The sequence below is a fragment of the Diceros bicornis genome, unplaced genomic scaffold (genome assembly GCF_020826845.1).
Source record: "Diceros bicornis minor isolate mBicDic1 unplaced genomic scaffold, mDicBic1.mat.cur scaffold_275_ctg1, whole genome shotgun sequence".
In the NCBI taxonomy this organism is placed as follows: Eukaryota; Metazoa; Chordata; class Mammalia; order Perissodactyla; family Rhinocerotidae; genus Diceros; species Diceros bicornis.
The window spans coordinates 316521-388609 of NW_026691149.1; the positions used below are offsets into that span (position 1 = coordinate 316521).

Below are 72089 nucleotides of genomic sequence, written 5' to 3' on the forward strand. Positions count from 1 at the left end.
TATTGTTTGCAATTCTTCCCAAGAACCCCATAACCTATCTTACATGAAAAACACTTGCAATGGCAACTATTTTAGACTACACATGGGAGTATCAATGCTTAGATTGCACCTAAGACAGTACAGTAGATGTTGGGTGTCCTGGGCAGAGGTATGAACTTTCCACACAGGTGATTGACAAGAGTAGATTCTCAGGCAAAAAAGGGCTGCACAGTTCAGAATATCTTCCATTTGCCCCAATAGATCCACTTCTCGATCTTACTGCACCCAGGAAAGTTAGTGAAGATGAACTACGTCAGCTGGCTTTCTTACCTTATGGCTTTTGGCTGGGTTTGGTCAATGGGGAGCCTAGACATGAAATCAGAAGGATGAAAGAGAGTGACATCTGGTCCTGGCTATTTCTTACAGGAGAACCTGGGGCTGGATGGTACCCCTGACCTCCTCTCAGCTCCTGGAATGCAATTTCCTCCTCTCTTGTTTCTAGAATTCGATAATTTTTCATTGTCCTTTCCCCTTCAGGCTTAGGGGTGTTAATAGAGCCCTGTACTTACCATCTTACTGGGTACCAACGACCTTTTCTGGTTTTCTTACATCCTGTCCACAACTCCGAGAAGCCCCTTTATGAAAACTCTACTTGAATCTTCCTAGTCTCAGTGTGTCCTCTGTTTCCTGCTGAGATTCTGACTGATATGTCAACTTATTGATAGCAGAAGGAAAAGACCTAATAGTGAACCATAAAACCCAACAAGATCAGGACTCACGAAGTCTCTGACTATATCATCTTCTACCACTCCCACACTGTTCCCAACATGATCTACTCTAATCACACTGGCCTCCGTGTTGTGGAGCGTTGTATGACAAGACTGCTTTAGCCACACAAATTCCTATGACTCAGAGTCCCAACTCGTTAAGGTCTCTGTTCAAGTGCCCCTTAACTAAGACTTTTTCCCTTCCTAGTCTCTTTACAATAGCAAGAACCCATTCCCTCTTAACTGTCTTAAAATGTTTTCATTTTCTACATAACACTTATAGTAACATGTTTTCTTGATTTTTCTATAGTCTGTCTTTCCCCTATTAGAACTTAAGTGCTCCAATAACAAAAGTGGAGTTTCATTCATTGCTACAGACACCAGTGTCTCCAAAAGTGCTTGGCATATACAATGTGCTCAACAAATAGGCTGATGGTTAAGGGTGTCGACTGTCTGGGCTCAAATCCGGGCTCTACCATTTTCTAGCCAGAGAGCTCAGGCAAGTGACATGCCAGTTTTCTCATATCTAAAGTGGGGATGAAACTATTACACACTTGTTAAGTTTATATTTAGTACTCCGTAAGTTAATATTCATAAGGCATTTAGAAGAGTGCCTGGTCTATCAGAAGAAATGTTTGATCATTTATTAGTGTATTGGAATACTTTGCTATGAAAAAATAAGACCCCTTCATAAAAAGGAACAATTCACAAAAAAAGACCTAATCCTGTATCTATTTATTTACCTTACACCCAAATATATAAAGAAAAAATCACAGAATACCAAAAAAGAATTTGTTGATCTATAACCGTAGTATAAGACTTCAATACACCTCTATCCCTAAATAAGTTTCAGAAAATAAATCTGAATGTGATACTATATCCCAAAACAAAATGAGCTTGAGTTACTGGGAGTGTACTCTATAACCAACCGTAAGAGAATACACATTGCTTTCAAAGAAACGTGGGGTATTTATAAAATGTTACTCTGATTCCTAGCACCTTGGAGGGGAGCGCTGAGCCAATATATATTGCAAATAGAAATTACAGAATAAAGATCATTAGAGACATGTGTCATACAATGACAAGGGCTGGATCAACAACGTTTACTACTGTGCAATAGAATTAAATCTAATGAGAGATGTGCAAGGCCTGTCCAAATCAAAGTACAAATTACTATTGATAAATTAAAGAAAATATAAATAAATGGAGAGAAATACCAACTTCATGCATCGGTAGGATCACTTATTTAACAACATCAATTCTCACCCATTGATCTATAGATTCCAAATAATCTCAATCAAAATCTTGGCAAGATGATGGGTAGAAACTGATAATCTGATGATAAAATTTATAAAGAAATGAAGAGGATCAAGATTTTCCAAGGTGTTCTTAAGGAAGAAGTAATCTGGAGGGTATACACTGCCACGTATCAAGACTTACCAAAGCTACAGTAATTAACACTGCATGGCATTGTGATACAAAAGATGGAACTGAACATAGAGTCTATAAATAGGCATGCTGACATACGGAACTCTGATTTATGTCAAAGACAGCAATGCAGAGAAGTAGACAAAGAACAGTCCTTTTATCAGTAGTGCTCAACTAATTGGATGTTTGTAACAAAAAAATGAAGCAAACCATCCGAAACTAAGAAAGATGGATAAGGCAGAGTCACTCCCTCTCATGGCCCTCAAAGGGATCAAAAATTGTCAAAACCTTGATCTTGGACTTCTAACCTCCATAACTGTGAGAAGATAAATTTGTGTTGTTTAAGCAAAAAAAAAAAAAAAATTGAAGCTGAACTCCTACTTCACAATGTACATAAAAGTCAATTCACAGTGGATTTTGGATCTAAAAGTAGAAGGTAAAACAACAAAACTTTAGAATATAGCAAATATATTCATTGTTTGAGGCAGAATTAAAAAACTCTTAAATGGAGTAAACACAAGATCCATGAAGAAAAGTATCAAGCATTTAAAGGTGAATAAAACAAAGAGGCTGCAGTACAGGAGATCAGGAGAGAGATACACATGAGGTAGGAAGTATATGGAGAACTTAGAAAAAAGAAAACACTTAGAAAGTAGTGTCCTAAGGATAGAGCAGTCAGTCGGGTCAAATGAGCTGCGTGGTGAAGTAAAATAAGGGTAAAAAAATCACCACTGAATTGGGCCTCATAGAAGCTGCTGATGTCCTTGACAAGAGCAGATTGAGTGACATACATGGACAGACCTGAATGAAGTGATTTGAAAAGAATGAGAACTGAGGAAGAGGAATATTTCAATACTAACAATGCTTGCAACTGTTTGACATGAAGATTAGCAGAGAAACGGCAAAAGAGCTATTGAGAGAGACTTTCTGTTTAGGAGAGACAGTCTTTAAATGGAAGATACTGGAACATGTAGTAATTAAGTGCTGTAGTCCTGGCACAGGACATAGGTCTAAGGAATAGGTTAAGTGTAAGTATATGTGAATTTAGACTTTATCCCGTGCCAAACTGATATGAACTGGATAATGGATATCTATTTCCTGAACTGTGCATGAGACCAGTTCTTCAGACAATCGTCAAATAGACCTAAGGGTGAGGTTGGCGATATAGTCTGTAAGTGCCCTTGAGGGTAACCCAAGGAATGGTCACTGACCTCCTCCTTGGGTATCACAGGAATGATGCTGGGCTGTTTTTGCTGATTGCAATACCAGCTCTGTCTGATGCTGTATTTTGATGGATGCAACACCTCTCAGTCAATTGCAAGAAACAGAATGTTTGCCTGGGAAAGAAAAAATCCAATCTCAGGATTAGGTAGTTCCCAGAGCCCTGCTGACCCCCAGCCCTGATGAAATCTCTGGCACCTGCAGTGGAAGATGTTGCCCAAACAGATTTTTCACCTTTGTCTTTACCAGGGCACAGCATGTCAGGTGCAGACCCCAGGGCCAGGGGGACCCCAGGGCTCCTTACTGAGAGCACTGACCAGTTAGGCCTGGACTGGGGGAGTGACAGCAAGAGGAGACCAGAAGAAACTCTGATCCACAGTCACATTGGGGGAAGATCTGAGCCAGTATATATCGCTTCTGAAAATGCCTTAGTTCTGATCAATAACAATTCTTCTTTCCATGGTCTTGAATGGCAGAGCACTTTTAGACACGTGTACCCTGCACAGGAATAAAATTTCCCTGCAGAAGGCTACACTGCAGGTCTCCTTCCTGCTCTGCTCCCCCAGTAATCACTGACCTGAGGACTTGCCTCAAACTGATGAGTCAGCTGGGATGTTGTTTCTGCTTCTTCTGCCCCTCCTTGGGAAATTTCCACATTCCATGTGTATGATGAGTTATTCTGATGGCTTTGATTACATAAGGCCCAATGTCTACAAGGAAGGGAACTTGGTGGTCAGTGGATTTTCTCCCTTCTATACATTGACCTAGGATTCAGAAATGCAACAGAAATTTCTTTGTGATTCGTCCAAGCAAAGATAAGTTCGTGTGTGCGTGTAAATCCCTCTGACATTTATGAAAGTTGAATATAAAAGCTGTGCTGAGATTCTCCAGTAAACAATGAGTCATCAGCTCCTTTCTTTTCTTTTAATAATTATTTGTGGTTTCCTTTAATTTTCCCTTCTGGAATATTTTCCCCCAAAACAGAAGACAGAAATAAGCATCTTTTATTTTCTCCTGCCTTGGAATAATTTCTATTAGTAATTATATTCTGAAAGCCTAAAGGATGCAAGTTGCAGGCGAAAAACGCCAAGATCCCACTGTGGTGATCCACATGCCATCCTGCTCCTGACTCACGATGTGGGAAGGGAGAGAATCCTTGGGCACACCATATCTTGACTAGAAGTTAGTGCTAAGAGCAAGTCTCATCAAAGAATATAGATTATTCAAAAACGAACTTTTTATTGAGATGACATTTATTTTTCTTCAAAATGCATTTACTAAGTATCCATTATGGTCTAATATAATTTGGAGTATTCTCTGAAAAAGATGTTTTTTTCAAGTTTTATACAGATGTAATTGACATTCATCACTGTATAAATTTAAGGTGCACAGCATGATGGTTTGACTTATATATTTGGTAAAACGATTACCACAATAAGTTTAGTTAGCATCTATCATCTCATATAAATATAATAAGGAGAAAAAGCAAAAAAAAAAAAAGAAAGGAATATGTTTTTCCTTGTGATCAGAACTCAGGGTTTACTCTAACAACTTTCATATGTATCATACAGCGGTGTTAACTATAGTCATGTTGTACATTAGATCCCTAGTACTTATCAAAGATAAAGTGTTTAAAAAATATATATATACACACACACATATATATATAATGAAATTTTCTAGATGTATTTTTATTAATTGCTAGCCTAATGATACTGTGGTCAGAGAATGCACTGTGTATAATTTCAATGTTCAAAGGCTTACTTGATGGCCCATTGTATTGTCAAATGTATGTATATTCTTTGGTGTTCAAAATAGTCCAGCATTATTTATTGTTTTATGTAACTATCTGTTAAGCTTGTTTTCCATAAATTTGCATAATTTTTTGTCTCTAATTTGACCATTTCTAAGAGGTTGTGCTAAACCTCCAAATCTGGTTGTTCATGTATGTACTTATGCATAAGGGTCTATACATAGTAGCTTTTTTTCAGTTTGGGGGGGGATACATATATTCACTGTAAGTACTTGATCTTCTCTTCCTTTCAACACATATGATCACCACCTTTGATATTTTACATTCTTTTTGATACGAAGTCTGATTTTATCAGATATTAACAAGGATACCCATGTTTTCTTTTGGTTCATATTTAAATGGAATAACATTTCTATCTACTTTAGTCTTTTCTGTGTTTTGCTTCAAGTATTGGAAAGAATGTAGTTATGTCCTGTGGTAGGTGGAACGTGCCCTCAAAGGTGACAAAGTCCTAATCCTTCGAATCTGTGCATATGTTACCTCACATAGAAAGGAGACTTGGCAAATGTGAAGAATCAAGGATTTTGAGAAGAGGAGATAATCCTGAATTATCTGGATGGGTGCAAAATAATCGCAAGCGTCCTTACAAGTGAAAGGATAAGGCAAGAATGTCAGAGTCAGAGAAGGAGTTATGACAACAAAAACAGGGATTGAAGTAATACGAGGCTATTACCTAAGAAAGTGGGAAGCCTCTAGAAGCTAGAATGTGCAAGGAAATGGACACTTCCCTAGAGCCTGCAGAAGGAATGCAGTCCTGCTGACACCTTGATTTTAGCCAGTGAGACTCATTTTATATTTCTGACCTCCCAAAGTACAAGATAATAGATTTGTGTTGTTTTAAGCCTCTAAATCTGTGGTAGATTCTCAGAGTAGCAATAGGAAATGAATACAAGCCCTCTTTTAATCCAATCAGAGTATCTCTGGGTGACTCAGAATTACAGTCTCCCAACATTTTGGTTTTTAAAGCTGTATTCACCAATGAAAATAATATTTTAATAGTAGAGCGACAAAAGCCTATGTTCTATTGTGCAATCTTCTGGAATTGCGTGTTGTACCTTATCAATTAAATTGTTTGAAAATTAAAGTTGGATTGAACTTAGATGTGCAAGAGAGGAATCAAACCAAAGGTAATCTGTAAAGGTCACTGCCTATGATGGTTTTATAATCTGTAAATAAACATATGAAAAGCTGCAAGTTTACCTTGCTCCTTGGACTCTGAATTGTTTTTACTCTTTTAGAAAACCATAGAGTCATAAATTGCCTTTCTCTTTATTTTCTCCCTAAGACTCTCTCCTTATTTATTATGGTGCAATTTCCCTGTTTCTGGTGAGATGTGTTTCCTAGCTCTGCGAGGCAGGCCGTTTTATAAAGGTATATTGCAAAAGTTTTGATGACACCATTCTATATTCGACTTGTCCTTCCTCCAAGCTTTTCTTATGCACTTCCCTGTCTTACCTAGTTTCATTGTATGGAACATGATCTTTTGCTTCATCTCATTATACCGGCACTTGGCCATGACCAACCTCATGTTGCTGTCACTGTATGAAGTAGTGCTTGACTTGTAAACAAATATGGAAATTAGTCCTTTCCCCTTAAGCACCCTGCCAACTAACTCATTTTAGGACATTGGTCTATCTCTTTTGAGTGCAGAGCGGTAGTGCTGGATCTTCCAAGGCTTTGGGAACACCATGTGCATGTGCTTTGGATTCCAAAGTCATGAAGAGACAATAATTGCTGTGGAATGAACAAGTTGCTTGAGTCAAAATGCCATGCATTTCCTCCTTTTTTTCCCACGGGAGTTACACCTGAAGTGAATGACTTTATCTTATTTCTAATACTATGGATTTAGTACAGGTTGAACTACAAAAATTATCGTTATGTCCTGGTCTTTGTTTTTGCCTTCCAGGAAATCAACAGGAGCCCCCAGCTGCTCCCCAATGTGTCTCTGGGTTTCCATGTCTACAAGTCCTTCCACAGTGATGTCAGCACCTTGGAGAGTACCATGAGCTGGTCATTGGATGGGGGCCAGAAGATCCCTCTTGACACCTGCCAGGCACAAATCAAGGTTGTGACTGTCACTGCAGGAACCACACCAGCATTCTCTGTCCAGATTGGGACACCGCTGGAGCTCTACAAATACCACAGTTATGAGCATGCTGGAGGGATGGATCTGGAGAGACTGAAGATTTCCTCCTTGGTGAAATTCTGTGGCCACTCAAGTGGAAAAGAAGAAAGTGGGTTTGCATATCTCCCTAATAGGAAAATACCTACCACAGATCGTTCTTGATACGGTGGATTCATTATTTTGGTGTGTGAAGCTGAGAAGAGATGAAGTAACCAGAAGCTAGCATCATTGGCTAAAGCAGACCACCGTAGCTTCTGGAAATGTGGTTACCCAAATTCTCTGAAAGGAGTGGAAGCTGGATATGCTGAAATAACCACACCTTAGTTATTTATCTTCTAGTTAGTAAAATTTTATATGTAAACATGTACTTAAAACTATTTTACTTGGTCAAAAGACCTGAACAGACATTTCTCCAAAGAAGATATACAGATGGCCAGCAGACACATGAAAAGATGTTCAAAATCATTAACTATCAGGGAAATGCAAATCAAAACTACAATGAGATATCACCTCACGCCTGTCAGAATGGCTATAATTAACAAGACAGGAAACAACATGTGTTGGAGAGGCTGTGGAGAGAAGGGAATTGTCATACACTGCTGGTGGGAGTGCAAACTTGTGTAGCCACTATGGAAAACAGTATAGAGATTCCTCAAAAATTTAAGGATAGAACTACCATATGATCCAGCTATTCCATTGCTGGGTATTTATCCAAAGAACTTGAAAACACAATACGTAAAGATACATGCACCCCTGTGTTCATTGCAGCTTTATTCACAATAGCCAAGACTTGGAAGCAACCTAAGGGCCCAACAAGGAATGAATGGATAAAGACGATATGGTATATATGCACAATGGAATACTACTCAGCCATAAGAAACAATGAAATCCAGGCATATGTGACAACATGGATGGACATTGAGGGTATTAGGCAAAGTGAAATATGACAGAGGGAGAAGGTCAAATATCGTATGATTTCAGTCATTAAGTAGTAGATAATAACAACAACAAACAAATACATAGAGACAGACATTGGATTGGTGGTTACCAGAGGGGAAGGTGGAAGGGAGAATGGCGAAAGGGATAATTCGGTACAAGTGTGTGGTGAAGGGTTGTAATTAGTATTTGGGTGGCGAGTGTGATGTAATCTATGCGGAAATAAAAGTATAATGATGTACACCTAAAACTTATGCCATGTTATAAACCAATGTTACTGCAATAAACAAAAAAATGAAAAAAATGAAAAAAAAATTAAACTCTTCAAATACTTTGCAAATAGTCACAAATTTAATCTTAATAAAAGGCAATGAAAAGGTACCATTATTATGGGAATTTTTAGAGATATAGAAACTAAGATGGATAGACGTTATGTAACCTTCTCCATATCGTTAAGCTAGTCATATTAGAGTCAGCATTTGAACCCAGGCAGCCTGGTTTCAAAGCCAAGCTTCCCCTCAATCACTTCTACCATCAGATAATATTGCTTCATATTCACAGAGTTATTGCCAAGAATATAAGTTTAGCTGCCTGATCATATGAATTTTGCTGAAATTCTGTTTATTTTGCTTCCAGAGAACTCAATACAGAATCTTTTTTCTCTTTTGATTCAGATCACCTATGGAGATATTGATCCTGTACTGAAAGGTAAGGACTACTTTTCCTCTCTATCAGGTGGCTTCCAAGGACATATCTTTAGTCTTCAGAAGGGTCTCGCTCCTGATACATTTTGGCTGGAGCTGGGTGGGAAATTTAGTGTCAGTTGATATAAAAAGTGAGCAGTTCCTCTGGGAACTCAGAAGAGAGGAGACTATGAACGGTGTCTGCCTGTGACTAAGATACCTGTGACCAAGAGGACGTACACTTCAAAAGATTGGACCTTCATGGCCAGAATCATAGGCTCACCAACCAATATGTTAACCTTGTATGGTGACATAAGTATATTAATAAGTGTGAGCATTGCAGGAAAGTATTATTTAACCACTCAGATGGTGTGGATCACTACACCACAGTGGGACGCTTCTTTTTCCACTTCACCCCTTTTTCATTCTTACCATGGGAGTCTTTCCTTTGCACACCAGAACTTTGAGATATCTGGATTTAAACGCTCTCTATGGACAGTTCGCCCCTCTAAATACCCAGAAGACTTTCTCTTTACCAAATTATGGCTTGAAATTTTTAACTGCTCATTTGCAGGAACTAAATGTGGAAAATTTTGGAGTGTCCGCTCAATGCCTCCCTGCATTCTCTGCCAAAGAACAAATTAGACACGACCATGTCTGGATCCAGCTACTACACCTATCATGCTGTGGATGTGGCGGCCTGAACCCTCCATGAAATGCTTTTGATAAAAGCAGAAGTGGTGTCCATAATGGATGCAGGTCAGCTCATGTTTCTCACTTAGCAGGTAAAATTTCTCCCTTAAACATGATTCCCATTATTGTATTTTAGGATAGGAGAGTTATTTCATTTGGGTATAGAATTGTAATAGTGACATTGCGACAGAACAGCGGTGACTTGAGCATAATGAATTGCTGTTGTTTCGTACAGGTTGCAAGTAAATCTCTAATGATTGTAGGGGCTATTTAGCAACAGTGTCAACTCTTTTAACTAAAAATAATCAATTAAAAACTTTCACTGTGAGAGGTAAGTTTTTAAGATAAGACTTAATTACAATTCATCCAAGGGAATTTAAAAATTCAGGGATTTTCAAAACCTAGTTCTGGCCCTATCCTGTGATATCTTAAATGCCACTGGGGAAAGGACAATTTATTTGAACATTCCTGCATTTTTCTAGAAAGGCTACTGTTAGTTAAATAAATATTTCTTCATTGAAATTTAAAATGTCTTTTGGAAGCAAGGAGATTGATCCCCTTTTTACAAATGAGAACCCCAATACTTTGAAATATATTTTAATTTCCCCAAGACCTTTTCAATTCTACTTAGATGGTCCTAGACTTTTATAAATCCAAAACCTATGAATAATGTGTCTTGAAACTCTTGCTCTCAGGTACAAGGAAGTTAATGTGATATCAGATCTAAATACACACATTTATTGTGAATATATATTTATTTATGTATATATATATAAGCTTATATAGATTTATGTATTATATAAATATTAGTTATACATTTATATATAAATTATATCAATTATTGTATGAATATTGTTTACTAGGAGCTTTCATTTTTTCTCTCTCATTTAATAAAATATTTTGTTCAAAGTTAGTAAGAAGAAAGCTATCTTTCTTTGTCTCTTCTTGAGTTCAAGGAAACTCCCTAGCACCCCTAAAGCAAACCTCATTGCTCACGGTGCAGCTCAGGTTTAGCCCTACAGTGCTCCCTGAACATGGAATCTTCAGGAATGGTTTAAACAAATCACCATGTGCTCTCTAAGGGCAGACAGGAATGCCTTCTTACTTAAGTATGCAAAATAGTAAACACTCCCCAAATTGAACTTATTCAGAGGATTACTGATATAGAGGGGAAAAAATCTAATTGCTGGGCAACTCAGGAGCCCCACCCGTTCGTATATGAGTTTTCTGTCCTCAATTTCCATCCTCATATCATTTCCCAATTATGTCTCCCTTTCAGCTCCACCCATTCCTTAAAAACACCCAATTTAAAAACAGCACTGGAGCTCATGTGTCACTGGCTGAGAAAAGAAACTCTGTGTCACAGCATGAAATTCTGAACTATATCATTTCCCAAAGGTCTTGGACTTCAGGTGAAAGTAAGGGAGTTTGTTCCCCAGGATCCACGTGGTCAAGGTTTCATCATACATGAGGAGCTGATAGACTGGGCCGTGGTATTCAAAAAGACTGCAGAAAACTCAATCTTTGATTAATTCTTCATCTACATCACAAGATAGAGACCGTGTATGAAAATAATGGTGAAATTATTTAACTCATAACAAAATTCTCATTTATTGATATAATTTTTCTTACTGTCCAAGAGATATTGAAAGTATACTTTTTTAAAAATAATTTTATTTATTTATATATTCCCCCCCCTCAAAGCCCCAGTAGATAGTTGTATGTCATAGCTGCACATCCTTCCAGTTGCTGTATGTGGGACACGGCCTCAGCATGGCCGGAGAAGCAGTGCCTCGGTGCGCGCCCGGGATCCGTACCTGGGCCGCCAGCAGCGGAGCGCACACACTTAACCGCTAAGCCACGGGGCCGGCACCTGGAAAATCTTTTAAATCAGTATGTGTCTTCATGTTGGGAACTCTTTTCTGCCGATTGACCTTGATTTTATTTTGCTTTGCCTGGGTACATCAATCATGTCAAATCTTAGAGGTGATCTTTAAGATAATTTTTTAGATAATTTAAACAATATTATCAATATTTCAATATTATTAAATAATAAAATATTATCCAATTATATAGTATTGTTCAGTATGATCAATAATTCTCTTCTTTCAAACTCCCCCCTATGGGTGTAGGATGTTCCGTCAGCCAGGATTCAGGAAAATCCCTCAGGAAGAGAGCTACCTGCTGCTTTGATTGTGTATTGTGCCCAGAGAGAGAAATATGTAATCAGACAGGTATGAACTGCCAAAATTACATAATTACAATCACTTTCTTTCAGCCCTTCTTTGTCTCTAAATAAAATGTAAAGGGTCTGGGTTTAACCCATAGCATCTCATTTCTTCTTTATCTTCTATTATTTCATTCACTCATTCAATACATTCATTTAGGTAATTAATACATCATTTCCATGTTGGGAGTTACCTTGATCTGGCTTCTTTATACTCACATTGTTAGGTTCTGCTGAAGCAGCTCTTCTCAAGCGAATACAGCTCTTAAACCACATGTTGTGTTAGGCAAACAATTAGAGATTCCATAACACCATATACTCATCTTGATCACAGAATAACACACATGGAATTATGATGGAAGTAAGTGTGGGTGTCTTTAGGACATGCCTCCTATTCATATCTTTACACCCAAGGTGACGAGCACTATGCCTTAAACATAGTAGGTGTGCAAAAACCGGAACTAAAGATTCAATAAATGAATTGATATATTATATTATTATTACTCTAGTAGAAGATATAAACCATGAAGTGAGTATGCAAACTTGATAAGATAAAAGCCCTTCTTTCCAAGAAATCATAGTGAGGTATGTGTGAAAAAAGAATAACAGGGCAATTTGAAAAGTACCATAATAAAGGTAGTTAGAAGTTAGCAGAGTCAATAAGAAAAGATAGTCTTACTTGGATGAATCAGATAATTCTTCATGGAAAGCTGATGTTTGAGTTGAGTTTTTAAAAACATGTGGGGATTTGTCAGTTCAAGAAGAAGAGGGATTCTTGGCAATAGAAGTTTGGACAACAAAAGGTATGCAAAATGAATAAGTTCTGGCAACTTACCGTCCAACATGGGCCTATATTTAACAATATTGTATTGTAGACTTGAAAATTTAGTAGGAGGGTAGATTTATGTTAAGTGTTCCTAGCTCAAAAGAAAAAAAGTATTTTAGAAAAGGAAGTTAAATTAAAAAAATAAAGAGGACAGGAGGAAGCATTTGGAGGTGATGAATTGGTTTAAGGACTTGATTGTAGTGATGGTTCCACTGGTGTATATTATCTGCAAACACATTAAGTTGTATACATTAAATATGTACAGCTTTTTGTATGTCAGTCATACCTCAATAAAGTGTTTTTAAAATGTTTTTATGTGGTATATTCAGACATATGGAATAAGACCAGTATGGCTGGAATGAGATGATAAAAGACTGATCATGGATGATATGATAATGGACTAGGTAAATAATGAAAACAAAAAAGCCCATCATATTTAAAGTACAATATTCCAGTCTTACCAAACAAAACAGCAAACAATTCATATGTACTAATTACCAAAGTTATCTCTTTACATTGCTAAATGTTCTGTCCAGTAAAATAATGCATGAAATAACATATTACAGAAATAAATAGTGGTCTGGTAGAGAGAGCATGTTTACAAATTATGTTTGTTGTTAGAATGCATCTGGCTATAAATTAAAAAGAAAACAAACTAAATGTGTCTTTTAAAAAATATTTATTATATCCCATAAAAAAGACCAGAGTAATTTACTATGATGATTCTTTGTGCCAGAAAATATAAAAGCACAGTGTTGCATTATAAAGATGGAGAGGGAAATATGTGTCATTCTATTTGTTATTTACATAATGAATGTTGTCATAAATATCACTTTTCAAAAAAAAAAAGTGAAACAATTAAAAAAAAAAAGGCCAGAAATAAAATGACTCGAGGATTAGAGAATTCAGCAGCTCAAAACTATAATCAAGCACAGATGATATTCTCATATTTTGTTCTATCATCTTGAGTTCCCAGCTTTCTGTTCAGGCTGGGCTCCTTGTGGTCTCAAAGGCTGAGCTGTTTAAAGTATTATACCATAGTAAGAGAACAGAAAGATGAAAAAGAGTGGGCATCTACTCCCCCTGACTTTGTAAGAGTAACTCAAAAACGCATCCTCCAAGTGAGGCCAATTATAATTGATTTAGAGCTGTCAGCCTCCCCTCAATCACAGGGCCTCATGCAAGAAGTTGAATGTCAAAGCACAACTGAGCTGCTGGTAGAAAGGGGATAGATGGGTCATGAATAAGCCACCAGTGGAATCTGCTTCAACGTTTACTTACATAATGCAAAAAATATTTTAAATTAGAATGCAAAAATATCTAATCAATTAGTGGGATCTAAAATAATGTAGCAGGCTGGCCCAGTGGTGTAGTGGTTAAAATTCAGCATGCTCCACTTTGGTGGCCCGGGTCCATGGGTTCAAATCCCAGGCATAGACATACACCACATATCAGCCACGCTGTGGTGGCCACTCGCATGCAAAATGGGGAAGACTGGCACAGATGTTAGCTCAAGGTTAATCCTCCTCAATCAAAACATAAATAAATAAATGAATAAATAATTAACCAAATAAATAAAAGATGAAAATAATGTATCAATAATAAGGATTTTCCTACATATCAATAGTAAAGTGTTTGATAATGCAGTATGAAAGTCTCATTTCTCACTCTCAAAAACACAAAAATGTAATGCACAAAGTATATTAGTTAGAATGTGTTCAACTGAAAGTGATAGAGAAACTCATAGTGGCTTTAAATCATGACGTGTGTTATTTATGTTACAAGAATTTCAGAAATAGACAAATGCAAAGGTTTTTTTTTTCTATCAACATTTTGATAATAAAGACTCGGGCTGTATATAACTTTTGCTTCAATATGCTTAGTGTGTGGGATTTTATTTTTACAATTGTCTGTCACTGCACAACATCCACATGGGAAAGAAAGAGGAAGAGTCAGCTATAGCATCCTATTTGATGCACATTTTATTTAGTGCAAGAAAGAGACCATACAATCAGATTGTCATTGATTTATGTCCATGGCGCATAACCCACAACTGAGGTGGAACACACTCTGGCAAAAATTAGCTTAGATCTGTCACAATTGGCTTAGTTCACTCAAAATTGGTGTTCTAATACCTAGGCATAATGGAGGAAGTGTACTGAGTAGGTAGTTACTGTATGCTATGCGAAGTATAGTTTTAATTTTGGCTAAAAATGTGTTTGAGAAATGCAAAAGAAAATGAATAAATTTAGCGCCATTAAATTTCCCAAATGGAATGTCTGAATATTACAAAAGTCTGTATCCTTGTCTAAATAATTTTTAGCTTTAACGCAATTCAAACCACTTTACCGAAGGAATTTACTTTGAAGGTTAAGAATTTTACTACATTTTTTATGAAACAAAAATCGAGTTAGAAAAATCGAGAAACAAGATTTATATAGAAAAGTGATTCAAAAAGAAAAGCTGTAATTACAGTAATTGCATTGTTCTAATATTATTTGTAGAAATAGGAACGAGAAAAGAATACCCACTTTCAACAACAAGAATGGCTGCTTCATGCTCCGAGGTCAGAGTTGAGTAGTTGTGGCAGAGATCTTATGGCCCACAAAGCCTAAAATATTTGTTCTCTGTCACATTACAGGAAAAGTTTGCCAAATACAAATTCATAGCTCTGGGCAAAGCCCTTGAATGATGGCTGATGGGCATGCCTAATATGTGTTGCTGCTGCCTCATCCTCAGCTGAGATGACGTGTTTCCATGTGTTCTTCTTGCCTCACAGTGCTCCCCAGAGCGATTGAGATCTAGGTGAGCACAGTGGTACAGCACTTGATGTCCCTGATGCCCTGCCTTCCTTTCCCTGCCTTCTTTCCCAGTACCTCACTGGTGTGTTGCAAAGTCCCCACCACCTAAAATATTCGCCCCTAAACCCTCAAGTTTATGGACACTTCCAACTAACACAGGACCAAAACTTGGAACTTTTGGAGGTGGATTATCACTTACTTGAAGCTAAAAGCATTCTGACATAGGACGGGACTGTTTAATGTGAATATTATTAACGTAAGTCTCTGCAACATTGTGTCTCACAACCAAATAAGGTGTGGGCTGTGGGCCCTATAATGCCAATGAGACTTTTGTTTTTTGTCTTGGGAATATGGAAGAGTGGCTGACTGAAACACCAAGACTTTCCTTTCCTTTTCAAATAGAGATCAATGTATAGGACGTCCAGGAAGCCAGTATGCAAACAATGAGAGAAATCGCAGCCTGCTGAAACTTGTGACATTTCTGGCATTTGAAGATTCTTTAGGGAAGACTCTGGCTTGCACCGCTCCTTGTTGCTCTGTTGTCATAACAGTGGTCCCTGGGGTCTTTGTGAAGCACTGAGACACTCCTGTAAGCAAGAATTGGACTCTCAGCTACATCCTACTCTTCTCCCTCACCCTCTGCTTCCTCTGCTCCTTACTCTTCATCGGCTGACCCAACACAGCCACCTACATTATTCAACAAATCACATTTAGAGTTGTTTTTACTGTGGCTGTTTCCACTGTCTTGGCCAAAACTATTACTGTGGTTGTGGCCTTCAAGGTCACTGCACCAGGGAGAAGGATGTGGCAGTGGTTGGTGTCAGGGGCAACTAACTTCATCATTCACATCTGCTCCTTTATCCAGCTGAGTCTCTGTGGCATCTGGCTGGAACCTCTCCTCCCTTCATTTACACAGATGCAAACTCTGAACACCGCCACATCATCATCATGTGCAACAAGGTGTCAGTCACTACCTTCTACTGTGTCCTGGGATACCTGGGCTCCTTGGCCCTGGGCAGCTTCACTGTGGCTTTCCTGGCCCGGAACCTGCTTGACACCTTTAATGAAGCCAAGTTCCTTACGCTCAGCATGCTGGTGTTCTGCAGTGTCTGGGTCACCTTCCTGCCCATCTAACACAGCACCAAGGGCAAGGTCATTGTGGCCGTGGAGGTCTTCTCCATCTTGGCCTCCAGTGTGTGGCTATTAGGCTGCATCTTTGCTCCCAAGTGCTAAGTTAGTTTCCTAGGGCCGGGGAGAAACACATCAAAAGTGTTAAGGAATAAAACACACTCAGGGAGAAAATAATCGAAATGTAAGTTATTTTCATAGGTCACAAGAACTTGCATAAACTTGAAAAATAAACTACTATATTTTTCCAGACCCAATTTCAGTACCAACTAAACTTACCTTACATCTGTACTTAATTTTTTGCTTTATGTTTCTTTTGACTTTGTACAATTTTCCTTGGACATTCAAATGAACAAATACACAAACGTTCATATTAATTTTCCTCTAAAATTATGTGTGAGAGATTGTAAAAATGGCCACACATCAGTCCTTTCTCTCTGTCTGTTTGGTCATAGCATCCCACGTTGACTCTGGGTAGACTTGGCATTGTAACTTGCTTTGGCCAATGGGATATTACCAAATGACATGAGCAAAGGCTTGAAAAACACTTGTTCATTGTTGTTACTTGTCCTTCTCTGGCTGCCCTTGGGAAGCCTGAGGCCATCAATATGTGAATGAGTCTAGACAGACTCCACATCTCCATCACCCTAGTAGCTTCAAGTCAACAATCAGATGTGTAAGTAAAACTGTCCTAGACCATCCAATCCCAGCTGAGCCACCAATAGGTCAAGATCAAAATAACTTCCCAGTTAACCCACAGAATCTTGAGAAAAAATAAACTATTCTTATCTGAAGTCACCAAATTTTAGGGTGATTTGTTACACAGCAGAAGCTAACTGATATATTATGCTACGATTTAAATATGTCCTCTCATTATTTGTATAATTATCACAGATTTCTATTTCTTTATCCAATATCATAGACTAGAATATTCTTCTTTAGATTAAGTCTCTGAAAGAAAATCAGACACCATATCACGTTCCATTTTACTTTTCCTCCTTCCTCTTTTCAACCAGACATCTTTAAGCATATATATTAAGAATATCTTCACTAATTTTAAGATTATGGATATTCTTCTATATTCTCATCCACCACTGTTATATGTGGGGATTTTACTTTTAATTTTAGCTCTATCATCCATTTGGAATGATTTACTTGTGAATAATGTTAGTTTATGGTCCAGTGTTTTATTTTACAAATGGATATCTTTTAGTCTATAAAACAAACACTGCATCATTTTAAAGGTTGATTTGAAGTATATGGAATCTGAATAATGTTTGGAAAACTATCTTTGAAACACTGTTTTCAGTCACAAGTATAGTATATCTCTCCATTTAATCTGAGCTTTTACATGCTTTGTATCTCTTTATAATCTTCCTCATATAACTAATATGTAGTTCCAATTATTTTAACTACTCATCTTAAATAATTCATTGCTCTTAGGAATGGAATAATTACTTACATGTTTAAACTAATTCTTACTCATATAACAGTATTTTTGATGTTTCATATAGGAATCTAGCTTCCTTTCACATTACTGCACTTATTTACCAGTTCTAAACTTTATAAGTTATGTCCCACTAAAATAATAGATTTTCTCTTCTTCTCTAATATTATTTACCTCTTATTCTGTTGATTCTCGTTTTTTCATGACTCGGTTCTCCAATATCACACTGAATCTCAATAGTGTTTGCCAGGAGCATTGTCCTCTTCTTAAGTGTAGCGTAAACATCAGATAAATTCCTTGTCAGGGCAGAGCAGGCATCTAAGAGAGAGAAAGTAAAAACGTGAAGGGGAAACATTTCAAGCTGGAAATCAACATACTTGCTTCTCTTGGCTGTTTGGAGCTGGAGATGTTATGCAATGTGGCCAGCTGAGAATCAGAGGATCTCTCTCTAGTCCCAGGAATTAGTCTTGGTCAAATCTCTCAACCTCTTTAGACCTCATTTTCTTCACCTGTAACATGAAGAGTTGGATGAGTCTTTTTAAGTTCTAAAATCCAGTGACTCCAAGATACCCTTCACCCAGATGCACTTGACAAAGACTAGAGAGAATTTTCACTTGTCTTCTTCTGCAGCAACATTATTATTCATATCACCCCTTAAAGACATATCAAATGTATACTTTCGCATGACACTGATAAAACAGGTTCCATACCAAATCACTGTTCATTGGTATAACAAATCTATAGTTAATTGTTTAGAGGTAAGTATAGAGATGGGCCCTGCTAGAAACAGCAATCAATGGGCCAAAAAGTCTTGCTTTATGTTACAGCAAGGCTGTGGAAACACTCCCTAATACACCAGAATGCTTAAGTACTTAGAAAGTATGAAATAAATTGGAGCCTTGTATCCATGGTTACGAGCTAATAAGGATATGATTTTTAAAATTTTGTTAATGATGCCATTTGCCTGCTATGGGGCTGTTCTCTGGTGAGTAAAGAGCAGATGTATTCAAGGCCACTTTCATGTCTTTAATAAATATTTACTCAGCGCCTGCCACTTGCTGCAAGAGAGCAGTGATCTACCCTAAGAGCATTTATATTCTAGTAGGGTGTCACAGACCATAAACAAAAAGAGAATTTTGAGGTGATCAATAAAGTTACATATACGTCAGACTTTTTTCATTCTGGACTATTCCCCTTTTTTTACTGTTTCCCAGAACTCTAAGCATGGACTTGAACACCCAGAAATCATGGGTCTCAAGTTTCTTCTCACAACACCCCTGTTTCAAAGACATAGTGTTGATCATCTGAGAGTATGTCTCCTTAAGACTAAGTTCCTAGGAATCAACATTATTTCATTACTTTCTTGAGAGGACGGATGATATTATGAAGGGAAAACAAAATATCATATGGTATTTATACACGAAATGATGTTTCCACTCTAATTGTTTTATATAATGTGGTGTGGTTTGGGGCAAGTCAGTTACTCCTTCTGAGACAGTGGTAATAATACCCAGAAAAGCATTCTATAGAGATTAAATGAAACAAAGTATGAGAAACTGCTTTGTAAATTGCAAAGCAATCTATTTCATCTTATTTATTGCAATAACATTTTCATTTATCCAATCCTTTTTGACTCTACACAGCCTGCCTAGACTGAGTTTTATCATTTATTCAACAATAATAATGGATCAAATTGGTTGAGTATTAGAAATTTCATATGGTTCAAGTTAATTAATAGGCCATCAAAATATTTAATTTAGTTATAATTACAGTTAAATTTTTCATGTTGCCTTACAATGTGCCAGGCACATTCTAGGCATCTGACATGTATTCACTCATTTAATGCTCACAACAATGCCATCGAGACAATACTATTAACCCCTATGGTATGGATGAGGAATATTAGAGGTTATATAATTGTCCAAGTTCACACAGCTGGTACCCAGGCAGTCTACCTCCAAAATCTCTTTTAGGGTTTCCACTAGCGGTCGTGGAGCTTACATTGTAAAAGGATCACCCTGGTTCCTGGTTGGCGAATGGACCAGAGGGGACTAAGCAAGAAAGCACATGGCTACTGAAATGATCCAGGCAAGCAATTCTGAATACAGGATTTCCTTCCTTTTTAAGGCTGAATAATATTCCATTGTATAGATGCCTCAGATTTTTTTCATCTTTTCACCCACAGATGCACAATTAGGTAGTTTCCATCTCTTGGCTATTGTGAATAATGTTGCAGTGCATTTTGTCAAACGATTTCCTGGCACTTAGTGAGTTTGAAAAAATTTTTCTTATACACATTAGTTACTGTAATGAACTACCTTTCTAAATGTCTAAAGTTTAAATATTTGTCATTCTACAGAAATGCCTTGCCTAATCATGATTTGTGTTGTTATCAGTTCATGAATGATCTAAGATTTTTGTACAAAAATTTGTTATAATGGCTTTTTTTTCATGTATTCAGGAACCTGGCATAATATGCGTATTCCCTGATTCTTGATTTTTAGTTGAGTTTTCTAGTAAGCCTTTAAGATAGGAAGTATCTTCCTAGATGTGAGGCAGAGAGCAGAAAAATAATAAAGTGATTGTTATATTTAATTATATCAAAAGGATATAAAACTGTCTCTTTGCTAAATTGTTTTTACACACCCTTTGCTTATTTGTAAGAATGGCACATATCGTTTTATTAATGAAAAGAGAATTCAATAAACAATTTTAACATAAAACCATATCTATTGAGAACTTACATGAAAATTTTAGCAATATGCTGTCACCAATTTCCTCATTTGCAAATGGAGATAGATAATACCATCTTCCTTATGGGTTGCTGTGAAAATACTCAAGAGTAATGTACGTAAAATACTTATCAACACGTCGGTGGGAAAGCGATGCCCCATTCATTTTTCCACAGGGATGATGACAGCTTTTTTTACGCTTGAAGTCTGTAGTTTTCAAAATATGTTCTACTCTTGTAAAGTGAATCCTTTTTACAAACTCTTTGTAGAGTTAGGTGATCCCTTTGGAATACAAATTCAGGTTCCCGTGTGTGTGTGTCTATACGCACATCTCTCAAATAATACTTCAAGCCTTATAATGAAAAGCTACCTTCCCCAATCTTGACTCTGGTTCCAAAAACAACTTCAATTTTCTGGTTGAAAATCTATCTTTCTAAATTAGCTACTCATACAGCATTTTCATTTTTCAGCTTTAGACTATTTATACTTTCTTTCTTCTCTGAAACAATCAGCATGAAGAGTTCTTTCATATGTGAAAAACATAACTCCCCTTGCTCAATATAACTATTTAATGAATTAGGATAAATCAAAATTCAATGTCTACTGTTTCATGACATAAATGTTTACCATTTTATAGCATATGAATCTTATCCAGAGATGTGCTACGTCAGATTTTATGAATACATTTTCTGTCTCACTTTTCCTTTGACCTTTTATATGGGAAAATTCTCTTGTTTCTTTGTTGTCTTCCTCTGGATTCATCAGCAGTTCATCTCCTTCCACCGAAAATTTAAATCTCTTTCCAGTAACTTCTGACGCATGAGACAATTCATGGGCTTCAGGTTTTGCTTGGGGACATCCCTCTTGGGCTTGAATATATACACAGGCTCACATATGCACAGTATGTCTGGAACGATAGAGGAGAAAAGGATGTTTATCTCTGTGCAAAAGGACTGAGAGACAGTGGTAGAGTGAGAATATTTTACTGACTTTGCACCACTCTTTGAAGTTTTCCTATATGTGTATCTAGGACGTAGTGGCCTCTCTGCCCCCCGTTTTTAAAATTAAAATAGTGTTATATCCTTATCTCCTGGCTTGGTACAGCAAGGTGTAGAGAAATGTGAATATATGATCCAATATTTTAACGAAATTAAGTAAAGCAAACTGGCACAAAAAATTTATAATTTTAAATATGGGCACATCATTCTATGAGTCTGTGTAAAAGTGGGGAAAGGAATGAAGAAAAGCGGTTCAACATCCAGCTACCTGTACAGTCTAGGGGTCCAAGGAAAGCCCCGCCTCCAGCCCTGCCCCTGGAGCTCATTTCCTCCCCCTTTGACGTCCACCTGACTTATTCCAGACCCACCCCCGCCTCTTCCCGCCCCTGGAACTGGTCTTCGCCCACAACCTTCGGGCCTGGCTCTGCCCACAACCCGGTCCCCGCCCACACCCTTGTCCCCACCCACAGCCCCGCCCCTAGACCTGGTCCTGTCCCTGTTGCTGACCCAACCCGCTGCCCGCCCTAGCACTCACTCTAGAAACTAGACACCTCCCTTAAGGTTGGGGTGCGCGGCCCCGCCCCGCCCCGCACGCCGCCTCGACCCGGAGCCCCCAAACGTCCGTCCTCCCCGAACGCCCGCCCGAGACAGGAAGCGGAAGCGCGGGCGGAGCCGTGGATGGAGCCTGGGGCTTCGCGGTGTGTTCCGTCTTCTAGGCGCGGATGGGATTCTCGTGGACGTTTGCCCTCAGGGGCGGGCCCCGGTGAGCGCTGGGCGGTCCCGGCTCGGGTAGGGGTCCAGGGAGGCGCCTGGGGCGCGGGCAGCCCCGTCAGGGCCCAGCGTCTCTCTGTCTCCCCGCAGGTCAGTTTCCCCTGGGCTGTTCGCTCAGGGACCCGAGGCTGCTGTTCCTCCTGGCTCCGGGCGCCAACGTCCCCTCCTCAGAGTCCCCATCACCGTTCTCCATGTGATTTTGTCCCCAGGGGGCTTATCCGCGTCTGCAGGCTGTGTTTGGGTTGTTACAAATGGGGGCGCTCCTGGCGTCTAGAGGGGGAGGCAGGAATGCTGCTCAGCGTCCTCCAGGGCCCAGGACAGCCCGACACAGAATTGCCAGGCCCCAGATGTCAGTGGTGCAGAAGTTGGGGAACCTGCTTCAGGGCCTGAAAATCTCCCGAGCCCTGAATGAAGGGTGGAAATTGCTGACAATTCAGCGAGTCACTTACAAGGTCCCTAAATGACAAGCTTGTTTAAAGGGTCCAGAGTCACCAAAATGTCTCTGTCCAGCCAAGTGAGTTTAGTGACTCAAGTGCACGCAGTACGAAGCTGCTTTCTCCCATCTCGGGGAGCAGGTGGCTGGATAGGAATCGGGAAAATCCAGTCACAGCCAACAGTTACAGTTAAATCAGTAAATACAAAAAAAGAAGAGTGAATGGGGTGGCCTTTCCATCCAACACCCTATAAAATGCCTCAAAAGATTGTTTGCGCATTTTTCCCCCCTCAGACATGAAAAGCATCTGTGGAGCTCAAGTTTGAGGTGAAACCAGGCTCAGGGGCCACCTGTTCTCGCTGATCCATGGATTTCTGTGTGACCAGGTGAGTACCCTGTGGACCTGGTACCAAGATGTTCCGGCAGCCTCCGCTGTGCAGAAGACCTGCCAGTGGGGTATCCTGGTCTCAGGTTGTCACCACATGGACTCACTGAGAGTGAGGGTATCTTGAGAAAAATTATTGATGTTTTATGGATTATATTCAAGTGAAGGATGGTAAACTGTGCGTGGTTCTGTGTGGTAAATATTTCAGTAAGTACAGTTATATGCAAATAAGAACATATGAAACAAACGTAAATCACTGCAAATGTGGATTATAGTAGAAAATATAGATTTACTTGCATTGCATAATACTCAAAAGTCAGGATTTATACATATTATAAATACAAAAATGTTTTGCGTGTGTATGTAGTATTAGAAGACACCCCATGAAATACTAGCAGGGATACTCAGCAACATTCCTTAGAACCATTCAATTTGACTTCTAAAATCCTGTAAATCCTCCACAAAAATTTGAAATAGAGGAGCATTCAGGGAAAAAGATGATTTGAACTTCTTTGTATTAATAAAATATTTAAAATTTAATTTGCCAGTAGCCAGATTCATTTTGAGCATTTTTTTTTCTTTATGACATTTCAAATCATTTGGAGGAATACTAAGCAACACTGTAGATTGAAGGGAAGGGCACTAGTCTCCAAAAAGACTGTCCTCACCACCTTGCCTTCTAAAGGGAATTAACTTTGATTCTTGAAACTTTTCTAAAATAATGGTCTGGTGATTCACGTTGCAGAGAATCTTGTTAAGTAATTTTGTATTTAGTTGTTGGCTTCTACTAATTTTCTGTGTGTGTGCCTTTTTCATTCTAGCTTTCTTGTGACGTTCTTGAGGGGAATTTGTGCTTGTCATGCAATAGATAGTCTCTGAGTGTATAATTTATGGTGACCAACCATCCTCGTTTATTCAGGACAGAGGGGTTTTCCAGGACACAGGATGTTTAGTGTTCAAACCAGGGCAGTCCTAGACAAACCGGGATGGTTCCTCATCTCATGAGCCAGGCACTGGGCCACATGCATGGGGACCTGGTGAACCAGAGAGACCTTGTACCACCTTCATGGAATTTATATTGTATTTGGGAATTTGGATTTTGAAATGTTAATGATGAGAGTGATGTGGGAGTTTGGCACAAGGGGACTCAACCTGAGGGGGCAGGGAAGCCCTCTTGAGAAGGACTGATATTTAGCTTGAGAGCTAGAGTTGGGACTGGATTTAGCTAGTTGGAGGGTTAGACTGGAGTGAGGGTGTGGGAGTGTGTTCAAGAAAGTGTTTCAGGCAGAGGGACCCGCATGAGGACACCCCTGAACCAGAGAGCCTGGTGTGTCCATGAACTGAGAAGAGGGATGGCTGAGCCAAGTCAACACAGGGGGAGAGGTGTGAGCCAGACCAGCGAGGGGGACAGGCTGGACAAGGTCAGGAGTGACTTGGGGCTCTGTTCTAAGACCAGTGGGCAGACTCTGGAGAGATGTGAGTAGAAGGATTATGTAATTAGTGTTTGGTCTAAACACGGGGGTTAAAATGGACTTCATGGTTAAGAATGAAGACTTAATAGGCAAGATGGGAGGTGCTGGGAATAAGATTAGGAATAAGATGATTGTTCCCTACGCCTCGCTGATGGCTCTGGAGCAAGAAATAAGTAGAAAGAAAAGACCTTGGAGTGTAGAACCGAGAGAACGTAACGGTACTTTCTTGCCTGCATGTATCAGATGGCACAGGGCACTGACTGTGCTCCTCGCTGCTGTCCGTGCAGACCTGCAGGTTACCCCTCGCACAGGTCTGTGTGTTCACCCCTCTTTGCCACTCACATGCCCCCCCCACATCGTAAATGAAGTCAGGCCTTACTTGTGAGGGGATTGTCTCACACGAGAGACACCTAGGAGAGCCCCTGCAAGCATCAGAGCAGCCCCTTTAGCATCTCCTTCAGCCTCCTCCCTTGCCCTCTCTCGCCTTCCACACCCAGAAGGACCCCTGCTCAATAGTCCACATCCCCATCTTCTTATTCCCCCAGGCTTGAGAAGGGTGGGGCAGCCACTGGGGTGGACATCATTTGCACCTTCCACTCTGACCCGCGCAGGTCCAGGGCTGGACAGAGAGTGACTCTACTGGGAGTTGAGCCATGAGACCCAGGGCGTCTCCCACCTAGGCTCCTTCACCCTGGATGGGGACAGCCTCTATGTCAGTGGTGAGGGGCTGTACTACAGCCATGCTGTCTCTCCCAGTCGGAGTTCTGTGTTACCTCCTTTGCTCTAAAGTGAGCTATGATCCATCTCTCTATCCACCTGGTCTGGGTTCAGACTTCTCATCACTGTGTGATCACTGGGTCCAGCCACCTTCCATCTCGTTGCCGCCCCCCTGAACAACTCACCCCTCTTCCCCTCTGTTTTCCCCTCTGCTTTTCCCACAAAGGTCCCTACATCCTCCTTCTCCTTAATCCTTTATGTTCACCCCAACTCTTGCTCAGCTCGTCTTGCCTTCTCTCCACAGGTTTCACCTATGGAGCCGTGGCCCCGACAACCAACAGTGAGTATTCCTGGCCCTGATCTCCTGGGTCCCGTCCGCCTTTGTGGATGGGGAGCACATGTTCTCCTACACCTGCTGTCCTTGGTGAGGGAAGGACCTGGAAGGGCCCTAATTCATCCCTTCTCTCCCTCCCGGGTTCTGGTGGAGAGTCCCAGCCCAGGGTGAGAAAGCCTTATACAGAGACATGCTCTCCACACATTCTGACCCACGTGGTTTACACTTTAATTCTGCTAAAGTGCCGCCCTTGGTCCTCCTTTTCCAGGTATCCCATCCGTCTGTCCAGTTTTCTGCCTGTCCATCTGTCTCTCCTCCGAGTTCAGTCTCTCTTGTTCACCTATCTCTCTCTCTTGGGCCCCTCTCATCCACAGGCTTGCTCATCCCTCTACTCACACAGTCACCCGTCCCCTCACTCTCATTTATGCTTCATCTGTGAATGGTGGTAATGGGACAGCCACTGCTGGAGCCCGGGTTAACTTGGGGGCTCCTCCCACTCTACCCCTCCCTGAAGAGAGCCCTGGCCACAGCTCCTGAGCCAGCCACCACGTCCCTCCATACTTGATCATCACCTGTGCTACCAGAAGCCACCACAGGTATCGGGGGCCCCTTTTGCTTCCCAAGAGAAGTTCTCCGGCCCCAATCCCCCACCAGCCAGTTGTGATCCAGGAGCTGGGAAGCCAGGGTGTGAAATTCTGGTTTTAGGGCAATCATGCTGATCACAAAGATTCTACCAACGATTCAGTCTAAGGCTAGCCCTCAGAGAGCCCCTAGTCTTATGAAATTAACACACCATTATAATACAATGTGGGATGCTTCGGGGAGAGACACCTGGCATAATTTGGAGGGGAAGAGCTTGCCAGAGAAAGTTTCACCAGAATGAAGTCTTTAAGAATGAATGGGAGGGACCATGGCAAATAAAGGATGAAAGGTTTTCCTGGCACAGTGGATTCCATGAGCAAAGGCTCCGGCCAGAAACAACATGCTGTAAGGGGAGAATTGAAACGAATTTGGTTTGCGTGAAGCATGAAGTTTAAACCGCAGTAGATGGATAAAATGATACTGAACGATCAGCAGGAGCCAGATTGAGTAGAGCCTTGAGTGCCAGGTCAAGAAGGTTGAACTAAACACTGAAGGCCATAGGGAGCCATGGGTGGTACTAGAGCAGTGGTGGCCCTAGTGAGGTATTCATTTCAGAAAGATTCTTCTAGTAGTCCATGTAGAACATCCTTTAGACAGAGCATCCAGTGAGCCTGCTGGGGTGTTGGTCTGGGTGAAAGAAGTCAAGACCTGAGCTGAGACAGGGATGGAGTATATGTGACGACCAGTGTGCAAGGTGAATGGGTATTACTGGGAGGAAAGAGGAGCTGAGCAGATATGCTGGTTCTGACTTGCGTGACGACATGGGTGGATGGTGGTGTCACTATGAGAGAAGACGACAGATTATAATGAGTGCAGGACTCTGGTCTGGTCTCAGGCCAGCTCTCAGAGATGGCCATTGCTCTCCCTCTTGTCTTGCAGCTTTGGGGCACAACCTGAAGACCCTCACAGTCACCTTCCCCATCTCCACACTCTGGTATTCATCAGACAGGAGCAATGGCTCAGCCATGTTCAACTCCATTGAGAGGGTCCTGCAGAGCCTGGTGGATTAAATCCCACCGAGCCCCTCCTCTAACTCCTGTCCCTCCTGCTCATCCTCCTCCTCCTTCCTCCCCAGCTGGATCATTGTTCAAGAGGAGCAGCCTGGGTCCCTTCTACTCGAGTTGCAGACTGGTCTCCTTCAGGTGAGACCCTCCCCTGAGCATTTGCCCCTAATGACCACTTTTGTGACTACCCCTCTTTGTCTCCCCACTGTCCTCCCATTTCCTCCTTCCAGTTCTGGCCCCCACTCCCAGAGGTTTCAGGACCTCTCTCCAGAGTCCCCACATCCCTCTCTCCCCAGGCCTGAGAAGGATGGGGCAGCCACCAGTGTGACGCCATCTGCACCCACCACCCTGATCCCGTGGGCCACCATCCCTCTGTGCTGGGAGCGGAGAGTCTCCACATTTCAGCTCTTCCTCTCCGTGGCTCCTGGCTCTGCAGCTCAGAGTTTATCCATCCAGAGAGAGCACCAGCTACATTTCCGCATCATCGTCGGGAACCTCAGCAACCTGGAGCCCACATGCTCAGAGTACACCGCCCTGCCGAGAGACACCCAGGACCAGGTGGGGTCTCTCTCTCCCTTCTCCCCTTGCCCTGAGGGCAGCGTCATTCCTCTGCCTGACTTACATCTGTTACGTGATTGTTTCACCCCTTCACTTTCCCTGCATGTGTGGCTTCTCTCAGTGTCCAGAGGTGATGTCCTAGCTGCCTTGCCCATTTCTCACATGGGTAAACTGAAGCTCAGAAAGGGGAGTATTGTGCCTAGCGTCACACAGTGAGTTAGGGGCAGAGCCAGGATTTGAAGACAGGTCTCCCTTGCCCCAAGGTCTGTGATATTTCACTGGCTCCAGTGGCACCCTGCATCGCCAGGAGACCTCCATCTCACCCACTCTCCCTCGTGTTTGTTCTAGGTCACCGAGCTCTACAAGGGCAGCCAGATGTGAGACATATTCCACTCATGCCTGGTCACCGACTTGATGTAGGTTGAGGAGATTGGAAACATTGGCTGAGCTGGTGGCTGATGACTCTGAGCTCAAGTGACATATCCTTGATCTTGATGTCACTGACATGGTGCCCATTCTGCCCCACATCCCTGTCAGCTAATCCTACCATCTCCTTCCATAAGTTTTTGGGGAATGAGAAAAGCATTATCATTTGGGGCCACCAACCTCCAGCATCCTCCTCCTCCTCCTCTTCTGGAGACTTTCAACAAATATCAGCAGTCTAACTGTGTTCTCCAGTAGTAGAGCCACTAAGCACATGGGGCAATTTAAATTTTTTATACACCTATTGAGATACGGTTCACATATTGTGTGTGGGGAGGAGTGTATTTTTTAGGTTTTTCTATATAAAATATCTTCTCCTCTGCAAAACATATAGTTTGACCTCTTCCCTTCCAATCTGGGTTTCTTTTATTCCTTTTTCTTGCCTAATTGCCCTCTTTATAACCTCTAGTACCTGTGATTAACATATGAGAAAAGGGAAGACATCATTTTCTTGTCCCTGGTCTTAGGGGGAAATTTTCAGTCTTTCACCATTGAATATGGTGTTAGCCGTGGGTTTTTCATCGATGCTGTTTATAGGTTGAGAAAGTTTTCTTCTATTCCTAATTTGTTGAGTGTTTACTTTTTTTGACATGAAGGGTGTTGTATTTTGTCAAATTATTTTCTGTATATGTGGTTGAGATTGCGTGTTATTGGCCCTTATTCTATTAATATAGTGTATTACATAATCAAGTTTTCAGATATTAAGCCAACCCTTCAACTAGAGGTGAGAGATTAAGATGTTCTCAAGTCTTTCCCGGGCATGCCACAGCCCTGAGCCCATGTGGCCTTCTAGATGCCGGCAAATACACTGCAGCTTTTCAAAGGCCCCTGTGGACATCTCATTCTCCCAATTTTTCTTCTAAGATTTGGCTGACATCTTGCCTGCCTCAGCTGATATCACTCCCTCAGGCAACTACAATAGAAAACAATTAGCCTTGATTGTTTTTAGGAAGTGCCCTGGGGACGGACTTTCCTCCCTGGGCAAGCTCTGAGTCAAGTAACTACAAGCCCTGAACATGGGGCTTTTTCAGGGAGCTTCCAGGCAGGTCAGCTAGTGAGAGTTCGGCGGGCATGGGTCTTTTGAGAGCTCCAAACCCATTATGGCTGCTGGGCTGCTGGATGTCTCAGCCACTATAGTTCTGAGAATGACGGTTTTCAAAGTTTTGGAGGATATTGTGAGAGCAGGATGGGATAGTGCAAGTTATAGTGCCACAAAGCTGGCTCCCTTTATCAAGATTCCACCATGTTTCTTCACTAAACCCTCCTCAGATATTTACAAGCCGTTGATTAATTTCTAGACTTCTGAAAAGTTGATTTTGACAATTTTTACAGTGTTTTCATTGTTTTTATGCATTTGCAGAAGTCCTTACTCCAAAGTTTCAAAAATGTTCTCCCTGTGGTTATTTATTTATAAATTAATTACTTAAAATGAAATTATGTGAGAAATTCAGTTCCTCACTCACACACACTAGCCACATTTTAAGTGCTTGATAACAACATGGGGCTAATAATGAGTGTATATGGTAGCGCAGAAAAAGGTTTACATTATTGCAGAAAGTTCTCTTGGACAGGACCCTGAAGCAGGGAATCTAGAATCAGGGTAGAATTCCAGACACCATTGTTCATCCCTTGTGCCCTTCCAGGTCTGTCCCCCACAGTAACCACACTGGAGCAGACTCCCTGTGTACCTTGCCACCTTGGCACAGAGACTGGACAGAGTTGCCAACTATGAGGAATTCCTGTGGCTGACCCATAATGGACCCAGCTGCAGAACTTGACAGTGGACAGGAAGAGTGTTCTTGGGGATGATACGGCTCCCTGGTCATTGGGAAAGAAAGTGAGGCCTTTCCGGGGACTCTGGATGCCTGGGGCTTAGAGAGCATTGAACTTTCTCAGGTTGGCAGGAGGTGGCGTAGTCCCCCAGTCTTTACTCACCATTGAGAGAGACAAAAGGAAACCAGTGTAATATAGGAGGCCCTCACCTTCTCCTAGACAGCTCTGTGACCTAAAGTTAGTCACCTCCCCTCTCTGGACTTTTGTTTCCTTATCTCTGCACTGACGCAACTGGACCAGATGGTCACTGAGGGCCTCCAGCCATGTGTGAAGCAGACTCACAGGTTTGGGGGTGGATGGATTTTCTGATCCACAGGCTATAGTTTGCCAAGTCCCGCTCTAGATGATCACCAATGCGTTAGAACTTTCTGCAGTGGTGGAATGTTCTATATCTGTGCTCTCCAGTGCATAGCCACATGTGGCTGTTGAGTACTCGAAGGATGGTATTGTGACTGGTCTTTATTTTTACTGATTTTTAATGTTACTGAGGTACTAGAATTTCTATTTTATTTACCTCAAATTAATTTTAATTCAAAAGATACTTCTAGCTGCTCCATATCAGACAGCACACCTCTAAGAGGTTGTCTGGGTAGAGGTACAAGTAGAGGGACCTGCACCCCTCTCCCCATGCCCACTGGGTGCTGTGTGTCCTCCCCTCCTGGAGTTTATCTTGTAGCTGGGAATAACAAGAATAGAGAATTGAAACTTATCAATTATTTGATGTGAACAAACTCATACTTGCAGGCGGAAATCAGGGAATACTTCCTGCAGGAAATTACATTGTAGGTTAATTCTAGAAAATGAATATTAAGCAAATAGATAAAGGAGAAGGGGATGATGTGTTTCTAGGCACGGAAGAACACTTTTGAGTTGGATTTTACAAATTTAGAGAGATCCCATAGGCTTGCCAACTGTGATGACCCATTCTGCCCCCGGCTGTAATAAGAAAGTCCAGCCCAAATTCAGTTCTCTGTGCCCAGAAGTATGAATTTGGTTTAATTTATTACACTTTTGTTCTGTGATAATGGTCTTGTATTTTGTAGCAAAGTATGCTCACATTTTAGAGATGGAAACTAAAATGGTGTGAAACATGATGATGTCTACTTGACTTTAATATTTCATTGAAAACATGTGATGAATCAAGGGTGGCAAGTGTTAATAATTTATACATTGATGCAACATTGTTTTAATTAATTGGAATATACATTGTTAAATCTAGATGATGGATGTTTATGAGACTGTTCCCTTTATTTTTCTGTGTCTAAAAAGTTTTATTAAAAAGAGTGAAACATACCCACATGCATTCTCTATTTCATTCACTTCCAGAGTATTCTCCCAACAGAGATGATGCCTTGACTGAGAAGCCTGGTAAACCTGCAGGAAGCCCCAGCCCATGGTAGGGGGCGAGTATCTTGATGCTGTGCCTCATCGAAGAGAACCATGCACACAGGGTCTTGGATGATGAGGAAAGTTGGCCAACCCTTGTCAAGGACGGTTGAGGCACAGTGGGGTCACCAGGAGCCCTGGGGCAATGACAGGATGTGGCTCACCCCACCACATGTCTCCCCAGATCTCCCCTTCTGGGCCCTCATCCTCATCTGCTTGGCGGGACTCCTGGTGCTCATCACAGGCCTGATCTGCTGTGTCTTGGTAAGACATGACGTGTTCCTTGTCTTCTTACTATTGGGTTGTAAGAGCTCTTTATATATTATAAATACATGTCCTTTTCTAGGGATATGTTTTGCAGATGTTTTCTCCCAGTCTGTGCGTGGCTTGACTTCTCCTCCTCCACATGAGTCATTGGGGAAATGTAAGTGACAGTCATCATGAAATTCCACCACACTTAAGAGTGGCTAAAATTAAAATGACTGACTATAGCAAGTGTTGTTGAAGATGTCAAGTCACTGAAACTCTCATTGAGTGCTGGTGAAAAATAGCTTGGATGCGTCTTTAATATTTACATACGTCTACCCGGCCATTCCTCTCCTAGGAATCCATCTAAGGGAAATAAACACATATGTCTATACACAGACTTGTACACACATGTTGATAACAACCTATTTATAGTAGATAAAAATGGAAAACAACCCAAATGTCCATCTACTGGTGAACGGATACACAAAGTGTGATATATCCCCACAGTGGGATAATATTCACCCATAAAGAGGAATGAATTATTTTTTTCTTTTTCAATTATTCTATTGAAACTATAAAGGGTTTTAACATGGTGTAATTTCGGGTGTTCATTATTATTTGTGAATTTCTTTATAGACTGCATCGTGCTTACCATCGGTAGTCTAACTTTTATCCATCACCATGCATATGTGCCCCTTTAACTCTTTCACTCAACACCCAGCCCAATTCCCCTCTGGTAACCACTAATCTCTTCTCTTTATCCCTGGATATGTTTATCTTCTACATATGAGTGAAATAATGCTATTTGTCTTTGTCTGGCTTATTTCGTTTATCATCATACCCTCAAGGTCCATCCAGGTTGCTGCAAACAGGACCATCTTGTCTTTTTTTTTCTGGCTGAGTAGTATTCCATTGTATATAATACATACCACATCTTCTTTATCTGTTCATCTGTAGCAGGGTACTTGGATTGCTTCCATGTCTTGGTTATTGTGAATAATGCCGCAGTGAACACAGGGGTGCATAAATCTCTTTGAATTGTTGGTTTCAGTGTCTTTGGATAAATACCCAGTAGTGGGATAGCTGGAAGGTATGGTATTTCTATTTTAAATTTTTTGAGAAATCTGCATACTGTTTTCCCTGGTGGCTGCACTAGTTTGCATTCCCACCAGCAGTGTATGAGGGTGACCTTTTCTCCTTGTCCTTTCCAACATTTGTTATTTTTTGTCTTGGGAGTTATAGCCATTCTGACAGGTGTAAGGTGATCTCTCATTGTAGTTTTGATTTGAATATCCCTAATAGTTAGTGATGTTATACATCTTTTCATGTGCTTGTTGGGCTTCTGTATATCTTCTTTGGAAAAATGTCTGTTCATAGCCTCTGCCGATTTTTAGATTGGATTATCAGTTTATTTGTGTTTGGGTTGTATGAGTTGTTTATATATTTTGGAGATTAACACCTTGTCAGATATATGATTTGCAAATATTTTCTCCCAGTTGGTGGATTGTCTTTTCGTTTTTTTTTTTTTTTGTGTGAGGAAGATCAGTCCTGAGCTAACATCTGTGCTAATCCTTCTGTTATTTTCTGAGGAAGACCGGCTCTGAGCTAACATCTATTGCCAATCCTCCTCCTTTTGTTTTTTCCCCAAGTCCCGGTTGATAGTTGTATGTCATAGTTGTACATCCTTCTAGTTGCTGTATGGGGGACATGGCTTCAGCATGAGCGGACAAGCGTTGCGTCTGTGAGAGTCCGGGATCCGAACATGGGCCGCCAGTAGAGGTTCGCGTGCACTTAACCACTAAGTCACGGGGCTGGCCCTGTCTTTTCATTTTGTTCATCGTTTCCTTTGCCTTGCAGAAGCCTTTTAGTCTCATGTAGTCCCATTTGTATATTTTTTCTTTTCTTTCCCTTGCCTGAGTAGACATGGTATTGGAAAAGATGCTGCTAAGAGCAATGTCAAAGACTGCACTGCGTATATTTTCTTCTAGAAGTTTTATGGTTTCAAATGTTAGAGTCAAGTCTTTTATCCATTTCGAGTTAATTTTTGTGTATGGTGGAAGATAATGATCTACTTTCATTCTTTTGCATGTGGGTGTCCAGTTTTCCCAACAGCATTTATTGAAGAGACTTTCCTTTCTCCATTGTATGATCTTGGCTCCTTTGTCAGAGATTAACTGACCACAGATGGGTGGTTTTCTTTCTGGGCTTTCAGTTCTGTTCCATTGATCTATGAGTCTGCTTTTGTGCCAGCACCATGCCATTTTGATTAGTATAGCTGTGTAATATATTTTCAAGTTAGGATTGTGATGCCTCCTGCTTTGTTCTTTCCTCTCAGGATTGCTTTGACTGTTCAAGGTCTTTTGTTATTCCATATACATTTTAGGATTCTGTGTTCTATTTCTATGAAGAATGTCATTGTGATTCTGATTGGGATTGCATTGAATCTGTAGATTACTTTAGGTAATATGGACATTTTAACTGTCTTTATTCTTCCAATCCATGTGCATGGAATATCTTCCCGTTACTTCAGGTCATCACTGATTTCTTTCAATAATGTCTTATAGTTTTCATTGTATAGGTCTTTAACCTATTTGGTTAAATTTTTCCCTAGACACGTTTTTCTTTTTGTTGCAATTGTAAATGGGATTGTATTCTTGAGTTCTCTTTCTGTTAGTTCATTATTAGAGTATAGAAATGCAACTGATTTTTGTAAGTTGATTTTGTACACTGCAACTTTGCTGTAGTTGTTGATTATTTCTAATAGTTTTCTGATGGATTCTTTAGGGTTTTCTATATTTACAATCATGTCATCTCCAAACAGCAAGAGTTTCATTTCTTCCTTTCCAATTTGGATTCCTTTTATTTCCTTTTCCAGCCTAATTGCTCTGGCCAAAACCTCCAGTATTATGTTGAATGAGAGTGGCGAGAGTGGGCACCTTTGTCTTCTTCCTGTTCTCAGAGGAATGGCTTTAAGTTTTTCACCATTAAGTATGATATTGGCTGTGGGTTTCTGATATATGGCCTTTATTGTGTTGAGGTACGTTCCTTCTATACCCATTTTATTGAGAGTTTTTATCATAAATGGATGTTGGATCTTGTCAAATCCTTTCTCTGCATCTGTGGAGAGGATCATGTGATTTTTATTCCTCATTTTGTTAATGTGGTGTATCACACTTATTCATTTGCGAATGTTGAAACATCCCTGCATCCCTGGTATAAATTCCACTTGATCATGGTATATGATCCTTTTAATATATTGCTGTGTTCCATTTGCTGATATATAGTTGAGGATATTTGCATCTGTGTTCATCAGTGATATTGGTCTGTAATATTCCTTCTTTGTGCTATCCTTGCCTGCTTTTGCTGTCATGGTGATGTTGGCCTCATAGAATGTATTAAGAAGCGTTCCATCTTCTTCAACTGTTTGGAATAGTTTGAGAAGCATAGGTATTAAATCTTGTTTGAATATTTGGTAGAATTCTCCAGAGAAGACATCTGGTCCTGGACTTTTGTTATTTGGGAGGTTTTTGATAACAATTTCATTCTCTTTACATGTGACTGGCCTGTTCACTTTCTCTATTTCTTCTTGATTCAGTTTTGGGAGGTTGTGTGAATCTAAGAATTTATCTATTTCTTTTAGGTTATCCAATTTGGTGGCATATAAGTTGTTCAGTGTATTCTCTTATTGTCCTTTGGATTTCTGTGGTATCTGTTGTAATTTCTCCTCTTTCATTTCTAATTTTATGTCTTTGAGCCTTCTCTCTTTTTTTCTTAGTGAGTCTGGTTAAAGGTCTGTCAATTTTGTTTCAGTCTTCTCAAAGAACCAGCTCTTTCTTTCATTGATCCTTTCTACAGTTATTTTAGTCTCTATTTCATTTATTTCTGCTCTAATTTTTATTATTTCCCTCATTCTGCTGACTTTGGGCTTCATTTATTCTTCATTTTCTGGTTCTATTAGGTGTAGTTTAAGGTTACTTATTTGGTATTTTTCTTGTTTGTTGAGATGTGCTTGTATTGCTATGAATTTCCTTCTTAGAACTGCTTTTGCTGCATCCCATAAGAGTTGTTTTGTTGTCTTTTTCGTTTGTCTTCAGGTATTTTTTGATTTCTCCTTTGATTTGTTCATTTATCCAATGGTTCTTCAGTCATGTGTTCTTTAGTCTCCACATATTTGTGACTTCCCCATCTTTTTTCTTTTAGTTGATTTCAAGTGTCATAGCATTGTGGTCAGAAAAAAAGCTTGATATGATTTCAATCTTAAATTTATTCAGGCTTGCCTTGTTTCACAACATATGGTCTATCTTTGAGAATGTTCCATGTACACTTAAGAATAATGTGTATTCTGCTGTTTTGGGAGGGTATGCTCTATGTATATCGATTAAGTTCATCTGATCATATGTTTCATTTAATTCCACTATTGACTTGTTGCCTTTCTCTGCATGATCTATCCATGGATGTAAGTGGGGTGTTCAGGTCCCCTGCTATTATTGTGTTGCTGTTAATTTCTCCCTTTGGGTCTATTAAGGGTTGCTTTATATTCTTTTGTGCTGCTGTGTTAGGTGCATATATTTTTATAAGTGTTATGTCCTCTTGGTGGAAAGTCCCCTTTATCATTATATACTGCCCTTCTTTGTCTCTCATAGTCTTTTTTATCTTGAAGTCTGCTTTGTCTGATATAAGTATGGCAACACCTACTTTCTTTTTTTTTGCCATTTGCTTGGAGTGTTGTCTCCCATCCCTTCATTCTAAGCCTGTTTGTTTTTAGAGCTGAGATGTGTTTCCTGGAGGCAGCATATTGTTGGGTCTTGTTTTCTAATCCACCCCATCACTGTGTGTCTGTTGATTGGAGAATTCAATCGATTTACATTTAGAGTGATTATTGATACTTGAGGGCTTAATCCCACCTAATCTATATTTTCATTGTTTCTCTTCCATTGTGTTTCTGACTACCATTTCACGTTGGGGGTTTTCATGGAGGTTGTCTCTTTTTTTATGATCTATGGCTCTGCTCTGATTTTTTGTTTGCTGGTTACTGTGGGGTTTGTATGAATAACTCATAGATGAGGTAGTCCATCTTCTGATAGCCTCTTATCTCCATTAGCCTAAGCAGGTTCCATCACTTTCCTCTACTCGTTATGAGTTATTGTTGTCACAAGTTATTCATTTTTGTGTTGTGAGTTTGTGACTAAGTTGAAGTGTTTATAGTTACTTTTGATGCTTTCCTTCCCTTCTTCTTTTAAGTTATAATTAAGTATTTGGTACCCTGTTGTGAAACAGAGCTGTAGCTTTTTGATTTTGTCTGTCTATTTATCTTTTTGCTCAAAGATTTGTAGACATTTGCCTTCTTTTTATTTCGGGTATGAGGACGTTCTTGATCATTGCTTGTATGGGAGATCTAGTGGCGTTGAACTCCCTCAGCCTTTGTTTATCTGGGAAAACTTCTATTTCTCCATTGTATCATAAGGATCATTTCACTGGATAGAGTATTCTTGGCTGAAAGTCTTTGTCTTTCAGTATTTCTAATATATCATTCCATTCTTTCCTTGCCTGTAAAGTTTCTGCCAAGAAATACGCTGAAAGCCTGATAAGCGTTCCTTTGTAGGTTATATTCTTCTGTTTTGCTTCCCTTAATAGTTCTTTTTGTCATTGGCTTTTACCAATTTTACTATTATATGCCTTGGAGAAGGTCTTTTGGCGTTGATGTTATTAGTCGTTCTGTTGGCTTCATGTATTTGTAAGTCCGGTTCTTCCTCAGGTTTGGGAAGTTCTCAGCTATTATTTCTTTGAACAAGCTCTCTGCTCCTTTCTGCCTCTCTGCTCCCTCTGGGATACGTATAATTCTTATGTTGCTTTTATAATTGAGTTGTATATTTCTACAAGAATTCCTTCCTTTTCTAAAAATCAGAGTTCTCTCTCCTCGTCCACTGGAAACAATTCTATATTTCTATCCTCTAAATCACTAATTCTTGCATTCATAATATCAGCTCTATTTTTTAAGGATTCTAGATTTTTTTTATCTTTTTAATTATGTTCTTCATATCCAGATTTTCTGCTTGTTTTTTTTTAATAGCTTCAGTCTCTTTGATGAAGTATTCCTTTTCCTCATTAAATTTATTCCTGAGTTCATCGAACTCTCTGAACATTCTTGCAACTTGGTGAGTTTATTTATGACAGTTATTTTGAACTCTGTCATTTAGATTGTAAATTTCTGTGACTTCAAGTTTCGTTTCTGGAGATTTGTCGTTTCCTTCTGCCCTGAATTGTTACTGTAGTTTCTTATGGTGTTTGATGAACTAATCTTTTGCCTGTGTATTTGTGGTAGTATCAGGTTGCAGATTCCACCTGCTACCGCTGTGGGGAAACGTGAGCTGTTTTTCTGATCCCACCCCATATGCTGGAAGTTGTGTGGGTACAGTGAGTGTTTCCACTTGCTGGGAAAACATTCCCACTAGGCTCAGAGCTGCTGCCACATGGAGGCACGTGCACAGTTGTGAGACCTCAGCACTACTATGGGTATTTGCGCCACCTGGGAAAGCATTTGCATGTGCTCATATATCTGCTGCTGCCTTTTCTTATGCTCATGCAACCTCTGTGTTTGGTGGGTGGGGCTTCTTCATGGGTTCTGAGCATTGGCCAATCATTGGGACTGCAGTGGCATGGTGCGTTTTCCAACCATTCAGGAAAGCATTCATGTGCGGTTCCAGGGCTCAGGCCAACCCCTCCCAGAGTTGCACCAAGGTGCATTCCTAATTTGGGGATGCAGCATTACTATTGGCTCTCACACCAACATGGGATGTGCTCGGGTGTGTGCACAGTGCTGCCAGGGAAGGGTTGGGGATAGGAATGAATTCATAGTACAGGCAATGACAAGCATAAATGTCAAAATATTTATGCTGAGTGAAAGAAGCCAGTAAAAAATGAGTACATAGTATATGATCCCATTTATAAACATTTTAGTATGTGTTTGCAAACGGCAGGGAAGGAGGAATTAAAATGAGCATACGTAAATTTGGCTAAGATAGCGTTCCTATTCTTGATTGTGGTGATGGTTCAATAAGTTATAATCAAAATGTATCAAATTGAACACTTTAAATGTTTGCAGTTTTCTGTATGTCGTTAAAACCTCAATTAAGCTAGAGCATGTAGGGGAAAGAAAGGGAGAGAGAGCCGAACGAGGGAAAAGGGAAGGAAAAGAAGGACTGAGTGTGAAAATTAAGTGGAAAAAAAAAAGAGGGAGACACAGGAGGCATCGGGTCTCTGTGGCTTTGGCATCTCCTTGCCCTGGAGTCTCCCATACTGGGCAGCTGACTGGACCATTCTGATGCACTCTCCTCACCTCACAAGTCACTGTCTGCCAGCGGAAGAAGGAGGGTGACAATGAGGTCCAGTGACGATGCCTGGGTTATTACCTGCCTCATGGCGACCTACGGAAGCTGTGATGAGTAGATATGACTAGAACTGAGGACCCTTTTTCCCAGCTGGGTTCCAGAGGAGCTTGACTGGAAAAAAAGAAACCACATTGGACGGACACAGGCTCCGAGCCTTTCTAGACTTGACCCCTGACTGGCTTACAGGGGACTAAGTTGAAAGGTTTCACCTTCCTTAAGTCCTGAAAGTGACTGCAACTTCTGTCCTGTGGTGTCACACCAGTTCATCCCTCAGGGACACCAGAATCGGTGAAACCAGCACAGACGTTGCCATCATTTAAAATCGAATCCAGACTTCAGTGCAAGGTTTCTCTTCTTAGGAAACTTTGAAACATCCTTCCCCTTGACTCTGTGCAGCCATCACACCCCTCTCGGTTCCTCCATATTCCTCCCCCACTGAAGACCTGGCAGTCTCAGGTTCCCCCTTTTCTGCTTCATTCTCTGAAGCTCAGATTCACCGGGAGTTCCAGATCAGTCTCCCTCGATGGCTCCTCTCCCCACTCATGGCTCCTCTGTGACGAGAAACAGGCCAAGATGGGAAGAGTGGGTGAGAAATGACTCTGCGTTCAACTTGCGCCTTGGGAGCTGAAATGACTAGGTGTCTGGGAAGCCTGAATCCCAGAGAAAAACCAAGGCTCTGGGAAGAGAGTATCTGCTGTGGATGTAAAAGTGAATAATACTCGGTGGGAGAAATTGAAGGAAAAGAAAGAGTCTTTTTTCATCTTTCTCTGTACAGAGTCCAACTAGCCTCACAGCAGAGGCTTCCCAACAAGCAGAGCAGAGCATCCCAGGCATGAGGCAGGCTGCGCTGTTCTGCAGTGGGTCTGTGGGAACAGATTATATTATCTGTACACACTGTGCAGACGACCACAGCTGAAGATACCCAAGGGCTGAGAATTAAAGTAACAGTGATGACACTCTCTCACAATTTTTGTGTATGAGCCTCACATTCTCAATCTGAAGCAGTGATTCTCCAAGAATGCATACTATGAAGATTCTAATGATTAATAACATTAATATGTTATTATTATACATTGCATACATTATACCTTATATACTGTACATTATAATTATAAATTAATGTATAATTATTATTATACATTAATATTATATATTGATTATTATAATATCATTATAATGATTGATAATAGTTATCATTATTGACTAATTTCTTCTAAGAAACATGACTGGAAAGCTCTGCATGTATTATCTCAGTTACAGTCACAATTTTAGGGATTTATTCCCATTTTAAGCTTAAGATGTGGAGGCTCAGAAATATTAAATAACTTGACAAAGAAGGAAAAAAATTACTACAAACCTAAAGTAAACACCTATTCAAACTATGTGTCAAAGAAAGAAAGACGTTTTCTGACTTACAAAGAGACTCAAAGTTTACCTCCCACAGGCCTGCAGTGAAAGAACCGGTAAAGAATGTACATCAGGAAGAGGAAATGTGAACCCAGGAAAACATAACAGGAGTCATGAGGAAAGGAAAAAACCGTCTGTCTAATTTAGTATTAGTTTTAAAACAAGACATTAAAAACATTCGAACGAAAATTCCATATGATTACCACATGGAAGAATAGAGGAGAGAAAATTTAGCTAAAAGATAACTCATTTTTTAGGGAAGATATAAATACTAAGATACTCTATTATTGTTTAACACATTGCTCTCAGAAACTGATAAAACTGTGAGACAAAAGTTAGTAATGATAAAGAGGATTTGAAGAGTGCAACATACTCGATCAGGCAAATAGGCAAATCCCAACACCCTGGCTTGTTGTGAGACTTGTGATGCTGAAAACAGTCGTTCTCCTGACAGCATGATAACACAATGGCATATCAATTTTCATGAATCAAATTTCCAATACATATAAATCTAAAAAAAGGGACAATCCAGTATTTCATTGTATGCAACTGTGCTTCCACGTGCAACAAATACCAGAAAAATAGAGACCCAGAAGTAGGTGTCTTTTTTGAGAAGACAGAAATAACAGCTCTTTCGTGAAATATTATGTTAGAATCTCTTGCAATATTACACAAAAAGGACAATCCATTTGGACTAGGTATGTTTTCTCTGTGACTGTGAGGGCAAAACTCTAAGGAATCTCCTGATTGTGATAAATCTTGGTCTTAAAATACAAATAGATAACACTCAGTAAAGGAAAATGAGAGAACAAAATGAGAAAGAAAGATCTCCTTTCTCTCCTCATCTTAAACCTAATCTCTCACCTCAGAAAGATCACTGTCTGTATCTTCTCTGTCATGCAAAGGAATCAAAGAAAAGAAAATTATTGGTATATATTAAAGTTTCAAGAGGTCAAAGCAAGAAGACATCAGGACCCTTGCGGAGGCATTAATGTAGTGTGAGCTCCATGTCATCTGCGCCGTCTTCTGTTTTCTTCATCGTGTTTGTCGGGATGTCCTTCTTGGCCCCTCACTCACCCTGCCTCGCTAGTGAGTGTGTCTGCATCAGTGCTACCGCCAGTCTGTCACTTGACGTCTTCACTTTCCCTTCCTGTTTCCTGATATCTTCCTCAGTCACCAGAAGACGTTTGCAAAGGAGCTGTGGGATGTACAGACCAGCTCCTGGGATCATCTCTGCTGAATCTGAAGTTCAGGCAGGGGTGGGCATGGGACTGGAATTCAGAACACCTGCGAGGTCACCTGGCAGGGATACACCTGTGCTAGTAGGTGTAAGGTTGGGCAGGGATTTGGCAAGGTCCAAAGCACTTAACAGTTCCCCTGTACTCTGCAGGCCTGGAGACCTTGCAGTCTCTTCTGCCAGCAGAGTTGTTGGGGCTGCTCCAAGGTTTCCTCCCTTTGCTGACATCTGACCTCATTGCCAGGATATGATGTGATTCTAGTAACTGGCCTCTTGAATATGTAACTGGACATTCTCAAAGGGATGGAGATGTTCAAACCAGGCTTTGGTTTAGATTGCTTTCCACAATCATTTCACTTCCTCTGTGATGATTGGACCATCATACTTCTTTTCCTCTTACCCTAAAAAAATAAATTGTGAAAGTGGATCAGAGTTGTAAATGAAGCCTGCCTTCGTAGGACAATTATGACAGATGCCTTGTACGTCTACCCTCCCTCTCTCCCTTTAGGGATTAATCTGACCTATGTCCTGGGACATCATCAAAGAGATTTGGGTCAAGAAAAGAAACCACGAGGTCAAAACTCAGGACAACGGCAGGTCATTTCTTCCCCCCCATGTTGTTAGACACTTATGTGTATGACTTCATTCTCTTTTTGTCCTTGTTACTCTCAACAACAAAATCCTTGGAGCTCCCTGTCAGGATACATGGTCCCCAGTCTTTTTCTAAATCCCAAATCATACCATTCTTCTATACTATATGAGTATTCATTTGATTAACCCATTGACCAGTTGGTGTTCATAGCTCCATTAGAGCTTAAATCAGTGGTGAAATTATCATCCACCCCACTCCTAGTGACTCTTATTTGACAACTGTGAACATTAAATCTCAGTGCAGACAATGTATGTCTGAAAAAACTCAACTTACAAATGAAGATTGTACTGTAAGTGGGAAGTACACACTGGATTTATGAAACTCAGGAAAAAAATGTAAACTCTCATTATTAAGTTTTGTATAGACTGCACCCACATTGATAATATCTTGGTTATAGTGGGTTAAAATATACTATTAAAATTAGTTTCACCTGTTTGTTTTCATGTTTTAAAATGTTACTACTAAAAAATATTTAAATTCCATAATATAGAGTGCTTAATGTTACTATTGGACAGTGCTGGTGAAGCCATCAGTGAAAAGAAAGTCCAGAGAAAGTGATTAGGGAAATTTTTTCCCTAGAAAAGGAGTCTACACTGGCCCACACTGCCAGATGCAGCAAAAAGTCTCATACACACACGCGCACACACACACTGACAGAATGAAACAAACCTTTTCCTAGAGTCCCACCAATTCTCACATGCTATGAGGTTGTACTCTTACTTACTCCTAAGTAGACTAATCTCAAGAAAGAAGGCAGAAGTCTAGGTAAATTACCAGTTAGGAAGATCTAAAACCAGAGACTAAAGCTCAAGATAAGTGGTGAATTTCCTGTCGTGGCTTCTGTTATTAATTCAATATGTTAGGGAGACTTTTCCAGGGAGGGTTGTTTTAAAACTCACTTTTTCTTTACTATGTAAAAATAGACAGGCTATGTAAAGAATAATTACTCTAGCCAATCAATGAAAAAGAGATGATAGATCATGAATACCCTTATTATAATTCACTACTGGATTAGAGAGTCAGGGAACAGCTGACATTGTGTTGATTTGGCCTTAATTATGCTGATTCTGATTTCATGACCGTCATATTGATTGTATTATGCTAGAAGCTATGAAACTTCCCAGCCCCTCTACTATTTAACCACCACGGCCCACCAACCAGACCAGTCCTTGCTGACACATCCCCTGCCTCCATCCCTTCTGACAACACCTGGAGGATTTTCCCCAAATCCCACTCTGTCCCTGAGCTCTTCTACCTGCCCCAGGGCCAAGGAATAATTTTCTCCAAGGATCAGGCTCTTCGTGTGCCCAGATCTGGGGATGGAACTTCTCCCTCTAGTGAAGACAAGGATCAGAGTGCAGACCCTGTGAGCTGCAGCACTTGGACAAAGACTGGGGTTTGCTGACAGAAAAGAACCTTTAGTGGGCACGGTTACCAGAGTCCAAGAAACCCCAGTCATTCCTCCAGGGACTGAGATGCAGGAGAGAGCAGGAATGTCTGTGTGTGGTTCGGCTTGGGAATGCCTGTAGGGTGACATAGGTGACATTGGTAATGCATTCGCCAATGTTGTTCACTCATTTATTCATCGTATGTCATGGAGTGCTTTCTACATACATCCAGGCAACAGTATCACCCTCTGGGGCTCACAGGCAGTGTCAGAAGAATTTCTAAATTTTATTTCTAATATATAGGTACAGCACTGGTAATACGCTAGGTGTTCCAAGCATTTTTCAAACATTAACTCCTTTAATACTCTCCAGAAACCTAGAAAATAGGTATGCTGATCATTATTGCCAACTGAGAGATGAAGAAACTGAGGCACCAATCAGGTAAATAACTCGGTCAACACTAATATCTAATAAGGGATTGAGCTGGAATTTGGACGTGAGGAGTTAGCTCCATAGTCTGTGCTCTTAACCATGACATTTACTCTCTAAAGACTTCACATCATGAAAAAATTTGATCAGTTATTCATTTTCTTGGTGCACTGAGTAGCCACACTATTTTATCTGTGTCTGAAAAATAGAATACGTGCATAGAAACTACTGCACATACACACTGATATTACATCTACCTATGTCCCCAGTCCCTGAAAATTAATAAAGAGAACATTTCAGAATGTTTCTTTCCCAGGTTGGGAGGACTTTGAGTAAATTTCAGTGTTACTGTAAGAAGCTGAGGACAGGCTGGGAGTGGGTCTCAGGGGAAAGGTGTCCTCAGGAGTCCCGATTGAATGACAACATTGATGGGAGGATCTCAGCAGTGACTGAATTCAGGATCTGGTGGTGTTTTAACCTGGTGCTTATCTTCTGGCTCTGGGTTTATGGTGATGCAGCACAGGGAAAGGGGATGGTTCACTGTGTTCTTGGGGAAACCAGACCCATGAAAGAGAGGGAATGATGATTTCCTTAAACAATGGACTCATGGTGAGAAAAATTCGGCCTGGAAGAGACAGTCGTGTGCTTGCTATAACCAGAAGGAGTTGCCTCTGCTTCAGCCAAAACACACAGCCCTTCATCATGCACTCATTTTAACTCAATGGGAGGAAGGAGGAGGAAATCATGTAATGCTCTTCTGGATGTGAGATCTGTGATGGTAGAGACTGTGCTAGGAGGTTCTGAAAGGCCTCTCTGAGGCATTTCAGCCCTTTGCTGTGACCAGAATGACAAGTGTAAGCACCCCTGTGTATGTCTGGGAACAGTTAGTGTGTCAAGGAGAAGGCTCCCTGGTGCAGAGACTCACAGGAAGAAGCGAGTTTGACTAGGGAAGGTCAGAAATGTGGCCAGTGTGGCTGGAGGGAGCCTGAGAAGAGAGAGTGAGGGGAGAGAGGAGGGTGATCACGCTGGATCCTGGGACACGGTAGACTGTTACTTTCTGTTCCTCTGTGACAACATTAATCCAAAACCTAGCACCTATACAGTACAAATATATACCATCTCATAATTTCTGTGAGCCAAGCATCTGGCATGGCTTAGCTGGGTGCCTCTGCCTCAAAGTCTCTGTGAAGCAGGGTTGTGGTCTCAACAGGGCTCAAATGGGGGAACATTCCCACACAAGATCACGCACATGGGTTTTGCCAGGATCCATTTGGACTGAGAGTCTGAGCTCATGTCTGTCTTTTGGCTGGACACTCCCTCAGTTCTCTCCTATGGAGCCTCTACATAGTGCAACTGAAAACATCAGCACTTGCTCTCTCAATTCTGGTGATTTGATAGAGAGAGAGAGAGAGAGAGAGAGAAACAGAAGGAGGGAGGTAAGTAGGGAACCCAAGTAAGCCAGTAAGCAGGAAGTGACAGACGTTTTGTAATTAAAACTTGGAAGTGACATCCCGTCACCTTGGCTGTGTTCTGTTGTTCAGAAGCCAGATACTTACCACTTAGTGGTGACACAATGATGTGCACTCTAGGAGGCAGGGAGCATTGGGAACATTGTGGAGGCTCCCATCACATAGGCCAACATGAGCCTCTTGGGACTGATTCTGAGTAAAACAGGGGACCCTGGAAGGGTTAATGCCAGTGGATCACAATGTCTGAATTTCCTCTAATTTCAACCCCTTCAGGATGCAGACCTGAAAATGAGGCTCAGAGTGGCAGTGACTTACCAAATTTCACACATCTGGGACTTAGAGAAGTTCTGACTGGTATTCTATGTGATGTCCTACTCCTTGTACTTCCTCCATCTCTAAGTGTGTGCATTAGACACATGTGACACCAGCCCACAGATGTTGTACGTATTATTACATATACACCTGATGAGGTCCCTAGGAAGCTGTTTTTAGCCCAATCCTCATTGTGCAGCTTGGGAGAGTGGGGAGATCTTGAGAGGCACAGCAGCTTTTCCAGGACACATAACTGGTAGGAAAAAAGAGGTCTGACCTCAGCTCTGTCTCCTCAAAGCTGGGGCCTGGATCCACTCCCAAGGAGCTGTGGGGAGGGTGGTGATGGGCATTTGTGTACAGTGATGGAGATGACATGGGCAAAGAGGGAGAGCAGCCAACAGCCTAGCGGCGGCTTTGAGTGGGTCTGATTGAAGGATGGGGCAAAGTAATAGAACCTTGAAGAAGTGACCTCACTTCCTTGGTGACAGCACCCAACAGAACTTAGAACTCTGGTTACCAGGCACCAACATTGTAAACACAGCCTCCTGTCCAGTTCATTTGAGCGGAGACACTCGACACAGCAGGATGTTCTCGTGTTGTCCCGTGACTTTCCCAGGCTCTGGCCCCCAGAAAGCCAAGGAAGAGAGCGTGTTAAGTCGCTTTAGACATTGGCTCAGCCCTCACTGCGAATGTTTGTGGCCTTCTGGCAGGAGGAACCATGAGGTAACAGTGTAGGCCAGGGCAGACCACTCTAGGTCAGGCCAGAACTGTGATCCCAAAAGGACAGCCCCACACCCCTTAACCCTCATTGTGTGTGTGGGGGGGGGAGGTGGAGTTAGGGAAGCTGGAGATGAGGAGGACCCAGCCTGGGCAGGAGCAGGAAGCTAGATGGTGGGAGTCGGGCAGTGTGTCATGTTCATACTCAAGATCTTGGCTGCAGGAGAGGAAGGTGAGCGCTGGGGACCAAGCTCCTCTATCCACATGTGAATGTTGGGCCCTCAAGGTGTCCTCACATTCCTTCCTTGGTGGAATCTATGCAGATTCTCCTCTGTGCCTGATCTGTGGTGTAGTTTCTCACTGTGGCAAAGTCCAGGCAGGCCCCTGATCCCTCCTGGCCTGACTGCCGGGCACTGTCACTGCAGATCTGCACCCAGGAGATGGTCGAGGAGCTGGTGCATGCTTTCCAGTTTGCCATCTCCCTGGAGTGGACACAGGTGCACCAGTCCATCAATGACCAGGGCTGCTCTGAGGTGAGTGTGGTTGCAGAGGTGTCTTCACACCCAGGACCCTGAGAAGATCAAGGCAGTAGTAGAATCCTGACTCAAATATGAGATTCCCCTGGGAACGGCTGCCCCAGAATTTTCTCGCTACAGTGTCCGACAGTCCCTCTCCCAAAGGAATCTGGACCTCCACTCCTCCCCAGAAGCTACACAGGAGGGTAGAGAGACACGTCATTCCTCCTGGTGGTTCACTATGATGTCACTGACTGTATGTTCCTCCTCCTCTCCCCTAGTGTGAGGATGAGTCCACTGTGAATTTAAATGAGGCCTGCAGGATGCGTGGCCTCCAGGTAGGCATGATGGAGAAGCTGACAGTGTCCATTGCACCAGCTTTCCTGATTAAGAACATCTCCAGCTTCACCACCTTCATGGTGAACTACTTGGCCTCAAACTCATGCCACCGGGTCCTGGACCAGCTGTTTACTAGGTGAGTAGCCACTCAGCCCTCAGCACAGTGGTGACTCTGCCCACTGCCAGCTGTGTACCTTGGGCAAATGCCCACATCTCTCTGAGACTCAGTTTGCTCTTCTTAAAAGTTGGTGTGGAGAGGATAAATTTCATGGTGATCTTGTAGGGACTAATGGGATCAGCCATGGCAGGTGCTTGCCTGGTGCTTGGATCTGCAGAGAGGGCTGTGGACATGCTGTGGTTCACCCCCGGCTGCCCCAAGCTGGATCGGTCCCTCAGACCTGGCCAGGGGCAGTCCATCCCTCGGTGCCTCTCTCAGAGCATCCAAGGGCTGCCTCAGCTCCCGCCCCAGCGCTCTCGCCACTGCCAAGACCATCATCCTCCCTTGGGATTCCTGGGGAAGACAGGGACCTGGGTGTGGGAGGCTGCCTGATCTCTGGTCTCTCACACCACTTGCCGGACTGCTTCCTCCTCTGACGAGGCCCAGCACACGCCCCAGGAGACTTGGCAGACGTCCCCAGGGCTATGTCCTCTGTAACTTGTCCCCTCAGAAGGGGCCTGGCCCAGGTGCCAGGTTTGGATATTTGTCCAGACTTCTTTTGATAAAGCTGGCAAGCAGAGCCAGGCTTGCAGTTGCCCTGGGCGTGACACCTGCGACCTCAGGCAGAGGGCCTCACGAGTGCCCTCCATCGCGGATTTCTCCCCAGAACCATGGCCTGGGCCCTAGGAAGGCCAAGCTTTCCCGACGCCAGAGAGGAGACTGGGAACTGACCCTGGAAGGGCTTGCCCAGTTTGGCATAGTCTCCCAAATGCCTATGGGCTGCTGGTTCTGCACTTCCTGCTTTGCCATATGCCTGTCTCGGCCCTTTTTCTCCACAGAGCCTTTCCTCCACCTGGCTGCAGTCGCCAAGTCTAGGCATGGGGTGAGGCCATGGCTTTGTCTTTCTGGAAAGAAATGAGCCCCAGGACAAAGCAACTGGCCTAGGAAGAACCTTGAGCTCGAACCCCAGTCTGACTGTGGCCACCCTGGACAGACCCACCCTTCCAAGGAATTGATGAGGCCTGCGATCTGTGAGGTATTGTGGGAGGTGAGGGAGACAGCACCTGAAGCCAAGTCAAGAAGGGTGGGGTTCCTTCACCTGCAGCTGGTAGTCAACGAGGGATGCCCCAGCCAGTCAGATCATGGTGGGAGGATGGGGCCCTCACTGAGGACCCCCGAGGCCAGCCCTAGTCCCGGGTGGCTGAGCATGCACCCTTGGCCTGAGGGGGTTGAACCCAAGCACACATGGTTCCGAGAGCTGCCAGAGAAAGAAGGGACCATGGAATAGGTAGGCGAGGTGGGTAGGGTGCCCCACCTTTCTCTCCTCAGGTCTCAGAGGGAGAGTAGTGAGAGAGAGACACAGAGAGAGTGAGAGAGAGAGAAAGAGAGATCCCTGACCTCTGAATCGCTGCCTCCACCGCTGGTACCAACTCACACGCCATCCCGCTTCCACCTACCACCCCCACGCCCGCCCCGGGCCAGCGCCACCACAGAGAGGAGGGTTGCTGGTCACCATCGTGCTGTCCCTTCTGGACCTGACCCCGGTGCAGGGGAAATGGTTCCGACAAGACATTACATGTCCCTCTGCATGACAATTGTCTTCTTCCAGTCTTGACTTCCACATGCCCTCCCCCAACATCCTCCTTTCTCATAAGATCAGGAGAGGATGCAAGATGAAAATCTCTGCCTTTGTGTGGAGAGACTCATTTTCCCGGGTTTCTGCCATGTACTCATATTTCTCAGTTGGGTATGATTTTCTCTTGTGAACCTGTCTTGTTAACGATTTGGCAAGCCATAAGAAACTTAAGGGAAAGGGCGGAGTGGGATTCTCTCTCTGCCCCCGACTGCCTCGAGCTGGGTCGGTCCCTCAGACCACTCCAGTGGCAGCCCATCCCCAGGCGCCCTCTCCCAGGACATCCCAGGGCAGGCTAGCCGGCAGCCCCACCCCACTCGCTACTGCCACGACCATCGCCCTCCCTCGTGAGGCCTGGGCAGGACAGGGACCCGGGTGTGGGAGGCCTCCTGATCTCACGTCTGGCACACCCGTTGCTAGGTTGCTTCCTTCTCTGACGGGGCCCAGCACACGCCACAGGAGACTTGGCAGCCATCCGCAGGGCTATGTCCTCTTGACCTTGTCCCCACTGGAAGTGGCCTGGCCCAGGTAGGATGTTTGGCTGGTTGTCCAGCCTCATTTGGAGAAAGCAGGTGAGCCGATCCAGCCATCCTGTCGCCCTCTGCCTGGCACCTCTGCACTCAAACAGAAGGCGTCACACGTGCCCTTCGTCATGCTTTTCTCCCCAGAGCCATTTCCTGGGGTACTCTTAGTGTTACGTTAGTGTTAAGTTTGGTTTCCGGTTACTGTCAGTTTTAGGGTTTGGTTTACTTTTCGGGTTCGTGTTAGGTTTATATTTAGGTATATGTTTCTGGTTAGGGTTAAGTTTATGGTTCTAGTTAGGGATAGGGTTATGATTCGCGTTAATGGTATGTTTGAGTTTAGGTTAGTGTTAGGGTTAGGGTTGACGTTAGTGTTATGGTTGATTGCCAGGTTAGGGTTACGGTTCAGTTAGCATAGGGTTATCATCTGGTTAGTGTAAGTGTTAGGGTTTCTGTTACTATTGGGGTTAGGGTTATGGTTAACATTAAGGTTATGGTTCTGGTTAGTGTTAGGGTTTGGGTTTGGTACAGATTTGTTTTACGTGTAGGGTTAGTTTTAGAGTTTAGGGTTAGGGTTAGGGTCAGTGGTCAGGTTCAGTTTAGCGTTGGGGTTAGTGTTAGGGTTTGAGTTAGATTTAGGGTTATGGTTAGGTGTAGTGTTAGTGTTAGTATTTGGGTTAATGTCAGGGTCAGGGCTTGGTTTTGATATCAGTTTAGGCTTAGGGTTCTGGTTGGGTTAGGCTTCGGGTTAGTGTTAGGGTTCGGGTTCGGGTTCGGGTTCTTGCTAGGGTTAGGATTCAGGTTAGCATTCGGGTTAGTGTTAGGATTTGGGTTAGGCTGAAGTTAGGGTTAGTATTCGGATTAGGGTTATTATTAGGTTTCGAGTTCGAAAAATGCTCAGCTTTAGCTTTAGGTTTCTTGTTAGGGTTAGGGTTAGGGTTGGGTTTGGTTTATGGTTAGGGTTAGGTTTACGTTTTGGTTTCCGATTAGGGTTAGGGTTGGATTTAGGTCTAGGGTTAGGGTTAGGGTTAGGGTTAGTGTTGGGTTTGGATTAGGGTTAGGGTTAGCATTAGGGTTAGAAATATGTTTAGAGTTCAGATTATGGTTAGGCTTAGCAATAGGGTTCAAGTTAGGGTAATGTTTAGTTTTAGTGTTAGGGCTAGTGTTTGAGTCAGGGTTAGGCTTAGGGTTCAGGTTCGTGTTCTGGTTAGGGTTAGGGTTAGAGTCGGGCTAAGATTAGGTTTAGGGTTAGGGTTACATTTCAGGCTAGAATTACCTATATGGTTACGGTTAATTTTCATGTTAAGTTTAGGGTTATTTTTAAGGTCAGGGTTGTTTTTGGGTTAGGGTATTGTTAGGGTTCGAGTTCATTTTCTGGTTAGAGTTAGGGTTATGTTTTGCTTTGTTGGGACGGTTAGAATTAGGGTTACTGTTAAGGTTATGTTAAGGTTTAGGGTGAGGTTAGTGTTTGGATTAGGATTAGAGTTAAGGTTTGGGTTCTCTATGGTGTTAGTGTTAGAGTCAGATTAGGCTTTGTGTTTGTGATAATTTTAGAGTTAGGGTTAAGGTTCGGGTTAGAGTCTGCGTTAAGTTTGGGGTTCAGGTTATTGTTAGAGTTCTGGTTAGCTTTAGGCTTAGGGTTAGGGCTGGGGTTGGGGTTAGTTTTGGATAAGGGATAGGACTGGGTTCAGGTTGGGTTTGGGTTCGAGTTAGGGTTAGGTTTAGGATTCAGACTTGGGTTATGGTTAGGGTTATTTTTCGTGTTAGACTTAACATTATGGTTAGGGTTAGGATTTCGGTTAGGGTTATTGTTAGGGTTAGGATTAGGTTTTGGCTTAGAGTTCAAGTTAGGGTTATGTTTTGGTTCAGGTTAGGGTTGGGGTTAGCGTTAGTTTTTGTGTTAGGGTTAGTGTTTGGTTTAGGGTTATGGTTGGTGTTTGGTGTCGGTATCAGGTTAGGGTTCGTGTTAGCGTTTGAGTTAGGTTTAGGGTTTGGATTCGGGTTCGGGTTAGGGGTAGTGTTCACCTTAGTGTTAGTTTTAGGGGTAGGGTTGGGTTCTGGTTCTGTTTAGGTCTAGGTTTCTGTTTAGGGTTAGGGTTCCGATTCGTGTTCATGTTAGGATTAGGATTAGGGTTATTGTGAGGTTTAGGCTTAGCTTTATTTTGAGGTTTGCCTTCGGATTAGAGTAAGGTTTAGGTTTCGGGTCAGGATAAGATTAGGTTTATGTTTAGTGTCGGATTAGGTTTCGGGTTAGGGTTAAATTTGGGGCCCGCTTTAGGCTTCTGCTTATGCTTAGGGCTAGCTTTAAGGTTAGGGTTGGGTTGGGTTAGGTTTACTGTTAGTGTTCATGTTAGGGTTAGGTTTACGTTTAGTCTTAGAGTTAGTGTTCATATTAGGGTTAGGGTTAGGGTTAGGGTTGGGGTAGGGTTAGTGTTAGGCTTAGGGCTAGGCCTGGATTATGTTTAGGGCTAGGGCTAGGTGAGGTGGTTTGTGTTTCAGTTAAGGTTAGGTTTAGCAATAGAGATATGATTAGGAATAGGGCTAGTGTTTGTGTTAGGACTGATTTAAGGCTACAGCAAGGGCTAGGGATAGGGTTAGGGTTGGATTACATGTAGGGTTATGGTGAGAGTTAGGAGTAGGTGTAGTGATAGTGTTATGGCAAGAGTTATCGTTAGGGCTGGGCTTAGGGCTAAGATTAGTTATTACATTTAGGGTTAAGATTCTCTTTAGGTTTATAACTAGATTCATTTTTATGGTTTGGGACGGGGCAGGTTTTGAGGTTATGGTTAGGGGTATGATTAGGGTTAGATCTCACGTTTGTGTCGTGTGTGCCTTAGGGTGGGGACAATGGAAAGTGTTGGAACAGGTGTAGGGTTTGTGTTTGGGTTAAGACTAGGGTTAGAGTTAGGGTTATGCTAGGGTTAGAGTTACTGTTAGGGCTAGGGCTAAGACTAGGTTTTAAGTTATGGTTAGAGTTGGCTTGGGGTTACAGTTACAGTGAGTTTGCATATGATTAGGTTTAAGGCTAGGGAGAGTTTTAGGGCTTGGGGTAGGTTTAGGCTTAGAGCTAAAGTTGGGTTAGGATTCATGATACAAACCCCAACCCTAGCCCTAAAACTAATGTTAACATTAATCCGAACGTGAAGCCTAATTCTCACCATAGCCCTAACCCTAACCCTAACCATAGCCCTAGACATAACCTTATCCTTAATCTTAACCCTAAATCTAAACCTAAAATTACATTTACACTAAACCTACAGTTACCACTAACCCTATACCTGTAACTTACCGCAACACAACTCCAACCCCAACACTAACATTAACAATAACAATAATTCAAGAATTAGCACTAAGCTTAAGCCTAGCCCTATCCCTAACACTAAGCCTAGTCCTAGACTTAACCCTAACCCTGGCACTAGCCCTAGCCCTAACCCTAACCCTAACTGTAACCCTAACCCTAACACTTGCCCTAGATCTAGCCCTAACACAACCTACAGCTGAAACTAATCCTAACCCTAGCCCTGGCCCTAAGACCCAGACCTTACACTAGCCATAACCCTAACTTTATGTCTAAACCTAGCACTTGCCCAAACCTTAACCATAACCCTAACACTATGCTAACTTTAGTACACTAACTCTAAACTCTAAGGCTAACACTAAACTTAAATTTAATCCTAACAGTAACCCTAACACTAATACAACCCTAGCCCTAACCCTAACCCTAACTCTCACCGTAACTCTAACCCAAACCTTATCCTTATCCCTAATCTTAAATCCAAGCCTAACGCAACCCTAACCCCAACCCTACCCCTCCTTCTCTCTATAAAACTAACTCTAACCGTAACCAAAACCTAACCCTAACCCTATCCTTAAACCTGGGAACAGGTTTGTATAGGACAGGGAATCCAGAGTAGAGCTAAGCCAAATCATGTCTAGCACCCATTCCTGGAAATAAATCCATACCCCATCTCCCTTCCTTCCAGCTAGTAAGGATCACATAATACCTAAAAAACATTTGGCACAGATTGCTGTTTGGAATCCTAAACCAAACCAGTACACAAACTCTAATCCGAACCCTAAGCCTAACCTTAACCATTACCCTAACTGGAACCCGAACCCTAATCCTAACCCTAAACCAAATGCAACCTTAACCCCAACCCTACTCCTCCTTCTCTCCATAAACTAAATGTAACCCTACCCAAACCCTAACCCTAACCCTAATCCAATCTGAAGCCTAAGCCTAACCTTACCCCTAACAGTAATCATATGCAGAACCCTAATGTTAGCACAAACACTAATATTAACCATAACACTAAGACTAGACATCACCCAACCCTAACATTACACCAACTTTAACCCTAAACCTAACCCTAACTGTGACCATATCCTTACCCCTACTCTTAACCCAAACACTTAGCCTACCCCTACCCATAACCCTAATTCTAATCCTACTCTAATGTTACCCATAGCCTTAAAATAACACTTAACCTAGACCTAATGCTAGCCCTAACCCTAAACCTGGCTCTAGCCCAAGCCCTATCCCTAACCTTAACTCTAAACCTAACACAAACCCTAGCCTTACCCTAGCCCAAACCCTAACCCTATCCCTAAGCCAACACTTACCACTACCCCAGATACTAGTCATAGCCCTAATCCTAATCCTAACACTAACACTTAGTCTAACCCAACCATAAGTCTAACCCTAATCCTGTACAGACTCCTAACACAAACACTTGCCCTAACCCTAAGCCTATTCCTAACTCTAAGCCAAACCTAAACACTAAACATAATGGTAACCTGAACACTAAACCTACTCTTAAACCTAACCCTAACCCTAATATCAGCCCTAAGCCTAACCCAATTGCTAAGTCTAACACTAGGCTTAAACAAAACGCTAGCACTACACATGACACTAACCCTAAAGCTAGGACTAACCATAACCCTAACCCTAGCACTAGACTTAACCCTACACCTAACCATAGCACTGCACACAAGCCCTAACCCTAACACAAACCCAAGCCCCAGACCTGACCCTAAACTTAGCCCCAGAAATGACCATATCCCTAACCCTAACCCTAGCTCTAGGCCAAATTCTAAACCTAACCATAACTATAGACCTAGGTTTAGCCCTAATGATAACCCTAGCCCTTTCCATATCCCTGGCCCTAACGCTAACTCTAACATTAGCACTATCCCTAAACTTAGTACTAACATTAAGGCTAACCTTAACCATAGCCCTAAACCCAACACTAGCCCTAGTCCTAACCATAACACTAAGCCTAGACATAAGACTAGCCTTAACCCTAACCCTAACCCTAAACCAAACACTAAGCTAAATATAACTCTAACGCAGCACTAACCTTAACCGTAGATCTAAAACTACCTTAACACAAACCCTTATACTAACCCACCCTAACCCTAGTCCTAAACCTTTCCATAAATCTAGGCCTATTATCAGCCCTAACCCTAACCTGAACTCTAACCCTAACCTGAACTCTAGCCCTAATGCTAACTCTAACACTAAACCTAGCCCTAACTCTCACCATAACCCTAACCATAACCCTGACCCTAACACTAACCCAACACCTACCCCTACTACTACCCCACCCCAAAACTTAACCCAATACTAACCATAACCCTACCCCTAACCTTAACCAAACCTAACTCTAACTTTAACCCTAACCCTAACCTGAACCGTAATTCTCACCCTAACTCTAGGCTTAACTTTATCTTTAACCTTAACCCTAATGCAACACTAACCCTAACACTACCCCTACACCAACCCCTCCCCTAAACTTAAACCTAACCAAACACCTACCCCTACCCCTAACAATATCCGTAACACCAAGCATAACCCAACCCTAATGCTAACTCTAACACTAATCTTAGCCCAAGTTCTAATCCTAACCCTAGCTTTAGTTCTAACACTAACCATAACACTAGTCATAACTCTAAATCTAGCCCTGTCCCTAGCCCTAACCTTAACCATTACACGAACAATAACCCTAACAAAAACCAAACCATAACCATAACCCTAATCCAACCCCACCCCTATCCTTACGCCTACCTCTAATCTTAAAACTTATGCTAACTGTAACTGTAACTTTTACGTAACACTAAACCTAACGGTACCGCTGTGACTAACCCTAAAGAAATGCCTAGCTCTAAACCTAACCATAGCCATAAACCTAAAACTAACACTAAACCTAGCCCTAACCCTCGCCATAGCCGTAAAACTAACCCTAACCCTAACCATAACCCTTACCCTAAACCTAAATCTACTTCTAACCATAACGCTAACTCTAACCTTGACCCAAGTCTTGAACTAACCCTAGCCCTAAAACCAGCCCCAACCCTAATACTAATCCTTGTCCTCACCTGACCCCTGACACTATCCCTTGCCTTAACACTAACCCTAATGTTATCCATAATCCTAAAACGAGCCCCAGCCCTAGACCTAACATTAACTGTAACCCTAACCCTAAGACTGCGCCTAAAACTTAGCCCAACCCCGATCACTAACACTAATGCAGCCCTATGACTAGTCCTAAATCTGACACTAAACCTAACAGTAAAACTGAACCTAACCCTAGTCTAAGCCCTAGACCAAGCCCTAGCCATAAACTTAAACCTAGACTTAGCTCTAGCCCTGGCCCTAATGTTAATCTTAATGCAATTCCCACAGCTAACCGTATCACTACCCCTAACCTTAACTGTAACCCTACCCCTATCCCTAAAACACTCTTTACCCAGACCCTAAGACTTAAGGTAACACGAACCCTAACACTAACCCAACCCTAAACCCAAACCTAACCATAACCCTAACCCTAACATTAAGCTTAACAATAACCCAATCCCTAGTGATAACACTAACACTAATCTTAAGCATAATCATAACCCTAAACTTAGCCCTACACCTAACCCTAACCCTATGCCTAACTGTAACCATAACCCTAAATCTTAGATAACTCCTACCCCTAAGTCTAACCCTAACCCTAACTCTAACACTAACCCTAACACTAACCCTACGCCTACCCCTAATACTATCCTGAAGTTTAACATTAACTCTTTAACCCAACCACAAAAGTAACCCCAACACTAATCCTAGCATTAACCCTAACCCAAACCCTTGCCCTAAACCTAGCACTAACCCTAACCCTAACCCTAGCCCTAACTCTAAAACCAGCCCTAGACCCAGCCTTAACCCTAACCCTAAACCTAAGACAAAACCAAACCCTAACCCTAATTGTATCCCAGACCTACCCCTAACCATAAACCTACCCTTAACCCTAACCATGGCTCTAGACCCTAATGCCAACTTTAACACTAGCCATAAACCTAAATCTAACCCTAACCTTATAACTAACCCTAACCCAATCCCTACAACTACCACTGACCTTAACCCGAACACTAACCCTAAACCTATGCCTACACCTACTCCTCCCCTCACCAATAACCCTAATCGAAACCCTAGCCCCTCCACAACCATAGGCCAAACTCGAATGCAACCCTAACCACAACCCTACCAATAACCATAAAACTAACCCTAGCCCTAACCCAAACTTAACCCCAACTCCATCCCTAATAATAACAGTATTCCTAACAATAGCCATAATCCTAACCTTCGCCCCAGCCCTAAGCCTAAACCTAGCCCTAGCCCTAAACTTACCCCTAACCCTAACGCTAACATTAACCCTAACACTATCCCTACACGTACTGCTCTGCTAAACCTAACCTTAAGCCAAGCCTAACACTAACCTTAACCCCAGTCCTAGCACTAACACAAACCCTAACCCTAAGCCTAACTCTATCCCTACACCTACACCTCCCCAAATCCTAATCCAAACCCTACCCCAACCCTAAGCTTAAACCTAACCCTAACGCAAGCTTAACCCCAAACATAACCCTAACGTTAACCATAAAACTAATATTAACTCTGTACCAAACCTAACCTTAACCATAAACCTTACCCTAACACTAATCCAAGTCCTGCACATACACCTACTGTTAACTCTAAAGCTAACCATAACACAAACCGACCCCTAACTCCACCCCTACCCCTACCCCTACCCCTAAAGCTAACGTGAACTCTAACCAAGCTCTACCCCTAACGCTACCCCTAACGTTAACCCTAACCCATTCATACCCCAACCTTAATCCTAGCCATAGCCCTAAACATAAAAACAACAACAGCCCTAGCCCTAAACCTGACCTAGCACTAACCCTAGCCCTAAACCTAACACTAAAACTAGCACTAACCATAATCCTACCCTAACCATTGCACTAACACTCCATCGCCACCCTGACTCCTAACTCTCACCCTAACCCAACCCCAATCCAACCTCTACCCTAAACCTAACACTAACCCTAGCACTATCGCTCACAGTAACCCTAATCCTAGCCGTAACCCTAAACCTAGCATTAACCCCATCTGTAAGGTTAATGTTAACCATTGACCTAGACCTAAAACTAACCCAGCCCTACACAGGAAATTAACCATAGTCCTAGTCCTAACCATAAACCCAGGTCTAGCCCTAGCCCTAAATCTAGACCTGTCCTTAACACTAGCCATGGCCCTGACCTTAACCCTAACATTAACACTATCCATAACCCTAGCACAAACACTAATACTAACCCTGAACCTAAACAAACAGTAAAAAGCCATCCCCATTCCCCACTATAAACACATCCCCATACCCCTAACACTAACCCTACCCTTAACCCTAAACCTAGCCCTAACCGTGACCCTGCATTACACCTAACCCTAAACCAAATCCTTAGCCTACTATAACTCCTAATCTTACCTTAATTCTAGCCCTAGCCCTATCCTCAGCTAGCGCTAGACCTAACCCTAACCCTAACATTAACCCTAACTCTAGCCCTAGCCCTAGACCTACCTTTAAGCCTAACACTAGTCCTAACCCTAACACAAACCCTGATACTACCTTATGCCAAACTCTACCCTTACACCTGACTCTAACCCTAACCATATCCCTAACCCTAACCCTCGATGCTAGCCTTAACCCAACACAAATCCTAGCCCTAGATGTGACCTTAAACTTAGCCCTAGCCCTAGCCATAACTCGAACCCTAACACTAACCCTTCCTCTAACCCTAACCCTAATCAGAAATCTAGACCTAGTCCTAGCACTAACGCTAACCCTAACCCTGTCCATAGCCCTGACTCTAACTGTAACCCTAACACTAGCCCTATCACTAACCCTAACCCTAAAACTACCCCTAAACCTAATCCTAAACCATCTCTAACCCCAACCTTATCCATTCCCGTAAACCTAATATTAACCCTAACTCTAACTCAGCCCTAGGCTAACCTTGACCCTAACACTTACTCTAGTCTAAGCGACAGCCCTAACCTTAGTTTGATCGCTAACACTACCCGTAACTCTGTCCCTAACAAAAACCGAGCCACAGCAATTGCCCTAGCCCTGCCCCTAAACTAAACTTACCTCTAACAATAACTCTACCACTGAAAGTAAACCTAACCCTAGCTCTAGGACTAACCCTAAACATAAACTTATCCTATTCTAAATCTAACTCTAGGCTTAACACCAACATTAGCCTAGTGGTGACCCTAATGCTAACACTAACCATTACTCAACACTAATCATAACCCAACACTAACCCTAACCCTAATGTTAACTCTGTCCTAATCCTAGCCCTAACCCTAATGCCAACACTAGCCCAAGTCCAAACCCTAACCCTAACCCTAATCCTGATCCTACTCCTAAAGATGATACTAGCCCTAAACCTGACACTAACCCTAAGTCTATACATAACCCAAACCCTAAGTCTAAATATAACCCTAACCTACCACTAACCCTAGCTGTAGCCCTAAAATTTCCCCTACCCATAATGCTAACCATAACCCTAATCCTAGCCCTACTCTTAACCCTACTCCTAATGCTAGGCCCAACCCTAGCCCTCACCATAATTCTAGCCCTAACCCTAACTCTAGCCCTAGCGCTAACTCTCATGCTACCACCAGCCCTAACACTCATCGTAACGTTAACCCGAACCTAACCCTCACCCTACCCCTAAACCTATCACTCCTCTAACTCTAACCCTAACCCAACTCCTACCAGTATACTATCTCTAATCCTAATCTAACCCTTACGCTACACCTACCCCTACCTCTACCCTTAACTGAAAACCGAAACAATCCCTAACCATAACCATAACATTAATCCTAACCCTAGCCTTTATCCTAAGCATAACCCTAGCCCTAACACTATCCCTAACTTAGTCGTAACCCCAATTATAGCCCTAGCTCTAGCTCTAGTCCTAACCTTAACCCAAAACTAATCCTAACCCTAAACCGAAGACCAGCCCTAGCCCTAATCCTAACTGTAGCACTAAATCTAGACCTAACACTAACTGTAGCTATAAACTTAACCATATGATAGTAACTCCTTACTTGAACAAGTCTTCTATGTTTAATTGTTTAAGGAGTTTGGGGGAGGTCAAATGTCCTGTAAGCAAAAATAATCAAGGTAAAGAGATATATTTCATGGTGGCCAATTTTGGTCTCCCACGCCAGATATGAAGGTGTTCAGATATTGAGGTCAATCAGATACAAAGGTGATCAGATATGAGGGTTAGCACATATGAGGGTGAAAAGATATGAGAGTGATCAGATATGAGGGTGAACAGAATGACTGTGATAACCTACGAGGATGATCAGATATGAGTATTGTCAGCAAGACATAAGTGTGATGAGATATTGTTGTCAGATAACAGGGTGATCAGATTTGAGCATGGCCAGATATGAGGGTACTCAGATATGATATTGTTCAGATATGAGTGCGATCATATATGAGGGTGTTCAGATTTGAGGGCGGTCAGATATGAGGGTGATCCAATATGTGGGTGAGCAAATATAAAGGCGACTATATATGATGGTGGTGTGGTATGAGGGAGATCAGATTTGAGTTTGATCAGATATCAAGGAGGGATCAGATATGAGGGTGTTCTGACTTGAGGGTGGTCAGATATGAGAGTTGTCACATATGAGGTTGATCAGACACTGACGGCAATCAGATTGAGTGTGATCAGATAGGAGTGTGGTCATTTATGAAGCACGATCAATTATGAGTGTGATGTATATGAGGGTGGCCAGATCTGAGGTTTTTCAGTTATGAGGTTGATCATATATTGATGGCGATCAGATATGTGGGTGATCAGATATGTGTGTGGCCAGATAAGAGGGTGATCAGATAAAGGTTGCCTAGATATGAGGGTGGAGAAGTATTATAGTAATGAGACATGAGGATGATCAGATATGAGGGATGTCAGTTATAAGGGTGACAGATATGATTGTGGCCCGATATAAAGGTGATAGGATATGATGATGTGCAGATAGAAGGGTCATCAGCTATGGGGGTGATCATATAAGAGTGTAGTTCATGAAAGAGTCATTCAGAAATGAGGAATGTCAGACATAATGGTGATCAGATATGAGGCTGGTATTATACGTATGGTAGATATGATGGTAGTCAGATATGAGGCTGATCATATATGAGGGTAATCAGTTATAAGGGTGGTCAGATATGAGCATGATCAGACATTAGGGTGATCAGATATGAAGCTGATCAATATGAGGGTGATGAGATATGAGATTGATCAGATAAAGGTGATCACATTGGAGAGATATGAGGGCAGTCAGATATGAGGGCAGCCAGATATTTGGGTGATCATATGTGAGGGTGATCAGATGTGAGTGTGAAGTGATATTAGGGTGTTTGGGTATGAGGGTGGTCTGATATGAGGGTGTTCACATATGAGGGTGACCATATATGAGGTTTGTCAAATAAAAGTGTGGTCAGATATGAGGGTCATCTGATATGAATGAGGCCAGATTTGAACGTGATCAGATATAGAGGGTGAGTTGATATTATGGTGAACAGATATGATGGTGTTCAGATATGAGGGTGGTCAGATATGAGTGTGGTAAGATACAATGGTGATCATATAAAATGGTGTTCAGTTATGAAGGTTGCCTGATAAGAGTGTAGTCATATATGACAGTGATCAGATATGATTGTTTCAGATATCAGAATGATCAGATATCTGGTCGGCCAGATATGAGGGGGGTCAAATATTGGTCTGGCCAGATATGAGGATGATCAGATATGAGGGTGATTACATATAAGCGATGTCAGATATCAGGGTAACCAGATATGAGTGTTGCCAGATATGAGGCTGGTGGGTTATGAGTCTGATCAGATATGAGGCTGACCAGATAGGAGTGTGATCACATATGAATGTGATCAGATATGAAAGTTGTCAGATATCAGGGTGATCATATCAGAGCGTGGCCAGATTTGAGGGTCGTCAGATAAAAGGTTGATCAGATATGTGTGTTATCTGATTTGAGGTTGGTCAGATATGAGGATTGTAAGATATCAGAGTGATCAGATCTGAGGGTGGCCAGATATGAGGGTTGTCAGAAATGAGGGTGATCAGATATTGAGGGTATTCAGATACGATGGTGATCAGATATGGGTGTGGTCATAAATAATGTTGACAAGATACGAGAGTGGCAAAATTTAATTTTGCTCATATATGAGTATGTTCACATATGAGGGTAGTTGGATAGGAAGGTGATCAGCTATGAGGTTGGCCAGATATGAGGGTAGTCAGATTTGATGGCTGTCAAATAGGAATGGGGAGCATTACGATGGTGATCAGATATGATTGTGATCAGATCTGGATGGTGATCAGATAGACTGATCAGATAGGAATGTGGTCAGTTATAATGGTGATAAGTTATGAGGGTGGTCAGATAAGAAGGTGGTCAGATATGAGGGTGATCCGATATCAGAGTGATCAGATATTGAGTACAATCATATATTAGGCTGGTAGGAATTGAGAGTGATTATATACAAGGGTGATCAGATAGGACAGTTGCGAGGTATAATGGTAATCACGTATGTGAGTGGACAGATATGAGGGGCATCTGGTATGAGGGTGATCAGTTATAAGCTGATCATTTATGAAGGTGGGCAGGCACAAGGGTGGCCTGATATGAGAGTGGTCAGCTTTGAAGGTGGTCAGATATAAGGGTGATGACATATGAGGATGGTCAGATATAAAGGTGATGACATATGAACTTGACAATATAGATGGAGGTCACATATGAGAGTGGTCATATATGAGAGAGGTTAGATATGAGGATAGAAATGTGGGTTATCAGATATGAGGGTCGTCAGCTATGAGGGTGATCAGATATGAGGGTGTTCAGATACAATGCAGGTAACTTATGAGGGTGATCGGATATGAGGGTGATCATATAATCATGATTAGATATTAGGGTTGCCATATATGAGAGTGGTCAGGTGTGAGGGTGAATAGATATTGAGGGTGAACATATATGAGGGTAGTCAGACATGAGGGTGACCACATATGGAGGATGATCACATAAGAGGCTGAACAGATATGTGGGTTGTCAGATATGAGGGTCCTCGGATAGGATTGTTGTAGCAAAAGTGGGTGAGTAGATATGAGTGTGGTCAGAAATGAGGGTGATCAGATTGGAGATTCATCACATACTGAGGGCTATCTGATATGATAGGGATCAGATATGATGGTGGTCAAATATGAGGGTGATCAGAAATGAGGATGACCACATATTGAGGGCTATTTGATATTGAAGGTGATCTTAACCGGGGGTGATCGGGTATGAGGGTGGTAAGATATGACGCTGATCAGATATGAGGGTGGCCAGATACGATGGTGTCCAGATATGAGGTTGACCGCCTATGAGTGTCGTCAGATATGAGGGTGATTAGAAATGAGTGTTGTTCAGATAGAAGGGTAATCAGATATGAAGGTGGCCAGATATGAGGATGATCATATGAAGGTGATCAGTTATGAATGTGTGAAGATATAAGGCTGGGCAAATATGAGGGTGATCACATATGGAGAGCAATAAGATCTAAGGGTGATCAGATATGAGAGTGGTCATATAAGATGGTGATCAGTTATGAGGGTGGTCAAATATGAGGAGAATCTGATATGAGGGTCATCTCATACTAATGGCGATCAGACATGAGAGTGATCACATATGAGGGTGGACAGATATGAGAGTGGCAAGAATTTATGTTCATCATATATGAGTGTGATCATAAATGAGGGTTATCAGATATGACTAAGGTCATATATGATTGATGATTTATGATGGCTATCCGTTATAGGGGTCATGAGATATGAGGGTGGTCAGAAATGAGGGTGATCACTTACAATGATGACCAGATACGACTGTGGCCTGATATGATGTTGATCATGTATGAGGATGGTCTGATATAAGGGTGATCAGCTATGAGGGTGGTTAGATTCGAGATTTATCAGATATCAGGGCGATCAGGTATGAGGGGGGACAGGTATGGGACTGATATTATTTTAGAGTGATCATATAAGACGAGGATGAGATATGAGTGTTATCAGATATGATGTGGTCATATATTAGGGTGATGAGATATGAGGGTTGTCAGTTATAGGTTGTCAGCCTCAGAAATAAGGCTGATCACTTAAAAGGGTGATAAGATATGAGTTTGGTCTGATATGATGTTAGACACATATGAGGACGGTCTAATATAATGGTGATCAGATATGAGGTGGTCCAACATGTGGGTAATCAGATATGAGGGCGATCAGACATGAGGATAGTCAGATATAAGGATCATCAGACAGGAGGGTGGTTAGACCTGATGCTGGTAATATATGAGGGTGGTCTGGTATTTTGGTGATCAGATATCAGGGTGTTATTTATGAAAGGGGGCCAGATATGAGGGCTGGGCAGATATGAGTGTGATCAGAAATGTGGGTGGTCAGAAAGGACGATGATCAGATATGATGGTTGTCAGATATAAGGGTGATCAGATATGAATGGGGCAAGATATGTGGGTGATCATACATGAGGGTGATGAGTTGTGAAGGTTGTCGGTTATAAGGGTCATAAGATGTGTGGGTGGCCAGATATGAGGATGGTCGGATATTAGGGTGATGAAATAATTGTGATACAGCTAAGAGAGCAGACAGACATGAGGGTGGTCGGATATGAGGTTGGCCAGATATAAGAATGGCCAGATATGAGGGTGGTCAGCTATTAAGGTGAACATAAATGAGTGTGATAAAATATTAGGGTGATCAGATTGAAGTCAATCAGATGAAGGTTGATCAGATATGGGGGAGACAAAATATGAGGGTGTTCATATATGTGGATGATCAGATAAGGGTGATCAGATATTAGGGTAGCCAGATATGAGTGTGGTCAGATATGAGGGTGATCACATAAAATGGTGATCAGATATGTGGGTGATCAGATATTTATTGATAACTTATATGTGGGTGATTAGAAATGAGAGTGGTCAGATATAACACTAATCAGGATGGTGATCAGATATGACTGTGGTCAGATATGAGGGTGATCAGATATAAGGGATGCCAGATAAAATTGTGATCAGATATGAAGTTGGAAAAATATGAGGGTGGACAGACAAGTGTGAGTTCAGATAGGAGGGTTTTCCAATAAGAGTTTGAGACTATATGAGGGTGGTCATATATGACGGTGGTCTGATATGTGGGTGATCAGTCATTGAGGGAGAACAGATATGTGGATGATCAGATATGAGGAGGTCAGATAAAATCGTGATCAGATATGAGAGTGGTCAGATATGAGGGATTTCACATATGAGGGTGATCTTATATGAGGGTGGTGATATATGAATGTGATCAGATATGAGGATGATCAAATATGAGGGTGGTCAGTCATGAAGGTGGTCCGATATGAGGTGGTCAATTCAGATGGTGATTAGATATTAGGGAGGTCAGACAGGAGGGAGATCAGCTATGACAGTCGTCTGATATTCAGGATGATAGGATATGAGCCTGATCACCTATACGGGTGATCAAACATGAGGCTGGCCAGACATGAGGTTGTCAGATACGAAGGTTGTCAGATATGAGGGGGGTGGTCAGATATATGGGTGGTCAGATATGAAGGTGGTAAGAAATGAGAGTGGCCATATATGAAGTGGTCATTTATGAGGGTGGTCATATATGAAGGTGATTCAGATATGAGGAAGATCCAATATGAGGGTCCTCAGATATTAGGGTGATGAGATATGAAGTTGATAGCAAATTGAGGGTGGACATATATGACAGTGACCAGATATGAGTGTGGTCAGATAAGAGTGTTGTCAGATATTGAGAGCAAACAGATATGAAGGAGATCAGATATGAGTGTGGTTAGATAAGATGGTGAACAGATATGAGGGTGGTCACATAAGAGAGTTATCAGATATTGGGGTGGTGAGATATGAGTGTGATTAGACATGAGGGTGATCACATATCGAATAGTATCAGATATGTTGGTGACCAGATATGAGTGTGGAGAGACATGAGAGTGATCAAATAGGAGGGTGATCACATATGAGTGTGATCAAATATGAGGGTTAACAGATAGGAGAGTGGTCAGATATGAGTGTGAGGAGATATGAGGTTTCTCAGTGACAAGGGTGACCAGATATGAGGGTAATCAGATTATACGGAGATCAGATATGATGTTGGTCAGATATGAGGATGGTCAGACATGAGGATGATCTGATATCATGGTTGTCAAAAATAATCGTGATTAGATATAAAAGTGGCAAGGTATGAGAGTGGTCAGAGAAGAATGTTATCAGGTGTGAAGTTGATCAGATATGAGTCTGATAGGACAAGAGAGAGGTTAGATATGAGGGATGTCTGAAAGGACTGTGATCAGACATGAGGTTGGTCAGATATGAGGCTAGTCACATGTGAGGGAGATCAGAAAAGATGGTGATCAGATATGAATGTGGTAAAATATAAGGCTGGTCAGATTGGAGGATGGTCAGAACTGATGGTGGTCAAATATGAGCAGGCTCACATATGTGGGTGGTCAGATATGAGTGTGATCAGATATGAGGTTGGTCAGACATGAGGGTAATCAGATATGAAGGTTTTCAGATATGAGGGGGGCCACATATAAGGTTGGCCATATCAGAGGTAGGGCAAATATGAGGATGATCAGATATGAGGGTGTCCAAACATGAAGGGGGTCAGATGTGAGGATGATCAGATATTGGGCGATCAGATATGAGAGCAAAGAGATTTGAGGATGGTCAGATATCAGGGTTTTCAGATATGAGGGTGATCACATTTGAGGGTGGTCAGATATGAGGGGGATCAGATGTGAGGTATATCAGATATCTTACTGTCCAGATATGAGGACGGCCAGACATGAGGGTGAACAGATATGAGGGCGACCAGACAAGATGTTGATCATATATGAATTTAATCAGATAAGAGGGTGATCAGATGGGTGTAATCAGATATCAGGGTGATAAGATATGAGTGTTGTCAGAAAAGGGGTCATCAGCAATGAGGGTGGCCAGATATGAGGGTGGTGAGGTAAGATGATCACATAAAGGCGATCAGATATGATGGTGGCCATATACGAGGATAGTCAGATATCAGGGCGGCCAGATATGAGTGTGGGCAGATATGAGAGTGGTCCCACACAAGGGTGGTCACATGTGAGCATGATCAGATATGAGGGTGATTAAATATGATTGTGATCTGATTTGAGGGTTGTCAGATAAGAGTGTTGACTCATATGAGGGTGGTCAGATATGAGGGTGATCAGATATGAGAGGGATTGTATATTAGGGTGGTCAGGTATGAGGGTGGCCAGATATGAGTGTGATCATATATGTGGGTGGTCATATATGAGGGTGGTCCTATAGGAAGGTGCTCAAATATGATGGTCATCAGATAAGATGGTGGTCAGAAGTGATGTTGGTCTGATACGATGGTGACCCGATAACTGGGTAGTCAGATATGAGGGCTGTCAGATATAATGGTGATCAGAGACAAAGGTGGCCAGATATGACGGTTGCCAGATATGAGGGTGATCAGATATACGAGTGATCTGATATGATTGTGAGAAGATATGAGGTTGGTCAGATAGGAGGTTGGTCATATGTATGTGTGAACAGATATTAGTGTTTCCACATATGAGGGAGATTACATATAAGGGTGCATAAATATTGATGTTTAGCTATGAGGGCAATCAGATAAGACGGTATTCAGGAATCAGTGTTTCCTGATATGAGGTTAGAAGGATATCAGAGTGGACAGATATGAGTGTGATGAAATATGACTGTAATAAGATATGACCTATCAGAAATCAGGGTGATCAGGTAAGTGAGTTGCCAGATATAAGTGTGGTCATATATGAGGGTGATCAGAAGTGATTGTGTTCTGATTTGAAGGTGATCATATGTGAGGGTGATCAGTTATGATGGTGGTCAGATGTGAATGTGGTCAGATATAAATTTGTTCAGAGAAAAGCGTTATGAAATATGAGGTTGGCAAAGTATGTGGGTGGTTTGATAGGAGAGTGGTCAGTAATAGTGATCAGATAGGAGGGTGGCCATATCTGACTGGGATTAGACATGAGGGTGATCAGATATTCAGGACAATTGTATACGATGTGATCTGCTTTGATGGAGGACTGATATGGGTGTGGTCAGATATGAGGGTTTTCAGATATATAGGTGATCAGATCTGAAGATGGCCAGATATGAGCATCATGAGATATTAGTGAGAACAGATATGAGGGTGGTCAGATATTACCATGGGAAGATATGAGGGTGGTCTGATATGAGTAGGGTCAGATATAAGAGTGAACAGATATGAGAGTGGTCCAAGAGGAGTGTGATCAGATATTGAGGGACATCATATATGAGAGTGATCTTATATGAGGGTGGTCATCTACAAGAGTGATCAGATAAGAGGGTGGTCAGAGAAGAGGGTGATCAGATATGAGGGTGGTCAGATATGTTGGAGAGGATGTAGAGAGAAGGGAACTCTCATACATTGCTGGTGGGAGTGAAAACTGATGCAGCCACTATGGAAAACAGTATGGAGAGTCCTCAAAAAATTAAGGATAGAACTACCATATGATCCAGCTATTCCACCGCTGGGTATTTATCCAAAGAACTTGAAAACAACAACGTGTAAAGATACATGCAACCCTGTGTTCATTGCAGCTTTATTCGCAATAACCAAGACTTGAAAGCAACCTAAGTGCCCATCAAGGGACGAATGGATAAAGAAGATGTGGTATATACACACGACGGACTACTACTCAGCCATAACAAACGATGAAATCCAGCATTTGTGACAACATGGATGGACATTGAGGGTATTAAGCAAAGTGAAATAAGTCAGAGGGAGAAGGTCAAATATCATATGATCTCACTCATGAAGTAGTAGATAATAACAGCAACAAACACATAGTGATAGAGATTGGATTGTTGTTTAACAGAGGTTAACGGGGGAGCGAGGAGGGCGAAAGGGATAATTAGACACATGTGTGTGGTGATGGGTTGTAATTAGTACTTGGGTGGTGAACATTATGTAATCTACTCAGAAATAGAAGTATAATGATGCACACATGAAATTTATACAATGTTATAAACCAATGCTGCTACAATAAACCAAAAATTAAAAAAAAAAAAAGAAAAGAATTGAGGGTGATGAGATATGAGGGTTGTCAAATGTGAGGTTGGTCAGATATAAGGGTGATAAGATATGAAGTTTGTCACATATGAATGGGACCAGATATGAGGGTGGTCCAATATTGAGGACGATCTTATATGAGAGCAAACAGATATGCAGGTGTTCATATATCAGCGTTTTCAGATATGAGGGTGATCACATTTAAGAGTGGTCAGATATCAGGTTGATCAGATGTGAGGCTTGTCAGATATCTGACTTTCCAAATATGAGGTTGGCCAGACATGAGGGTGGACAGATACGAGGTTGATCAGAAATGAGGATGATATGATATGAGTGTAGTCAGATAAGAGGGTGATCAGATGAGTGTGATCAGACATGAGAGTGGTAAAATATGAGGGTTGGCAGATAAAGGGATTGTCAGAATTGAGAGTGGCCAGATCCGAGGATGGTCAGATATGTTGTTGGTCAGATAAAGGTGATCAGATATGATGATGGCCATATATGATGATGGTCAGATATCAGGGTGGCCAGATATGTGGGTGGGCAGATATGAAGGTGGTCAGATACGAGAGTCGTTGTATATTAAGGATGCCAGGTATGAGAGTGGTTATATATGAGAATAGTCATATATGTGGGTGGTCATATGTGAGAGTGATAATTTAGGAGTGTGGTCGAATAGGAGGATGATCAGTTTTGACAGTGGACAGACATGATGGCGGACAGATATGAGGGTGATCTAATATCTGGGTGGTCAGATGTGAGGTTTGTCACAAATATTGTTGGTCAGCAATCGAGGTGGCCAGATATGAGGTAGTCAGATATGATGGTAATCGGATACAAGGCTGATCAGGTATTAAGGACTATCGTATATGAGGGTGATCTGATAGGATGTTGGGTACATATGGGGGTGATGAAATATGAGGGGATTCAGATATATGGGTGATCAGGTCTGAAGATGGTCAGATATTAGCATCGTCATGTGTTAGAAGGAACAGTTATGAGGGCAATCAGATATTAATGTGAGAAGATATGAGGGTAGTCTGATACAAGAGTTGTCAGATATAAGGGTGAACATATATGAGGGGGTCCACTTATGAGGTTGGTCTTATATAAGGGGGATCATATACTGAGGGTGATCAGATATGAGGGTGACCTGATGTGATAGTGGCCAGATATAATGGAGACCAGATATGAGGGTGGTAAGACATGAGGGTGCTCTGATATGAGTGTGAACAGATATGAAGTTGGTGAGATATGAGGGTGATCAGTTATGAGGGTTGTCAGACATGAGGCTGGTCTGATAAAGGGGTGATCAGTTATGAAGGTGTTCAGAAATAATGGTGGTCAAGTATGAGGGTTGCCATATAATATTCTCAAAGAATGATATGACAAAAAAGCTAACAGCCCAATTAAAAAATGGACAAAAGATCTGTACAGACATTTATCCAAAGAAGAGATACACATGGCTAACAGGCACATGAAAAGATGTTTAACATTATTACCTATCAGGGAAATGCAAATCAACACTACAATGAGCTATCACCTTACTCCCACCAGAATGGCTGTAATTAACAAAAGAGAAAACACCAAGCGTCAGACAGGATGTGGAGAGAAGGAAAGTGTCAAACACTCTGGTGGGAATGCAAACCGACGTAGCCACTACGGAAAACAGTATAGAGATTCCTCAAAAAACTGAGAATAGAACAACAATATCATCCAGCTATCCCACTGTTGGGTATTTATCCAAGGATCATGAAAACACGAATAGGTACAGATATATACACACCTATGTTCATTGTGGTATTATTCACAATAGCCAGGACCTGGAAATAACCCTAGTGCCCATCAAGGGACAAATGGATAAAGAGGATGTGGTATATGTACACAATGGAATACTACTCAGCCATAAAAAAGATGAAATCTTGCCCTTTGCAACATGGATAAAGCTTGAGGGTATTGTGCTAATGGAGTTGGATATTTCTCACAGAATTTGTTAATTTTTCATTTTTATTTAAATCTTATTTCTCTCTTGTCTTCTACCTCTATCATTTCTAAGTTTCTATCTTTGAGTTCGCTAATTTTCACTTCCATATGGTGTGCTTTATTTCCAATGTTTTCTACTGTCTTGTTCATCTCATTTTTTGAGTTCTGCTACAGAATTTCTGTTTGGTTCTTTTTTTGGAATTTCAATCTCTTTGATAAAGTACTCCTTCTGTTTATTGATTTTATTCGTGAGCTCAAGGAGCTGTCTTGCTGAGTTTTCTTGTAGCTCATTGAGTTTCTTGATG

At 41.8% G+C, this 72089-nt stretch overlaps 1 long non-coding RNA gene across 1 annotated transcript; it reads left to right on the forward strand.

Annotated features, from left to right (window-relative positions):
* Positions 1-23356: 23356 nt before the first annotated feature.
* Positions 23357-27694, forward strand: LOC131402809 (uncharacterized). The gene is made up of 4 exons (XR_009218989.1): positions 23357-23394; positions 25887-25922; positions 27438-27559; positions 27634-27694. It is a non-coding gene; the product is annotated as an uncharacterized LOC131402809 (long non-coding RNA).
* The last annotated feature ends 44395 nt before the right edge of the window (positions 27695-72089 follow it).